The 56686-nt window shown below is 38.2% G+C and overlaps 1 protein-coding gene across 2 annotated transcripts; it reads left to right on the top strand.

Moving 5' to 3' along the window:
• The first annotated feature begins 12083 nt into the window (after window positions 1–12083).
• On the top strand, window positions 12084–55666 carry Sox30 (SRY-box transcription factor 30). 2 transcript variants are annotated; one of them, XM_020179212.2, is made up of 5 exons: window positions 12084–13074; window positions 14679–14918; window positions 16104–16283; window positions 23196–23688; window positions 54754–55666. In XM_020179212.2, exons 1-5 carry the CDS (start codon window positions 12084–12086, stop codon window positions 55139–55141), a joined length of 2292 nt encoding a protein of 763 aa, XP_020034801.1. In that variant the 3' UTR covers window positions 55142–55666. The 2 variants fall into 2 exon arrangements, with proteins under 2 accessions (XP_020034801.1, XP_020034802.1); XM_020179213.2 differs by lacking the exon at window positions 23196–23688 and having other exon boundaries at window positions 54754–54986.
• The last annotated feature ends 1020 nt before the right edge of the window (window positions 55667–56686 follow it).

Below are 56686 nucleotides of genomic sequence, written 5' to 3'. Positions count from 1 at the left end.
AAAAGGGGAATGAAGAGCTGTTGTTTAATGGAGTTTTAGTTTTACAAGATGAAAACTAAAACTAACTCATTGGGAGAATGGCTCCAAATGAATGCATGTACTCAACATTACTGAACTATACACTTAAAATGGTTAGGATGGTAAGTTTTATGTGTATTTTTCCACTATTAAAAATAAATAAGAGATTCTGAACACATAGGTATTGATGACCTAACTGGATCCTGGCTACCTCTATTTATATCATTTCTGACTTACAGGTTAACAGAAAGAAAAATAATTGCCTTTGGTATGGAAGTCATATTTCAGTTTGTCTTCCTCCCGTGCTGACTCACTTCATTTGCACTAAGAGCTGCATTAGGAAAATGAGATTCAGGGTGGAAGGGGGTAAGGAGAAGTAATAATTTGTCTCTGTAATCTCCTTCCCTTTCTGAACCACTCTAACCCAATTTCTGGATGTGAGTCACAAATATGCTTCCAGGAATGACTGCCTAGTTCTGTCATGGTTCTGAGGCAGATGAAAGCATTAAGATATACCAGGATACACACAGATATGAAATTTGGAACTATTTTTCTAGAAAAAAATTAATGGTTACAGGGCCTTAAGATCCTTTTATTTTTCTGCATGTTACCTATGGCTTATCTAGCTCACAGGGAGTGGTTTTCTTTCTAAATAATCATTGATTGTGTGTCCTTAAATGGACATGTTTAGTCATGTTTATTCATTCTTTCTCTACTTAGCAAAAGTTCCAGAAGTTGCTGGAGAGCTTGGAAAAAGAGGTTAGGAGAACAAATAGGGGGAAAAAGATATGTTTCCTAGTTCACCTGACCTTGTCACATATGAATCAAGAATTTGCCAGGCTGTATCCCCCAGGCCTAGAACAGCTACTGGCACTTAGGAAGCAATCAAATGATTGACAAAGTAAATTCCTTGTTTATATATGTCACTGTTTTTTTAGTAGTCTCAATTCATGGGAGGGGATTATAAATAATAACACATAACTTAATTTCCCTAATAACTGCTCTTTCATGTTCTTTTTTGCTTGGTTAGCAATTCCCTTAAAGAATCTTAGCCAGATTGTTTTCATTCAGCCAGCTCTTTAAGGGTAGGTGCCTCTCAATACCATGGGCTTATGAGGGTCTCTGAACTTAGAAGCGGTCTACTTCATGTCTTATCTTCCTGACTTTGAACTTTTGGTGTCCTTTCAGAACAGCATGTTTACTAGGTGTGAGTGGGGCCAGGCAATTCATACGGATGGTATGGACTAAAAGGAAAACGAGATGACATTTCTGATAAATTCAGGAGTGTAACTGATGTGTCTGAGGTAGACTGAGAGGCATGTGAATATCCAAAAAAAAAAAAAAAAAAAAAGAGATGGAAAGCAAGCAGAAGGGGGAAAACCAGAAGAGACAAATCAGACTGGAGAATTCTGAGCACAGGTTCCATTTTGGTCTTGATACATTTAATGATGTTTTAGGAAAATTAATCTTGCTGAGGCATGAAGGTTAAATTGGAATGAAGAAACTTGGAGGCATCTATGCCAACTGAGGATCTATTTTGATATTTCAGATATGCAGTACTAATGAAAAGGAGTATTATTTTTTAAACCAGAGAATTTTCTGTCCATAAAATGCTTTGAGGTCTTAAATCAGTTTCATCTTTTATTTAGAAAAGGCAAGGTATTAAGGTATCTTGAAATAACACAAAGATTACTACTGATAGAGGTAGAGTCATGTTTAATGAAATATAAATTCCACCACAAAACTACAGTGATTTATAGGACTGCACATTGCCACATAGTAATTTGGCCCTGAATGGGCCATAACGAGGTACCCAGATTGATACAGGCAGATAAATTTCAGTTGAATGTTTTTCAGTGACTGAGCTGGCTCATTGAATAAGTGAATTTGAAATCTTCATGCCCATCTAAGAATGGAATCTGGAATGTGGAATGGCTTTTCATTTGCCCTACACTGTTTATTCATGCCCATGCAATGGAAATTAAAGATAGAAGAAAATCCAATAAGTAATTTGCAATTTTCTTGGGAAGATTTATTTCCTAATCTGAATTCAATAAGATCTTCTAGCAATGGAAAAAAAAATGCATGATAAACACTACTAGTCTTGCTTGATTTTTATGACTGTTTCTGGTAAACAGGAAAAACACAGAATTCTCCTCTAAATACTTCTGGCATAGTTTTACACTGATCCAATGCTGTCACTGAAGAAACATTAAGTTGGGAAAAGAATTAAAAGGATTTTGGAGGCTGAACTTCATCACATCACTGACACTTTGTGTAGTCACACCATTTAAGGGAATCTTTTTTCACCATGATGATTTAGTTTTGAAGGTCATTACTCAAATACACGTTTTTAGGCTAAACCTCAGCAGTTCCTGGTCTCTTGGCTCTGACTCATCACAGATGCAACCTGAGTGTTAATCCTCCTATATTTGTAAAGTACAACTTTGTAATTACAGACTTTCAGGAGGAGTAGCTGTAATATAAATCAGAACCCAAGGAGAATAACTTTATCTTTGCTCTGTCACTATATTTAGGCTTTGTTTTACACGTCTGAAGAGGAACATTATCTTTCCATTTCTGCACTCAAGTTTGTGACATTTATCTTCATTTTCCCAGTCAACCAGGCTTGAAAAGTTGTTGGCTATTCTGTATTCTTCTCCCATACTAAAGGCCAGCAAACTGATGGTTTTGCAGGTTCCAAATTCTCTTTTATCATAAGCTGTTTTAATATAGCCTGTTATTTTCCTCATTTTAAAACTGAGAAAAGTTTTAGAGAGATTTAGTAGCCTATTCAAGGTCACAAAGCAAGTGGTGGAGCCAGCATAGGAAGCCAAACATAAAGCAAATGCTTATGCTATAGACTTGTTTTCTGTGTGGCCTCCCCATAACATCATCATGTTGACCTATGGATTCATTTGTTACATTTTTCATCCATTCAACAAACACTTATTAAGCAACCAGTCTAAACAAGCAAGCACAGAAGGAGCTAAGAATTAAGATGAGGTTCCTACCCTAACAATTTAGGGAGCTAAACATATTAACAAAAGTTAAAGCATGATACAAGGGTTTAATGAATGTTATTTTCATTCACTTTTTAAAAATAAACTAAGATACTTTGTATAGAAAATAACTGGGATTTTCACTAACAAAAACTTGAGCAATATAGAATTTACTTACACCATAAAGGTTAACTTTGAAGTTCATGCTCAGTGATGCCATAGGGATTGGAATACTTTTAATTCTTCTTTTTCTATCCACAGCATAGGAGAGAGATTGCTCTCCTATGTTCACAAAATGGCTGCTATGGTACTAGACATCATGTCCTCATACTATCACATTTAAAGTGGAAAGGAAGGAAATGGACTGAAAAGAGCTTTCTCATTATAATGGCTCTCTCTTCTATTAGGAAGATTTTTTTTTCACCGGAAGCATTCCATACTCTTTATGTCTCAGTGGGCAGATCATAGGTCACATCGTGCCTACCTCTACACCAATCTTTGACAGAGGGGAACAGAACTTGCAGAGTGCCTTCTAAATAAACAAAAGCAGAGTTTTGTTAGCAAGGATAAAGGGGAGGTGGCTAAGAGGTAGGTGTCTGTATCAATAGTGTTTGCTATACCTTTCTTTGAATCTAAGTGCCAAAATAGAGGTCTGTAGAAAGTGCTGTGAATGCATAGATAAAAAACAAATGTTTTCCTCTACCTAGGAGAACTAGAGAGGGTCTTAGAAAATGAGACATTCTCTACAAATGTCTTTCAGGCCAGGTAGGAGTTTATCAGGCAAAAGACAGACATCTCAGAACACAAGGGATGCATGGACCTTAAAGAGTATTTAGTGTAAACTCACCCAACACCTGTATCTCTTCCAAATCTGCCCCATTCCTTTCTATGACCCATGCCACCAGCCAAATCAGCACCATCTTATGCCTGACCTCCTTGCTTTGACCAACAATGATTGTGTGTGGCAGAAGGTCCAATAACATCAAAGCAAGAACTATACTTTTGCCATCTGATCAAATGTTTTTTATCAAAACAGACAGCAAAGGATACAAAAGGTACACCGTCAGGAGTGTGTCAGAACATCTGTTCCTTTCTCAGATACCTTTCTCCCTCTTTCCATCTTTCCCCTTATTGATCATCTTACTGGCTTGTTTTAGGGAATGCCAAAATTGGAAGCTAGAACCTACTCTGATTGTTCTGATAGCCAGGAAACAGAAATTCTTGTGGGGCACTGTGTGATAGAGACCAAAGAGTTCCACTTGCTCTTTATGCAGTAGTAAATCTCTATTAGTGATCCTTTGCTGTGAATGCTCAGTGGTTTAAAACAACAATAAACTTTTATTGTCTCACACATTTTCAGGAATGTAGGAGTAGCTTTGTTGGGTGGTTTTGGTTCAGACTCTCTTGTGAAGTTGTAATTAAGATGTTAGCTAGTGCTAACATCGACTTGGGTAGAAGATGTGCTGTGAATATAATTCACTTCCATAGCTGTGGCCAGGAAGCCACCATCTTCTCATGGGATGTCTTCATAGAGCTACTTGATACATCCTAGAGAGGCAGGTTAAAGTAGCAGAGAAAATATGGTTAGATGATGTTAGAATAATTAGACTATTATGTAAAAAGAACTTCGATCCCTATTTTTACATCACACAGAAAGGTAAGCAGCATGTAAACTAAAGACCTAAATATAAAAGGTAAAATAATAGAACTAAGAGAAGAAAATTTAAGAAAAAGTCTTTGAGATCTTGAAGAGGGAAAGGGTTTCTTAAGCAACGTCCAAAAAGTGCAAAGTATAGGGTGAATAAAACAATGGATTTGACCACAATAAGATCTCAGAGACAAATTAACAGATGGGTTGCAGTCAATCTTACTGCCTCATTTTAACCTTAATTACATCCTTTGAACTTCTGTTTCGAAATACAAACACTCTAGGAGTTAGGGCTATGAGGTTCTAACAGGCATAAAAAAGAGGCAAGTCCAGAACTCTTTGCTGTACATTTTCTGTTAAGAGAGAGAAAATAAAAGGGAATATATTAGTTTTCTAGGCATGCTACAAAAAAGTACCATAAAGTGGGTGGCTTAAAATAATAGAAATGTATTCTTCACAGTTCTGGGGACCAGAATTTCAAAATCAAGGTGTAGATTATTTTCTTCTGGAGGTTCTGAGGGGAAAAAAAATCTGTTAAATGCCTCTTTCCTAAATTCCAGTGGCACTTAACAATTCTTGGCATTTTTCTGCTTATAAATGCGTAACTCTAATCTCTGCCTCCATCTTTACATTTTCTTCTGTGTCCTCCTTATAAGGATACTTGTCACTAGATTTACCCAAATTCAGTGTGATTTCATCTGAATTCTTAACTGATTACATTCCCAAAGACACTATTTCCAAATAAGGTCACACTCTAGGGATCTGGATACAGTACTTAACCTACCACAAGAAATCTAGTGGAAGTGATCACTGAAGGTAGATTTTCATCATTTAAGAAACAAATAATACCTCCTATCAGGTCTTATGTCATGAAGGAACCAACTACTGAAATTCCTATCTTGGATTATTTGACTTACTATTGATACCCTTCCTTGAGAGATGAGAGAAGAGTGCAAAAATATGTCAAACTCATTACCAAATAAAAAGGTAGCTTTCTATGAACAGAAACATTCTGAGTGGAGCCCAGCTATTGGATGTAGAAGAAAAAAACTTTTATAAACCATAACAATAAAAACTGTAAATGTTAACAAGTAGAAATAGTAAAAGTTGAGATTCTACAGTTCAAAAGTACAATTGAAAGACTAATTTCACCAGAAAAACTCAGCAGCAGAATTGAGATAGCCGAAAAACTAGCAAGCTTGAAGACAGATCCAAGGATTATCCAAGTAAGGGAAGGAGGGAGGGAGAGTGAGAGGGGGAGGGAAGGGGGGGAGAGAGAGAGAGAGAGAGAGAGAGAGAGAGAGAGAGAGAGAGAGAGAGAGAGAGAGAAAGAGAGAGATATTATCCAATCCAAAGAACAGAGGTAAAAAGTTATCTTTGGTAATTTGACTTATGATACCTTTCCTTGAGAGATGAGAGAACAAAAATCTGTCAAACTTATTACCAAATATAAAGGTAGCTTTCTATGAATAGAAACATATTCTGAGTGGAGAAAAATGAACATCATTTCAGAGACTTGCAGAGCAATGGCAAGGATTCTAATACTTGTAAGTGGGAGCCCCAGAAGAAGAGATAAAAGAATGAGTACAAAAATATTTGAAGAAATAATGACTGAAAACTTTAAAAGTTTGATTAAAAAAAAAAAATCCAAAGGCAGGGGGAACCACTTATACAGCCAAGAAACTCAACAAACTCAAAGGAGGATAAACAAAGAGAACCACATGTAGACATATGAGAATCAAACTGATGAAGGCCAAAAACAAAGAGAAAAAAAATTTTTTTGATGGTACTGAATTTTGAACTCAGGGCTTGCTAGGTGGGTACTCCACAACTTGAGCTACACCCCCATCCCTTTTTTGCTTTAGTTATTTTTATAACAGAGTCTCATACTTTGTCTGGGGATGGCCTTGGACCATGATCCTCCTACCTATGCTTCCCATATAGCTGGGAAAACATATCCATCACCACAATTGGCTTGTTGATTGAGATGGGGTCTTACTAACTTTTTGTCCAGGCTAGTCTTAAACAATGATGTTCCCACTCTCTGCCTCCCACGTAACTGGCATTACAGGCATGTACCACCGCAAATAGTCCCACAAAGAGAAAATTCTGAAGGCTTCAAAAGAAAAACAACTCATCATATATGGGGAAATAAGAGTAAAATTAATAACTGATTTCTCAGAAACAGAATAGTGAAATAAAATATCCGAGGTGCTGAAAGAAGCAGGTCAGCCATGAAACTATAGCCAGTGAAACTCACCTTTTGAAGATGAAGGTCAATTAATGGTATTTGCTATAGACAAACATGAAGATAATTTTGTTGCTTGAAGACCTGTATCCCAAGAAATTCTAAAGACAGGGACACTGGAAAATAATTCGGCTATTAGGAGAGAAAGAAGAGCATGGGGAATAGAAATATGTGGCTAAATATAAAACTTTCTCTTCTAGATTTCTTTAAAAACATAAGATTATTCAAAGTACTAGATATTTTACTGTTTCTGGGTTTGTAACTTTTGTAGGCATAATGATACATATATTCTATGTAGCAAAAACAGCACAGTGACAGAAAGTGGAAATGTTCTACTTGTGAAACATATTAGATTTGACTTGAATTAAGTCAGTATTACCCTGAAGGAGAATTTGACAGGTTATAGACGTATGTACATGCACACGCAGACACAAACATACAACTAAACCTCAAAAACTTGCTTTCAAAAGCAACAGAAGAATTTAAATGGTATACTACAGGGTTTTTTTGTATTAATCCCAGCCAAAAAAACAAACAAACAAAAAAAAACTCACCATATAGGCGAAACAAAGGAACCAAAAAGCATGGCAGACAGAAATCTAAGCATATCAATAATTACATTAAATTTTACTGAACTAAAGCCACCAATCAATAGGCAGAAATAGATAGGATTAAAAGTATATTGTGTGTATAGGAGAAATACTTAGTCTTTAAAATACAATAGAATGAAAGCAACAGTATGGGGAAAAACACACAAAGCAAACAATAACCATAAGAGATCTGGAAAAGGCTACATCAAAATATAATTTAATATGAGGAATGTCACAAGACACTGAAAAGAACATTTCATAATGGCAAAATGGTTCATTTATCAGAAGATATACTATTTACAAACATAGTTACATATAACCAAACAGCCAGAAAATGTGAAACAAGTACTGATAAAATGGAAAGGAGAAAAGACTACTCAGAAGGGACATTTGGATTGTTCAAGATTTCTTTCTCATTACTTGATAATGTGACAATAAATCAGAAATGCCATGGAATATTTGAGCCACACTGTCTACCAACTAGGAGAGCACAAAGAAAAGCACAAGATTCACCCATCTAGTCATCATCATCATCATAATCACCATTCACACAAACACTCTCACTCACAGATGCCAGCTGGTACTGTGAACAAACGTCCAGGTGATCCAAAACATAGCAGTCAGACAAGCACCTTAGCACACAAAACCTATAGCTTGTCAAGTTCTTTCTCCTCTTCAAGCTCTACTCATAAAAGGGGCCTCTCTGAAGAGACTGGAGGGGCAGTATTTGATCATCCAGCGACCACAGTGAAATTAAATTAGAAATCCATAGCAGAAGGAAATCTAGAAAATCCCCATATAGTTGGAAATTAAACATTGTTTCTAGGGGGCTGGCAAAGTGGCTCAGGTGGTAGAACATCTGCCTAGCAAGCATGGAGCCCTGAGTTCAAACCCCAGTACCACAAAAAAACAAAACAAAAACAAAAAACTAAAAAAACCAAACAAAACATATTTCTAAACCACTAATGGATCAAAGAAGAAATCACCAAAGATATGAGAGGACAGTTTCTACCACGTGAACATAAATCACGACATATTGAAATTGGTAGAATGTAGGTAAAACTATATAGAAGGAAACTGATGCTTTAAAAGATTAGAAAGGGAGAAAGATTTAAAATCAATAATTTAAAAAATTAGTAACAAAGCTCTTACCTTAAGAAAGTGGAAAAAGAAGAGCCAAAGTAAGCGGAATGAGGGAAATAATAAAAGGTCACTGAAGAAATCAGTGAAAACAGTGATGAACCTGTTGAAACTGTACCAGGAATGGGGGAGGGGGATAAAGGAGAATGATGGAGGGATGAATTCAACTATGATATATTGTAAGAACTTTGGTAAATGTCACAATGTACCACCAGTACAATAATAATAAAAAAAATTTAAAACAAGAAACCAGTGAGCCAGGTGTGGTGGCACAGGCCTGTAATCTCAGTACTCAGGAAGCTGAGACAGGAGGATCACAAATTCAAGGCCAGCCTGGGCTACCAGGGTTACAAAGCAAAAACGAAACCAAAAAGAATGACATGTATGTAAGTGGAGGGGGCCATTTGGGGGTGGAAAGAGAAGGGGTGGGGGAGGTATGATTAAAGTACTTCATATACATATTTGAAAACAGAATAATGAAACCCGTTAAAATTGCCTAAAATGGTGGGGGGAGGATAAGAAAGAGTAACAGGGTGAATTTGTACAATTAAAAGACATTAAATTTTTTTTAAAAAAAAGAAAAATAGAGAAAATAAGTGAAACATAATTGATTCTTCGGTCTTTGGAAGGATTTGTGAAATTGATACAATTTTAGCAAAATAACCAAGAAAAAAAGATGACAAAAGTTAACCAAAATTCCAAATAAAGTGGAAACACTTTGCCCCTGTACAAAACAAATCTATCCTAATAAACATGGGGGAAAAGTGGAAACACTCTGAACCCTACATAAAGTGAAAGGATTATATCAACAATTTGACAGCTTATATAAAATGGGCAAATTTTTAGATAGAAATGATAAAAGTGTACTCAAGAAGAAATATAAAATATGAGTATCTACAGCAAGTAAAGGCAGTAATTATTTAAAACTTTTTCCTACAAAGGACAGTTCAGACCTAGATGGCTTTCCTGGCAAATCCTATCAACATTTAAGGAATTAGTAATTATCAATCCAACACAAGCCTTCTAAAAGTACAAAAAATGGGCTGAATGTGTGGCTCAAGTGGTAGAATGCCTGCCTGGCAAGCACAAACTCCAGAAAAGTAGAAGTAGACACTTTTCAGCATTTTTTTTTTAAACCCTGATGCTAACAAAGATATCATAAAAAAACTACAGACGAATCCCATTCATGAATATAAATGCTAAAATTCTTATAACAGTGGCAAATTGTATCCAGTAACGTATAGAATGAATTATACATTATGACCAATTGAGTTTTTTCCAGGAACGCATGTTAAACATCTGAATATCAATTAATGTTCATTAATAGAATAAAACAGCGTTCAGTAAACTAAGACTCATGGCATGCCTTTTGTTTTTATAAATTAAGTTTTACTGACACACAGTCAAGCCTATTCATTTACAGATTGTCTTAGGATTGCTTTCATGATACAAAAGCATAGTTGATTGGTTACATCAGAGAATCGTATGTCTCACAAAGTAAAAGAAAAATTACCATATAGTCCTCCCAAAAATTTTGCCGACCCTATCAGGAGACAGCCATATGATCATCTCAACGGATGCAGAAAAGCATTTTATAAGATCAAACAACATTGCATGATAAAGCTCTCATTAAAGCAAGAATAGAAGGAAGTTTCCCGAATTTGATGAAAGACAGCAACAAAAACTTCCAACTAACAACAAGCTTAAAGGGAATGACTGAATGCTTTCTCCCTAGGATTTGGATACAAAGCAAGGATGTCCACACTCAATCACTTTTCAAAATTAAGCCAGAAGTTCCAGCAAGAAAGAAAACAGAGCACAAAAGTCAATATACATCCAACTTGGGATGCTAGAAAGGAACCAGCTGGAAATGAAATAATAGCATCAAAAGAATAAAGTATCAGGAAATAAATTTAATAAAGTGCAGAATTGTACACTGAAAATTACCAAGCATTGTCCCCCAAAGTTAAATAACTAAAAGAATGTAGATATGTCCCATGTTTGGATCAGAAGATTCAATGTTATTAAGATGTCATTTTTTTCCCAAAATTTACACACAGATTCAATGCAATTTTTATCTAAATTGTCAGGTTTTTTAAATTGGCAAAATAATTCTAAAATTTGTATTTAAAATTTTATGGATGGAGAATAAAGTTCAAGGACTTAACCTTATTTCAAAAGTTACAGTAAAGATACAATTACCAAGACTAGTATTGACAGAAAGATAGACATATGCAATAAAGGAAAATAGCTCAGCTGTAAACCCAAGCACACATTGTGAAGCGATTTTCAACAATGTAGATCGTGTGTAGAATAACAGCATAAATACGTAAGCACAAACTGAGGTGTTTTAAAGGAGGTGATGGAGTGCACCATCTGACCTGATCTTCAGGTTCAGACTTTTCGTTGCACACGAGGAAGCTGAGGTGCAAGCTGAGAGCGGAGAGCGGTTCAGGAGGGAGCCGCACCTCTGGGCGTGCTAAAGGGCCCTGCGGCAGAAGAAGTGGGAGCGCGCAGGGCCAGGCGCGGAGTGGTGAGCATCAGGAGAGGCCGAGTTCATGCCATTCGGGGACTTACAGGCTTTGCCAAGGGCTTTACATCTTTATCACGTGGCCAGTGGGGCGCCATGGTAAGATTTGGGAAAATGGTGTGGCAGGACGAAATCCGGTCTTCGAAGAGTACAGGCAGCTGGAAGGCAGCAGGACGGGTGGAAAGCAAGGCGCCTCTGTGAGACTTCGGCGGCATCCAGGAGAAGCTTCCAGCAGACATAATGGTGGAGTGCCAAAGATGAGTTTGGGACGTACTTTAGAAGGACGGTCCAGCACGGGACCTGGTGATTAATTTACCTAGCAGAGTGACCACAGCAAGCCAAATCCCGTCCCAGCGGGGTAAGTAATGGGGTTAATTGAGACGCTGCAGCAGTTCTCCACCCGCCCTTGCATCCGCCGCTGAGGGATCCTTAGAGCCCCTCAAAGCGCAGCCAACGAAGTCATGGCCTCCAGCCCGAGGAAAGAGGCCCTCTACTTCAGCGCTGGAGGTCAGCGGCGTGGAACCTCACTGTTTCCCGGGCAACGCCATTGTCAGCGCCGCGGCGGGCCGGGAGAGAACTCCGGAAGAGAGAGGAGTCAGCGGGGGGGGGAAAATGGAGAACACGTGCTGCTGCACGGGCTATCGCGGCTGATTGGAGAGTTCTGCACGAGGCGAGAGTGGAGGGTGGGAGGGGCCGAAGGACGCGCCTGTGATTGGCGGGCCGGGGACACCAGGACGCTCATGATTGGACGAGGCTGAGCTGAAGGACTGCATTTTTGAACCGCGTAGGGTTCTGGGTAGCAAAGGTCTTGGAAGGGTCTTAACCGAAAGGGGGAGGGGGAAGGTCGCCAACAAACGGCTGAGCTCATAATCCGGGCCGCGACCTGGCTGGGGCGCCCCCTCCCCCCATGGAGAGGGCCAGGCCGGAGCTGCCGCCTCAGCCTCGCCGACTGCCACGGGCGACCCCACCGCTCCGGTTGCGCCCTCCACCGCCCCCGCTGCCGGTCGAGGGCACCTGTTTTCACTCAGCGGCCGCCGAACCCCCTCCGTCGCCACCTGCCCCGTGCGCGGCGGCCATTGCGACGGTGGCCTCGTCGACGCGCGGGGAGGACCCGGCCTCGGGCGTGCAGCCCGCCGCACGACGGCTGCTGCAGGTGAAGCAGGAGCAGGTGCCGCCGTCGGGGCCACCGCCGCCTCAAGCCCAGGACGAGGACGCCGGAGCCTCGCCCGCGCAGGCGCAGATGCTGCAGCTGCGTCCCGAGCTGCTGCTGTTGCCGCCCGCGGCCGAGGGCGCCCCCTGCAGGCCGGAGTTGCGCCCGGTGCAGCCTCGGGTGCTGCAGGTCAAAGCCGAGAAGCCGGATTTGGGGTCCGCCTTAGAGCCGTCGCTGGGACCTCGGAGGGCCGTTGAGGCTGGTGCTAGAGTCGCCAGGGCGGACGATCCCGGGATGGCTGTCGACGGCCACCGGGGGGACGAAAAGAAGGGCCAGCCGGAGGCAGAGGAGGTCACGAGGGATGCAGCGAAAGGCGGGGAAGGCAGGAGCCTGGCCGCCATCGGAGAGGGGGCCATCAAAACGGAAGAGCCCGAGGGACTCCGCGAGGACTGCAGGCTGGGCGTGGAGGCCGCGTCCAATGGCCTGGTCCACGGCAGCAAGGAGGTCATCCTGGCCCAGCCGTCCAGCGCTTTTGGGCCGCACCAGCAAGACCTTAGGCTCCCTGTGACCCTCCACACTGTCCCCCCCGGGGCCCGGATCCAGTTTCAGGGCCCGCCACCACCTGAGCTGATCCGGCTGACCAAGGTCCCCCTGACACCAGTGCCTATTAAAATGCAGTCCTTACTGGAGCCGTCGGTAAAAATCGAGACCAAGGATGTCCCGCTCACGGTGCTGCCCTCAGATGCAGGTAGTGGACCGCAGGGAGAGCGGGTCTTGCAAACCTCGCCCGGGTTGTCCCCGGCTCAGAAGCCCAAAGTGGGGAAATGAGCCGCGGAACCGCTTGTCCCTGTGCACAGGTGTCCCTTGCACGGGCTTGTGCGCGCCGGTGACCTACACGCAGCCTGCACCCCCACCCCGAGTCCCACGGCCTAAAGCATCCAGGGTTCTGGGGACCAGAAAGCAGGGAGCCGTAGGAACCTAACTTTGAGACATGAAAGTAGGGGTGGCTTGCTATAGACAACACAAAGCCCGCAGCTTACGTGCTTCGAATAACCACATGAAATTCCCCATTGGGCAGCTCTGTACTTCTGTGTGGCTCAAGAAAAAGAAAAAACTGGTGTTTCATGAAAAAAAAAAAAGGTTACCGTTAAACAGCCAAGTATAGGATTATAGAGGTTGCCTTTAAAAACGAACAGTAAACGTTTTTCTAGAAGAAAGCAATATATCATTGCATGTAACATTTTGGTATTTATTCTAAAAGCTAATTTTGTAGGAGTATTGAAAAGGAAATTCACTGGAATATAGGCTACCAGAATTGTTTTTAAAGAAACGATTATTGTTAGTAACAAGTACAAATATTTTGTTTCTTTTCCAGGATTTCTGACTATACAGTTAGCAAGTTTTTAAAAATTTCATTCAGACAGAATGCTGTATCAGTGACTGCCTTGGAAAGTCATATTGACCTTCATATTTTTGTGAAATTTTATGTTTATTTTGTATTTTCTTTACTGATTCTTCCTACTCACCCTACCCCATCTTGCTTTTTACCTTCATAAGTTTTTACACTTTGTTTGCATTTTCAAAAGAAAATACTAGGAAAGCTTTCTTCTCTTTCTGTACTAGTCAGGTGCTCTACCAGGAAAGCTCTGTATACTAAATATTTTAGCATTTGTAGGTTTTGGAAAATTTTATGTATTCAGCAACTCTAAATATAAGCAGCATAAGTTTATAGGTGGTGTTTTTATGACGTGCATAGATTGGTTCATTCAACCAACTTCCTTTATAGTAGTTTCAGCTGGTTCTGTGACTCTCAAGAAACCACTTTTATTGTTTTTCTCCCAGGACGCCAGAGTAGGGTTGATGACTCACTTTGTCAGGAGTTTTCCCTTCGTGGTGAAATACAACTAATGGAGTGTTGTAAATACTTCTGCCTTAAAGAACACTACAGCAGCCTGTAAATGAGTTCCTTTACACATTTACATAACACTTAGTGCTGCTGGGCTAAGAGTCTTAAGTCATGGTTCTTGCTCCTAATGGTAGAATATTTTTGGTGGGAAATAAACTTAACGTTGGTTATTGTTAGAGGTCTTAATAAAGCTATGGAAATAATAAGCCGGCAGCTTACTGTGCTAGCTTCAACTGTATTCTCACTGGGAGTCATTCTAAGCTGAAGTTTGGATGCTGAGTTTAGGGTTTTATAAGGAATTCTGGGATACTGGCAGTACTCTGGCTATATTGAAGTGTATATTTTCTTCAAATACTTAAAACATAAGTATAGATGAAGGTGCACTTCACTTTAAAATGTGTGTGTGTGTGTCACATTAATTTAGTCTTTTAATTTTTATCATGTAGGAATACCAGATACGCCCTTCAGTAAGGACAGAAATGGCCACGTGAAGCGGCCCATGAATGCATTTATGGTTTGGGCAAGGATCCACCGGCCAGCACTAGCCAAAGCTAACCCAGCAGCCAACAATGCAGAAATCAGTGTCCAGCTTGGGTTAGAGTGGAACAAACTTAGTGAAGAACAAAAGAAACCTTATTATGATGAAGCACAAAAGATTAAAGAAAAGCACAGAGAGGAATTTCCTGGTAATCAAACAAAACCAACAAAGCTTCTTTCTAATTTCTTTTAAACTTATTTAGGTAAAGATTAAGTTAGGTGAAGATTGAAAGACAAAAATGCATATTTTTTTCCTAATGTGATAATGTGTAAGAGTATACTGACTAACCTTGGGGTTATTATTCATTTGATAATGGGGATAAGTTTCCTTCAGTAGAAACGAGTTGGGGGCTATCTGGTCTCATACCAACTAATGCAGTCCAGGGGACATACATTTTTACTGTAGATTGATTAAGTTGTATAAATACAGATATAAATTTAATGAAGGTGAATCTCCATATTTCTAGGGTATAATTTTTGCAAATATACCGGACATAGTAAAATCATGGCAACAAAAATTTGAAGTGCACGCTTCAAGGTAATGAGAATGCAGGGGTTAGCAACACACTCCATTTTAATATGTGGTTATCGGAGATTACTCTTGCCTTCTGATTGTTAGGTTTGTTCCCATCATAAGACCTGAAGTGAGTCTGATTCCTTCCCAGCATGAAGGACACTGTGATTAAGCTTGGAAAAATGGACAGTGTATGGCTAACATAAGTAGACATGATGGGAAAAGAGCTACTTTTTTTCTGAAATATGAGCAGAATTTTTAGGAAGGAAGATCAGAGGTAGCAAATAAAGAGAACAGTGATTCTTTCAGTTATATGGTAGCTCCAACTGCCACAACTCCTCTCTTCTGACTTTGGAAGGAAATTGGGTTGTTTGTGGTGTTGGAGATTGCCAAGTTTAGGGAGAGTGACTTTCTGAACTAGCATAAAAATAGTGACTGGTTATTGGTGACTGTTGCATTGTAAGATACAGGCAATTGAATCTTATAGAAAGTAAGGAAACAGAGATGAAAACTACCTTACTGGGGCATTCTTTTATAGGTAGAGGAAAGGCTTTGGGATTCCAGTGCATTGACTTTGATCAAGTTCCGCTACAGATTCAGTCTGTGTTCTGAACATAGACATTTGGCCTTCCTCTTTCAGTTATGGGTTACAGAATGGACAACTACTTAGACACTGTATGGACATTTATGTTAAGATGCACAGAGGAAGAGCAAGTCACAGAAATAGTATCATGGCTCTGGGACATAGTCTTTAGACAATAACATGAAAACCATAACTACAGTCTATACACTTATTTAAAAAGCCTGTCTTTTTCTATAGGTTGGGTTTATCAGCCTCGTCCAGGGAAGCGGAAACGCTTTCCTCTAAGTGTTTCCAATGTATTTTCTGGTACCTCACAGAATATTATCTCTGCAAATCCTACAACAATTTATCCTTATCGCTCACCCACCTACTCAGTGGTAATTCCCAGCCTACAGAACACCATCACTCATCCAGTTGGTGAGTTGACTGTACGGTACATTTTCTATTTTTTAAATAGCTGCCGGAAAATCTGCCTCTTACGCTGAAATTTTGTTTTCAAAATTAAGAGTTTAGAATAGCAATATTTGGGGGGAAAATCAAGAAGAGAGAAAATGAGAACATTAAATAGGAGAAGGAAAATTTTCAGTAGACACCCAAGCACTTATCCATGTGTAAAATCTCAGGCATGTAAGCAAGTCAGGGTTAGCAGATGCAGCAGACAGTGCAGGAAGTGGCTGGTGCAATTCAGTAGGAAACAGGAGCGTCTTTACTCTCAGCGTGAAAGAGCACCTTCCTGATGGGCTGAGGCTTCCTGCCCTGGAACGCAGAAATGGTAACTGGCCTGTTGAAATCATGCTCCTGGTGCTCTAGAAAAGCAGTGGAGGTTACCCAGTTTCCACCAGATACTCATTTGGCTCACTGTGTGTCTCTTTCACATTTTTTCCTCTGCTAATGGTTCTTCACAACATTCTTGTCTGCTGATTATAGGGATCCAAAGCTGAGAGCCTCATGTCTTCATGTAGGGCTGTTCATCTCCTAGAGGAAGCTTAATCCATCCACTGCTTGTTACCACTTCTCTTACCACTAAAGACAAATAACAATACTTAAAATTCCCAGTTCTTACTTGCTCAGATCCTCCTGATTAAAAAGCAAACTGCCCCTATGAGTGGAGAAGTTTAGATGTCTTAGAAATTGACTTGCTAGAATATCATTCATTTCAGTGTTGTTAATAATGTATCATGTAAGCAATTGATAGCCACAAAACTACACTGAAAAATGTCTGGCTCAAGTGAAAGATGCAAGAAGATGATCTGTAGCCCCGTTCTGCCTGCACTATTTGGTATGGTAGTATTGCCCCAAAGCCTGTATTTCAAACTAGGCTTAGTTGTTCTTCCTTTTCTTGTTTTTGTGCTGTTACTTATGATTCCTGTCTTCATAATATGTGTGTCTTCTTTTTACCCCCCTTTTCAAGACTTCTCAAATCTGCTCTGTCACTGTTAAATGCTCGGTGTCTCCTCAGGAACAGATTTATCCTTGTTCTTACTTGAAACAGTTCAGATTTTATACAATATGTTAATTTTATGCCATTTTGTACAAAGGTATGAAACTGGAAGATTATCTTCTGATATTAGTAGGGCTCTTATATCTTGATATGTGTAAGTATGGTGGGCAGAATTACAGGAAGCATTTCAGAACCATTCACAACAGTAACCAAGGACAATGATTTTTTTGTTGTCTTTTAAAAAAAAAAAATCCCAATTTCTAATGAGAAGTACAGACAGTACAGATTCCTTTCTTGTATCTCAAATGATAAGCATAAAACATTATTTTATAATTTTCATCTTCTGTATAGTCCAGTACAACCCTGAAATATGTTTAATTTGTCCTTATCAGCTTGGCATTATATAACTTAGAAGAGTTAGTATACACTTGTAAATTTGGAAATTTTGCTGCCTATTTCATGGCAGTACTGCCTATTTCTTCTATAAAATGAGTAAATAATAGCAAATTATAGCAAAAATTGCTTGAGGAATCATAGTTTTAATTTCTTAGCATAAGTAGATTCTAATTTTTTTGCCTTTTTTTCAACTAATTTTCTAAATATGAAGTCAGGATAATTTTGTTTTTCAAGCATTTTTGTTTTATTCCCATGGAGGAAAGCTATCAAGATAGTGAAGCATGATTTTCCACTTAAAAATAATATATTCTTTTTTATAGCAAGTTTTGTGCATTTAGTTTGACACTGTATAGATTTGACTAGCTTTTCAGTTGTAGGAAATAGACTGACCAAGCTAGAGTGCTCAAGGTCATCACTTCCAATAGCTAGCAATAATGCCAATTTTCCAGAATGTTCAGACGGAGACCATTTATCTACTTTATCTAGTATTTCCTAAGTTTCACTTTTGAGTTTCTCTACAATTCTAATACCTCTATGTAAGATCTCTTTTTTTGCTCATTTTTGTCAGTTTGAATTAAAACATCCCTTGGATTTGTCACTATATAATAGTTAAGCTAACATTCTTCAACTATCTCCCATGAAAACTATCTGCTAAGAAATTTTCTCAAGGCCTTCTTTAGTAGGCAGGCCTTTGTTGAGTCTCTGTTGTATTTTCAGTTGCCTTTTAAAAACACAATGACTAAGTACTTGTGATTTCTTTTTTCTTATGAAGTTGGTTTTTTGAACTTGGGGCCTCAGGTGCTCTACCATATAAGCCACACATAAAGTATTTAAAAAGTCAATGAGAATTGACTTTGTGGTCTTTCAGCTCCCTCAGTTTTCCTTTGGGCTGCCTAATTTTTATTTGCATCTAATTTACAGCATTTGACCTTTTTATATATTATATGTATTATTTTATTTATTTGGACAAGCTTTTGATGGGTTCTGTTTGATTTAGCCTGTTAGCCATAATAATTTTCTGATTTTAGGGCACATTTTTTTTCTTTGCTTTTAGCATTATCATGTAAAATAACCATTATTCTATACCTTTTTTTTTTTTTGGTTATCCTTATCCTTCTTCCCCCAGCCAATTTTTGTGTTCCAGAACTTGACTATTTCTAGGGTAGATTCTTTTTTTTGTCTTTTCTCATTAGGAAGGTATTTCATTTTAGAAATGTGCTTATACTGCCTAATATTTTATACACCTAATCCATGGATTTTCTAGTAATCTTTTTTTCCATTGTTTTGGCTCTGTCTTATTTTGTATTGTATATTCTACTAAGCCTGTTGTAATAAGCCATCTTTTGCCCTCTGCCAAATCTTCCAAGCACACATCTATCCCATTAAGATACAAAATCTCTTGGAACACTGGAAGTCTAATTTAGTGTCCTCCTCATGTCAGTGAATTTTTCTCTCTCAGATGTCTTTGGGTAAATTCCAGTGCCACATTTTCATGCCTGCCTGCCTGCCCCTCCACGGCCTAATGTTTACTCAGTGCCTGTGATGGGCCAAGCTGTGAGCTGGGGACAAAATAGAAAGGTGCTTTTATAGTTTCTGGTGTCAAAGACCTCCTAATGTATTTGTAGAAATGGTCGATAGAAATAAAACTGATTTTACTACTTCCTTGACAGAATCTTTAACCATTTTCTTGCTGTTTTTCCGCCTAATACATTATTTACTCTCATTTCTCATACTTAATGCCATACTCCAGACTATTTTTCTGTTCCTAGTTTCTGAAGTGTTTCTTTTAGCAAAGCAGTCCCAAATTCTCGTTGGGCAGACATTATCAGATGTCTCAGTTGCCAGTTATACCAGCATCCTCATATTGTGTTAGGATTCAGACTCTGTTAAAAGCCCTGGAACTTTCGCAGAAGCATATTCATTTTACTCTGGGTTTTCAGGGCCACTTAGTGCAGACATGAAATTGTCTGATTATTGTGTTCTCTACATTTTATTTATTAAGCCTGGAATTGGTTTTCTTTATTTTATCTCAACTCCGTTGATATCTTTCACTCTTCAGAATTTATACATTTTCTCTAAATTTTTAATTTAAAAGTGTTTACTTCTATTTAAATTTTTTGGTAGTAGACAATATGGCATTTTAGTTTATCTAGTAATTCTTGCTTGAAAAGAACAAAAGAAAACAAATTTCTATGATACTAATACTATTATAATCCAAAAAAAAAAAAAATAAGTTGGTTTGTCATGCACTAGTGAAGCCTAGCTACATGGGAGGGAGATTGGGAGGATTGCAGTTCAAGGCCAACCCAAGCAAATAGTTCGTGAGACCCTATCGCCAAATAACCAGGGCAAAATGCACTGAGAGTATGGCTCAAGTGGTAGAGCGCCTGTTTTGCAAGTGTGAAGCTCTGAGTTTAAACCCCAGTCCCATCTTTAAAAAAGTTGATTTACTTGTCTAGCCCTTAAGGTTTGTTCCAGCAAAGTGTTATATCCATAAGTAACTTACATTGAACTAATAAATTTCTTGAAAAGTGATACAATTCTTTAAGTTTCTTGAGGAGACAAAGTCTCAATGCAAAGTCATCTTGGATTTCTCATCATTTTCCTCTCTCTCCAGAGTCCTACTTTTCTTAGCAATGGCCTAGATATTCTTCCCAATTCTCCATCTGTCTGTCTTTATTCTCTCACTCTCTCCTCAGCCACATGCTAGCTTACCTCTCCTTATAACCTCCATAAAGCTTTTTCTTATAGAAAAAAGTGATCTGTCCTCAAGTTTCTGCCATTCCCCACTCCTTCAGTTTGTCCCGGTCACAGAACAAAAGCTTTGTTGCACCATACGTCCAGTCTGCACGTGCAGTGGCTTCTTCCTTTTTGGGGGTGGATGGCAGGAGATAAACAGGAATTATTTAAAACTGTATTTTTTTGTTTTTGTGTTCTTGCACTATGTCATAGAACTGAAATTCACTTCATGTGATGATTAGTAACACTAGCTGCATTAACAAGCTCTAAATAGAATGGCTTAAACACAGACCTTTTCTTTTACTCGTGTAAAATCCAAAATGGGTGTTTTCTGCTTGATAAATACAGCCCTGTTCCAAAAAGTAATTCTTGGACCCAGGCTGCTTCTGCCCTATAGCTCTGTCATCTTTAATAGATGTCATCAAAAGCCGCTGGACTGGTGTGCATGAACCTGCAGAAGGGGAGAGAAATTGGAGGATCTTGTGTGAGTGGCTTTTTAGGCCAGCCTAAGAGGGCTGGACATTGCTTTTGCTTATATGCTGATAGGTAGCTCTTAGTTACATGGTCACTCCCAACTGCAAGGGAGGCTGGGAAATAAAATCTAGCTCTGTGCTAGAAGAATAGGAAACAAGTGGCCAGTTTCTGCCAACCTTATCTACAGTTTGATTCATTAGAGCGATGCCTTTTTCACAAGTCTTCCCTATCACTGACACTTTATCAGAGCTGGCTGAATGTTGCAGATTTTCCCCAGTTTAGCAGACTGAATTTGATTTTTAGTATATCATACTTCAATATAATGCTGTATGTAATTTTTTACTTTAAACCAAATTAGTTCTTGGCCCAGGTTAGTTCCAATGATTGTTGGATTAAATGAATGTGTGACTATTACTCCGTGCCTCGTTTTCAGCTCTTCTTTTTATAGAACTGTCTTGGTGGAAAGAGCATTTGGTAAAGATGTGTGCTTCCTTCCTCAGTAATGGAAACTCGACCAGTGGTTCGGTACCGCTCTTAACTTACTTTTCTTCTGCCTAGAAAGACCATTCTTCTTTACTGAGAGCTAAGAGCTGCTTGTACAAGTATAGAAAAAAAATTGGCATTAGAGGTAGATTTAGGGGTTGAGTATGATAATAATGAAATTAATAAAAATTTGAGAGATTTTACACATTATTTCTGGCCTTATAGTTGTTTAGAGGATCTCTTATACCAAATCAGCATAGAAGTACCATCAGCTACAGGCTGAATTGTTAGTTTGTTCTTTCATCCATTTAGACCTTTCTTAACTAGCTTTTTATTAATGAGGTTCTGCACTAAATGCTGAGCATAAAATATTTCCTGTTCTTAAGTTCCCAGCTTGCTGATTGTGGTAAGGGTAGCAGACATGCAAATAATTACAAGGACTTACAGTGTTTTAGATTACAAGGTTTGGAGGGAAGTTACCTGTGCTTGAAATCAGGAAAGACCTCAACATTGAGGGCCTGCACCTTACAGGTGGGAGGGCTAATCCCTGTGACCGCACCATCTGAGAACAAGAACAGTTTCATTTATGCCCTGTGGCTCTACTTCATTGAGTCACAGATCAACTTGAAGCAGATGTATGTGTCCCTTCGTTTCCCGCCTCCAAGTTTAGAAGGGACGTTATCTGCCTTAAGAGAGGAGGAAGGAGGGGAGGTCTTACCTGGGTATGGCGGAAAGCAGATCCACATTTCATTTGGCCTCTGACAGAGACATGTCTAACTGCAGCGTCTGTTCTCAGACTGCATGGTCTTTATTATAAACACCTAACTTCCTTGGGAGAGACTGGACATGACTCTATTGCTGACTTATATATTTCATCAGGGAAGTTTAGTTAAACTTAATCTAATATGTCATTAGGATAATGCAGCAACTCAATCAGCAGTCGTGTTTTCTTCAGGAACAGAAATACAAAATTGTTTATCTACTTTAAAAATTCTGCCATATCCGTCATGCCCTGCTATTATAGTATTTTTCTCATATCTGTCACAAATGATAGACCTGTGATATGTCTTATACTTACTTGGAAATTTCCTTCTGTATTTACATACAATGCAATGGAGTGAAACGATTTTTTTAGTTAAGTTTTTTTCAACTAAAAAAGTCATTAAATAATACACAAAATGAAAGAAAAATGATTTATACTACTATTCCGAAATCCCTATTAGCATTAAAAATAAAATTCATAAATTTTAGATTAATACAAAATTCATATAGTACAAAATTAAATCTAGCTTTTCCTACTGCCCACCTGTCCTGTCCCTATCCTAGATAGCCACTCTGTAAAACTAAGTAATTATCGTCAATAATTTCGTATTTATTCCTGATGTAAAAATTTATGTATGTATACCAACATTTGTATATATTCATTCTTTAATTCGCCAGTCAATAATTTTATTCATTTGTTTATTCATCTGAAAAAAATTGTTGAGGGTCTATTCTGTGCCAGTCAGGACTCTGCATAGGGGTACAATAGTGAACAAAATAGAAAAGATCTCTCTTCTAATGGCACTTACAGTCTAGTTGGGAAAGGGAGACAAAAATGTAATAAACATGAAGTTGTAATGACTTCAGTCTGCTCAAAATACTATAAAGAAAGAACGCTGGTTTTATGTGATGATGATATTCGGTAAGGTGGTTAGTGAAGGCCCGTGCTTAAACAGTGCATTAAGTTTTACTGCAAACAGAAAACCATGTAGTGATCCAACTAGTGCTTGACCTGTGCTATTTTATTTCTAAAGGTGAAGCCACACCTGCCATCCAGCTGCCCACACCTACAGTCCAGCGCCCAAGCCCCATCACACTTTTCCAACCCAGCGTCTCCAATACTGCCCAGGTGACCGTCCAGGCTCCAAGTCTACCACTCCGCCCAGCACTCCCTCCTCAGCGCTTTGCTGGGCCTTCCCAAACTGACACTCATCGGCTGCCTTCTGGAGCCAATCACTCTGTTAAGAGACCCACTCCTGTCTCTCTGGAGAACACCAGCAGGATTCCAACTAGTGCAAGTACTGTCCATGCCAGATTCGCAACCTCAACCATCCAGCCTCCCACGGAGTATTCCAGCGTTTCCACTTGTCCCAGAAGTGGTCCAATCCCCCAGGCGCCTCCCATTCCACACTCACATGTCTACCAGCCCCCTCCCCTGGGCCATCCAGCCACGCTGTTTGGAACACCACCACGGTTCTCGTTTCATCACCCTTACTTCCTTCCTGGACCTCACTACTTCCCATCAAGGTAAATGAACAGTTTTCCTTTCATCTAAAAATACAGCTAATGAATTTTTATTTCTGAAGAATCTCTCTCTCTCTCTCTCTCTCTCTCTCTCTCTCTCTCTCTCTTTCTCTCTCTCTCTCTCTCTCTCTCCCTCCCTAACTGAGAAAGGGAATTTCCTTTTTCAGTTTGGAAGCTAGTTTAGAGGTTATATAGGAGCCAAGCAAACATTAATGAGTTGGTGGGGGTCATATGAGGACTGGGGGAGCTAGAAAAAGTGCATGTTCCATCTATTGAGTGTTACAACTCCTCTCCAGCCAACTCTCCACATGAGAATCTGGGCTCCAATGTTGTCAGTGATGATTTTTCATAGGACACAGCTATAACTTAAGATCATGTAGTCAAATCCCTTTATCATATAAAACCGTGCTTCTCAAACTTAATGTGTCCATAAATCATGTGACGTTTTGTTAAAATGCAGATCCCACTTCATTAGGTTTGGTATCTAATAGAATCCTGTGCCAGGGCATAGTTTGCCCTATATTCTGCTTCTCTAAGAAGCTCCCACGTGATGACAGTTCAGCTGGTGTGTACACCATGTTTTGAATAACAAGGGTACAGAGGAAGGCTTTTTCAGTCTGAGAGAGCTTAAATGACTACTTCAAAGTATACATCCTCTTCCAGATTTTGCCAAACCAGACAATTTCCCATGTAAATTACCAATAAAAAACTGATTTTCATAGGGAAGTATCTTGGGAAAACATAACATCATTTTGGAGTGATAGAATTCAACACCCTTTGCAAGCATTCTGAGAGACTGGTAATAACCTCTACTTTTTGGCTGGTGTGTTCATGGAGTGTTAAGTATTTACATCAATCTTCTATCTTCTATTGTTATTTAGAAAGTAAAATGACTCCCCACTTGGGTATACTCACTCCTCAAAGGAAACAACTTTTGAGGATACTTTATGTTGCTTCAGTTCATAATGGGATTGCTTGCTTTCAAATACTTAAACTCAGCACTGGGAGAAAAGTGGAACTAGAAGGTTAGAATAGGAGAAAGGAGTTTGCAATCCGAGGGTTTTTGTTTTGATTTTATGTAAGCTTATTTTTATCTTTAGCAGCTTTCAGGAGCCTTTTAGTTCAAGTCAAGCTTCAGAAGACTTCTAAAGCCAAAGGTTGAGAATCTTTCTCTTTGCTATCTGCCAGGATCTAGGATTTCATAGGAATTTTGGGGAATTTTGTTTTCCAGCTGTAAGAAGAATACTAAAGGCATAATGGAATTTAATAAATGAGTGGATTTGGGAACACTTGTCTCTAGTTAGAACCTTGAGGTTTATACCTAACATTGCAGAAATTGTATTTATTACATAATTCATTTTGTAATACAGGAAAGGCTTGGACAGTTCCACTCAGAGGAGAGGACAAAATGCCAGCCAGAAAAGGCTATGTTCTACAATCTCATTTCAGCTGCTGTTGTTTTTGTTTGTTTGTTTGTTTGTATTTTCCCTATTTTTTAGTGTTTTGAGAGAGATGCATTTTACATATATTTTTCACAACAATCCAGTGACTTGGTATAATACCACCCCTGCTTTTCCAGATAAATTTGTCAGGTGTTGAATAGCTTTGTCAAGGTCACACAAAATGGCAGCACCAACAGTCACACTGACATTTGTTTGATCTGGAACTCTACATATAAACTTCCTCAATGAAACTCCTCAGTGTAATGACTCATCCTGATTGGCAGCTATTAGTTCTCGCAGAGAATCAGGCCGAAAATAGGTACTTTTGAGTGGAGTGTTTCCTTTATATTAGACAGATTAAGTAATTAAATCTATAATTTAGTTAATTAAGTGACAAGGCTTACAGGATTTCACCATTAATGTACAAATCATCTGATACTTTAAAGAACATTTTATGAGGAAAATTTTCAAAATAAGTTCTTAGAATACAGAAGCTACCCTTTTTTCCTTGACACTGTTATTAGTGATTAATAATAATACTATGGGAAGCATCAACTGAAGTAAATAAATAGTATTATACTTATTAAAAATGAATTTTATTTCATTTAGGAATGTCAAAGCAATAACTGCTAACTATAAGCATTAAGCTACATGTAGTTTTCCTAAAAGGAAGAATAGCTTTATAAGTGAAAATTTATAATACTTCACAATTATTTTTCTGACTTTTACTGTATGTGTCTGATGATAATTTCCCCCCAGGCAATGGGTTTATGCTTGTCTACATAGTATATTTCAGTAAAATCTAGTGTGGGTAAAAAAACTGATTCTTTGCTTTTTTCTTCTCCAAATTAATAATAGGATCTTCTCTAAAGAATATTTCTTTTCTAGCCTTACTCATTTATAAGTGGGGTTATTCAATTATTTCAGGAACATAATTATAATGGACATTTGCGATATAGCGGTAAATATTTTTATATATTTATTTTATGTGTTACTTATGTTTTACATATATATATATACATATATATACATGTATATATATATATATATTTTTTTTTTTTTTTGCTGAACAGGCCATTACCCCATGTGTATCTGGATTAAAAATCAAGCAGGTTAGGAAGTTTAATCAAGGAATCAGTCTGTAAAACAGAGGGACACAGAAGTGCAGATAATTCTAAGAGGGCTAATCTTCCTGCATTAAATTCATAGCCATCATTATACTTGTTCCTATTGAAGCCCTCTTTTTCTGTATAATACATTAATTCCTTAGACTAGCTCTTTTCTATTCACTCCTTCTTTTTCCTTCTTCCAATATATTTTTACTTTCACATTCAAGAGAGAGATATAGAATCATTTTGATCATTGAGTAAAAAATATGTTAAAATCCATTGCAAATTAGGGATGTAAAAACAATACAAAAGATAAATGGGGATTTATTAGTTCAAAATGGAAAATATTCTCAGATATGTATGTAGAGTAGGGAAGATATGGCCAAAATATTCTTGGATTTATAGGAATGGATAAGCATTCTAATTTTGAAATTTTAGGCAGAATAACTACATGTTAAAAGTAATCACCTTAACATTTGTTTGAGTCATAGATTCATTTAAGAATTTGATTGAAATTATGGAATCTCCCCGTAATTACATCTATATACATATGCAAACTTTTGCCTGAACTTTTCTGGATGAAGGAAACTTATAGTCCCAAAATATAAGTAGTTAACATAGAATACTTTCTGTATTAACTACCTAGAAATGCTGGATTTAAATATGAACTAAAACCAAACCTTTCGATAAGCCAGGACCCTGGCAGATATTTACAACTTAGATAAAAGAAATATCAGTGACTGATAAAGCACAAAGAGATGATTGTTTTACCCAGGGTTCTATGTGATTTCCACTAGAGAGTAAACCCTAAGATATAATATACCTTAAAATCAGTGTACACATTGGCTGTGGGCCGGTGATTACCTGGGGTAGCTGCTTTAAGGAATACTTCTACCACCAGGCTATTTGCAGATTCCAGAAGGGGGAGTGGTCAGAGCATGAGGAAGGGATTCATTAAGAATTAAGAGTTTATAAACCTGAAAAATAGGGGAATTAATATCCCAAAGAATTTGAGATAATTAAAAATCAGGAAGAAACTGAAAATCAGTATTTCAAACCATTAAAGAAGATATGTTCCAACCAAAGTTCAGTAATAAGGACTGGATTCACCTTTCATCTGAAACAACAAAAAAAGTACACAAAATATGTGTTTTTCAAGATGCTGAACATCAGGCAATGAAGGACAGTGATCTCCAAGAGACAGAAAACAAATGAAGCAAGCCTGGAGAAAGAGGAGGGTATCAGTATCCAGATTGTCAAAGTATGTTACTCAAAATGTCCTTATGAGACATGCCAAGGAACAGGAAAATGTGACCCATTCAAAGAAACAAAAAAGTTGGATGTGATACTTCATGCCTGTAATCCCAGCACTTGGGTGCCTGAGGCAGGAAAATCACAAGTTTAAAGTCAGTCTGGCCTACATAGCAAGCTCCAGACCAGCTTGAGCTGTATAGTGAAACCCTATCTCTAAATAGATAAAAATAGGCAACAGACACTGCTTGTGAGTGGGCCAAGTGTTGAATTTGACAGACTTCAAGGCTAAAGGAAATCATGCTTAAAGATACAAAGAAAATTACAATTACGATGTTTCATTAAAGATTCAATGGTGTAGAAATTATAAAAGAAACAAAAATTCTAGAGTTGAATTGAACAATAACTAAAATGAAAAATTTAGTAGATGGGCTCAAGAAGAATTGAACTGGCAGAGATAAGTGAGGAAATTTGAAAGCAGACTCAAGTATTATGCAGTCTGAGAAAAAAGAATGAAGAAAAATGAACAGAGCCTATAAACCACTTTCTGAACATAGCCACCAGCAAGCACAACAATGTGTATATAATAGAAATACCAGAAAGAAAGAAGAGCGTTAGAGGCATGGCTCAGGTGATAGAGTCCCTACTGAGCAAGTACAGTGCGAGGCCCTGAGTTCAAACCCCAGTATCACAAAAAAAGAAGAGAGAAAAAAAGTTGTATAGAAATATTTGAAGGAACAGTGTGTGAAAACTCCCCAATTTGTTGAAAACACTCTCTAAGAAGCTAATGATAAGTAGTATAGCTACAAAGAGATCTACTCCTAAGTACATTACAGTAAAATGCTGAAAGCCAAAATCAAAGGAAATCTTGAAAACATCAAGAGAAAAATGAATCCTCATATACAGAAGAACTCCAAAAAAGCCATAGCTGACTTCTTAGAGGAAACATTGGTGGTAAGAATCCACAGTCAAAGTGGGAAGACTCTTAAATCCAACTGAAGCCCTCATTCAAAAACAAAGAGAAAAATGAAGGCAAAATAAGACAGTCTCAGATAATTAAAGCAGAAAATTCATTGTTATCAAACTTGCCTTGGAAGATATACATGCATGCTTATATATCTATATAGTGATGCTGGGGACTGAAACAAAGTATTTTATATGTCTCTATTAGTGTATTTTAATTATAATATTCATTGTGATATTTCAGTCTTTCTTTTGGCAGTACTGGGGTTTGAACTCAGGGCCTCATACTTACTAGGCAGCCACTCTACCACTTGAGCCATTCTGCCACCTCACATTGTGATATTTCCATACATAAATATAATGTACTTTGATAAAAAAAAATTACCTCTTGATTGCTCTTTTGCATTCCTCTTTTTCCTTTTTAAGACAATATTCACAGGTTTCATTATTCTCATACATATGTATAAAGTACTTTGATCATACTCACCCCTCCTTCTCTCTCTAGTTTCACCCCCCCCACACACACACTGGTTTCCACCTCCAAACCGTCCCCATTTTACACTCCTGACATTCATTTTTGAGATCTGGCTCCTCTGAGAACATGCGATTGATTACTTGTTTCATGATTGAGGATCATGACGTCTTCCTCAGTTTAACTTATTTCATGTAACATTATGATCTCTAGTCCCACCCATTTTCCTACAAAGGACATATTGTTCTTCTTTATAGCTGAATAATACTCCGTTGTGTATTATATACCATATTTTCTTTGTTCATTCATCTGTTAATGGACACCTAAGCTGATTCCATAGCTTGGCTATTATGAATAGTTCTGCAATAAACATAAGTATGTAGGTCTCTGTTGTCTGCTGACTTACAGTCCTTTGGGTATATGCCCAGGAGCAGTTTAGCAGGATCATATGGCAGTTCTGTTTTTAGTTTTTTGAGGAACCTCCATACTGAGTTCCATAGTGCCTGCACTAGTTTACTTTCCTGCCAGGAGTGTGTAAGACTTCCTTTCTCCCTGTGTTCTTGCTGCCATTTGTTGTTGTTTTCTTGATGAGAGCCATTCTGACTGGTAAAATGAAATCTTAGTGTTGTTTTAAATTTCATTTCATGTTTTTTTGGTGGGACTGGGGTTTGAACAATTTTCATTTTCTTTATGGCCAAGGATTTGAATATTTCTTCATGTGTTTATTACCTTTTGTATTCTTTTGAGAACTGTCTGTTCACTTCATTTGCCCATTTATTAATTGGTTTGTTTGTTCTTTTGGTGTTTAATGTTTTAGAGTTCTTTGTATGTTCTGAACCTTTCTGTTGGTTGAGATGGAGTCTTGCTAACTTTTTTGCCCAGGTTGGTTTTAAACTGCCATCCCCCTCCCACTCTCCACCTCTCAGACATGAGCCAGTATGCTTGGTTCTTCTGTTTGTTTAATAAACATACAATGAATAAGGTAATAACCACATCAGTGTTTTGTTGGGCTTATAACACATATAACATAATTTGTACACCAATAATAGCATTAAAAGAGGAAAAAAGGCATAGAGCTATATTGAAGCAGCATTGCTATATTTTAGTGGAATTGTATCAGTATGTCTGAAGTAGATTCTGATAAGATGTACATGGTAAGCCATAGAGCAATGACTAAGAAAAAAGCTGAAAATAACAGTGAAAAAGTTGTTAATGGAACAACTAGAAATGATACATTCAAAAATGTTTATTTAAAGCAGAAAAAATAAAAAGAAGACCAAAAGGAAATCATGAGATACATAGGAGACACAGGTAAAATGGCAGGTATGGTGAATTTAACTACAGAGGCTGAGAGTGTGACTGATGGCAGAGCACACACATAGCATATGCAAGGCCCTAGCTTCAACCCCCAGCATCACACACAAAATTACATCTAACTGTATCAATAATAACATCACTGTGAATGGATTAAACAACCATAAGGCAGATAATGCTACCACGGATTTAAAAAAAAATCAAGATCCAACTATATGCTTTCCATAGGAGACATACTTTAGATTCTTATTCGTCAAAAAAAAGCAGAGGAGAGGACACCTTCCAAAACTAGACACAAGAGTAAAAACTATAGTTCAGTACCTCTTATGAAGATGGACATAAACATCTTTAAAAAATACTAGCAAGCTGAATCCAGCAACGTATTCAAAGGATTATACATCAGGATGAAGGTGCATTTATCTCAGGGATGCAGAGTTGGTTTATCATCTGAAAATCAATTGATATAATATACCACATCAATAGAATAAGGAAAAAAATCACAGGATCATCTCAATGGACACAGTAAGCCTTTGGCCATATCCATATTTCTTCATGTTGAATATGAAGTATTCAAGCAAAGTAGGCATACAAGAAAAATTTGATAAAGGCTACCAACAAAAAAGCCATAGCTAACATATTTAATGGTGAAAGACTTAAGACTTTCTATGTAAGCTAAAGAACAAGACAACAATGTCTGGTTTTGCCACTTCTATTTAACATTTTGTTGGAGGGAAGCTTAATCTAGCACAATTAGACATGAGAAAGAAATAAAAGGTATCCAGACTATTTGCAGATGGCATAATATATGGAAATCCCAAGGAATTCACAAAAACCTGTTATAAACAGTAAAAAAGGCAGACACTGGTGGCTCATGCCTGTAATCCTAGCTACTCAGGAGGCAGAGATCAGGAGGATAGCAGTTTGAAGCCAGCCCAGGAAAATAGTTCTCAAGACCCTATCTTGAAAAAAGATCATAAGAAAGGCTGGTGGAGTGGCTCAAGGCATAGGCCCTGATTTCAAGCCCCAGTACCACAAAAAAAACAAAAAAAAACTAAAGTTTACAGGATATAAGACTAGTATACAAAATCAATTGCATTTCCATGCTGTAGCAATGAAAAGTAAAATGATATTGAGAAAGCAATTCCATATATAATTGCATCAAAAAGATGTTAAAACAGCAGAAATACATTTAACAAAAGAAATATAAAACACATACTCTGAAAACTACAAAACTGTTGAGATAGAATGTCTCTGAAAGCAGCAGCATAGGGAGCTCCAAGAACCTTTCTACTAAAGTAACAATTAAGTGGGTACAACTGGTCAGAAACTTAGAACAACTTCACAAAGTACTGAGGAAGTATGAAAACTCCTGGTAAGGGAGAGCATCTGGCATTTTTATTTAGCTTACCCACTGTCCCCCATCGTCTAGCTCAGCAGTGGCCCAGGGGACACTTGTAGCTCCTTGCTGCTGGATGAGGCAACACAGGCCTGGTTCTCAAAGAATTGCAGTTGTGGACTTTGACCTGGTGTTTGCTCCTTGAGGAACAGCTTGAGGGCTCACCTTAATTTCATCTCCCTTAGTTCAGGGCTGGGTTGCCTCCTGGGGTAATTGTGGAAAATATTTAAAGACATGTGTTGCCTACTGCTGTCTGGATCAAGGGGCAACAGAGAAGAGCAAGCAGCAGACAGACTAAAAAGTTTAGAAGAGACGAGGGAATGAGATGCATTGGAGACTGGGGCTTTGTACAGCACCCCATATGTTAGGGAATCCAGAAGACTAGACACATGCCTAAGGCTTATGCATGCTGAGAAATCACCTGTAAAGACTCTGAACTTGCTCTGGCTTCCTTTTAGGCTCTGTGTAAGCAGGAAGTAAAGACTAAAGCAGAATTGAAAATGGCCTAAGCACTGAAAGAATGGCCCAACTCAGACCTAATCTGCAGAGACTAGGAGAATATTCTTTTTATTTATGTGATACTGAGGTTTGAATTCAGGGCCTCATGCCTGCTAGGAAGGCACTCTACCACTTGAGCCACCTCTAGCCGTTTTTTGTTTTAGTTATTTTTTAGATAGGATCTCCTATTTTTGACTGGGACTGGCCTCAGACTGATCTACCTACCTGTGGCCTCCTACATAGCTGGAATTATAGAAATAGTCTACCATGGCTGGCTTGTTTGTTGAGATGAAATCTCACTGCTTGCCCAGGCTGGCCTCAAACCAGGATTCTTTCTATCTCTACCTCCCAAATACCTGAGATTATAGGTGTGAGCCACTGTGCCCAACCTCAGGGAATTATTGTTTGTTTTATTTTGTCTCCATGTAATAATTGTGGGAATATCTGTCATATTACTAGCTGACCACTGAGCTAATGGAACAGAGATTTCAATGACCATGCACAAAAAAGTACAAAATAGTTTTAAAAAGTCATTATATAAACAAACAACTACACTCCCCTCCCCCCTCAAAAAAAAAAAAAGCCTGGCAATAATAAGCCCTGAGCAGTGGGAAATTTGATTTCTGGAGGCATCATGTTATAATGTTCAAAAAAAATCACAAGGCATACAAAGAAACTAGATAGCACTGCATTCAAAGGAAAAGACCAATAGCATTGTCCCTGAGGAAGCACGGACATTGGACTTGCTAGATGGCCTCACATATGCTCAGTGAGCCTTAAGGAAACAGTAGGCAAAGAACTCTTAACAGTGTCTTATAAATACAGGCCACGAGGAAGAGGTAGAAACAAAAAGGAACCAAATAGAAATTGCAGAGCTGAAAATGAGTCACTGAAATGAAAAATGCAGGGGGTGGCATGCTTGAGGAACTGAGTTCAAGAGATCTGAGTAAGCAGAAGAATCAGTGAACCTGAACATAGGTCAAGCTGTAGAACAGAAAGAAAGAAGAAAATGAAGAGAAGTAAATAGCACCTAAGGACCTCTGGTATACTATTAAGTGCACCTACATAAGCATGATGGGAGTTTCAGAAGAAGAGACAGAGGGAGAGAAAAAATTGAAGGAATAATGGGGAAAACCTTCTCAAGTTTAAAGAAGACAGGAATCTGCAAGTCCAAGATGTCTGATGAACACCTACTTGCATAATCTAAAGAGTCCACACTGAAGCACGTTGTACTCAAACTGCTAGAAGTTAAGGACAGAACCTTGAGAGCAGCAAGAGAGAAGTGACTCATCGTGTACAGAGTGAGCAGCTGGGTTCTCCTCAGAAACCAGGAGGCCAGAAGGCCCTGGTGTCCAGTGCTGAAAGGAACAAGAGTCAACGGTGTCTTAGTCTGCTTTGCGCTGTTATAATAGAGTACCTGAGACTTGGTATTTTACATAGATTTGTTTTGGACAGTTTTAGAAGGTAGGAAGCCAAGATCATGGTGTCAGCATGTGGTGAGGGCTTCTTTCTGTGCCCTCACATGTTGTGAGCAGGGCAGGAAGACCCCAACTCCCTCCATCACACCCTTTTGAAAGGCACCTAAATCCTACTCAAAAAGGAAGAGCCCACATGGCCTGATAAATTACTTCCTGAATACCCCACCTCTTAATACTGTCACATTGGCAACACCTGAATTTTGGAAGGAAGACATTCAAACCATAGCAACTAAGAATTCTGTAACCAACAAAACTATCCTTCAAAAATGAAGGGGAAATTAGGATTTTCCAAGATAAAATTTGAGGAAGTTTATCACTACTATCATAGACCTCCTCTATAATTTTTGAAGTGGGGGTCTCAGGCTGACCTTAAACTCAACAATCCTTCTGCCTCAGCCTTCTAAATAGCCAAGATTACTGGACTAGTTCTATACCCAACTCCTACAATGAATTCTAAAGGGAGTACTTTTGGTTGACATGACAGGACACTAGACAGTAAATAAAAACCATACAAAGAACACTGGGGCTGAGAGTGGTGGCTCAAGCCTATAATCGTAGCTACTTGGAAGGTGGAGATTAGGAGGATCATGGGTCAAGGCCAGTCTGGACAAAAAGTTCATGAGACCCCCCCATCTCATGAATGGCCAGGCTCAGTGGTGAGTGCCTGGCATCCCAGCTATGTGGGAAGCACAAATAGGGGAATTCTGGTCCAGGCTGGTACAGACAAAAAGTGAGTTACTATCTCAAAAATAACCAAACCAGGACTGGAGGCATGCATGGCTCAAGTGGCAGAACACCTGCCTAGGAAAATCAAACCCTAATACTATAAACAAAACAAAACACTGGTAAACATTAGTGAAAATTACTACAGCAGTAGATATGAAAACTAGTATTACTCTATTTTTGGTTTAGTAACTTCCCTCCCCAAGTGATTTAAAAGCCAAATGCATAAAGAATTGCTATAAATCTGTCAATTGAAGGTCAGTTAGTGTCAATTCAAACTAAATTGCTATAAATTTGGTATGTTAGCCACACTACCTATAATCTCAGTTCTCAGTATCTATCTCAGTTTTTGAGACAGGAAGATTGTAAGGTCAAGGCCAGCCTGGGTTACAAAATGAGACCATTAAAAAATTATAAAAATTTGAGATGTTAGGCAGGCACCAGTGGCTCATGTCTGTAATCCTAGCTACTCAGGAGGCAGAAATCAGGAGGATCGCAGTTCAAAGCCAGCCCAGGCAAATAGTTCAAGAGACCCTATCTTGAAAACCCTTCACAAAAACAGGGCTGGTGTAGTGGCTCAAGGCCCTGAGTTCAAACCATACACACACAAAAAAAAGAGATGTTAATTGTAACCCTCAAGATAACCATTAAGAAAATAACTTATGAAAATAAGATGAAATACTCAAAATGGTGCACTAGAAAAAATAAACAGAAAATGAGGCAATTCGAGAGGAATTGAGGAAGAAAACACAGGAACAAAATAGTGTCTTTCCTTATCAGTGATCACTGTGTATGTAAATGGACTAAATTCTCCAATTAAAAGGCAGAAATTGGCAGAATGGATTAAAAAAATCAGGCTATACCACATTTACAAGTTTGCTTTCAATAAAAATACACTAGTATGTTGAAAGTGAAAGAATGGGAAAAAATACACCATGTAAACAGTACCTGCTGTAGTTGGCTCTTGAATATCCCTCAAAGTCCCCTGTGTTGAAGGCTTGGTCACCATCCTGTAGTGACATTGGGAAGAGGAGCCTTTAGAATGTGGGGCCTAGTAGAAAGAGGCTAGGCTGTTGGGGGCATGCTTTTGAAGGAGATGTGGGGATTCTGCCGCCTCCCGTCTCTCTGCTTCTTGGCTTCATGAGTTCAATAGTCCTCCTCCTGTTCACTCCCACCGTTATGTACTGTGTCACCTGCCACAGGCCCCAAGCCACAGGGTGAGTGACAAGGACTAAAACCTCTGAAACCATGAGATAAAAATAAACTTTGTCTCTTTTGAGTTGAATTATCTCAGGTCATTGTTCCAGTAATGAAGAGCTGACTAGTTTGGTAGCTAAGAAAGGAGTAGGTTCATAATAACTTCAGACAAAATAGACTTTCAGTAAACAATTATTACAAGTGAGAAGAACATTACATATTGGTAAAGCATCAATATATTAAGATACAGCATTTATAATATGTATACTTTAACAACAGAGTCCCAAAATATATGAAGCAAAATTGACAGACTTGAAGGAATAATCAGTTCTACAATAATAGAGACTTAAGTACCCCACTTAAATAATAGATGATAATCCAAACATCCATACAGTAATAGAATAGATGGAGACTGATAAGAAAATAAAGAGCTAAACAAATACTGTAAGCTAGATCTCTCTCTCTCTCTCTCTCTCTCTCTCTCTCTCTCTCTCTCTCTCTCTCTCTCTCTTTCTCTCTCTCCCCCCTAATAAAAGTGCACACATTCTTCTCAAGAGCACATGGAACCTTCTACAATAGATGATACTTTAGATAACAAGTAAAGCTTCATTAATTTAAAAAGATTGAAATCATACAAAGTGTCTTCGACAACAAGGGAATTAAATTGAAAATCAGAAGGAAAACTGTAAGCTTCACAATACATGAAAATGAACACACTTTGAAACAACCAGTAAGGACTGGGGATGTAGCTTTCTGATGGAATATATGTGTAGCACGTACAAGGCTCTGGGTTCAATCCCCAGCACCACGAAAACAAAACCAAACACAAAAAACAACCAATGTGTCAAAGAAAATACTTAGAGATGAATGCAAATGAAAACACAGCATACTAGAACTGATGAGACTCAAAGCAGTGCTCAGACTTAAATTTATAACTATAATGGTGTATATATTAAAAGAATTTTAAATAATTTTACACCTTAAGAAACAAGAAAAAGAGCCTGGGTGTGGTGGCAAATGCTTGTAATTCCAACTACACAGGAGACAGAGGATTGCAGTAAGAGACCAGCCTGGGCAAAATGGCAAGACCATATCTGAAAAACAAAGTAAAGCAAAAAGGCCTGGGGGCATGGTTCAAGAAGTAGAGCACTTGAACATACTTGAGACCCTGGGTTCCACAGTACAACAACACACACTCACACAAAGAGATTGAATCAATAATGTAAAACTTCCCAACAAAGAAAGGTCTCTGACCACATAGGATATTTGGTGAATTCTAAACAACCCTTCTCAAACCCTTCAACAAAATGGTAGAAAAGAGAACACTCCTAAGACCAGCATTATCCTGCTAACCAAAGCCAGACCTTATATCCCAAGAAAATAAAATTAACGTATACTTTCTAAATATAGATACTTTCTAAAAATACTCAACAAAATACTAGCAAACTGAATCTAGCAGTATATGAGAAGATAGAAGGCCAAGACCAAGTGGAATGAAAGCATCATTCAACATCTGAAAATTGATAAATAATAAAACCACATGATTATCTCAACTGATGCAGAAAATGCCTTTGACAAAATCCATCACCATTTTATGGTGAAAAATTAATTCCTGATTTCAAAGTTACTCACCAAACTAGGACTAGAAGAGAACTTCTTCAATATAAACATCACCTATATAAAACCCCATAGATAACATTATACCCAGTAATGAAGGCTAGAAAGCTTCCTTCAGGAAGTGATCAGCAATGAGAGAAGGACGTCCACCTCACCACTTCTGCGCAACATTATATTGGAAAGTTCAAGCCAGATCAATTAAGCAAGAGGAGCCCCCCCCCCCCAAAAAAAAGATTCCAAAGTGAAAAGAGGTCAAACTATCTCTTTTCTCACTTGACACCATCCTAATGTTAGAAAATGTTAAAGAATCTACAAAAAAGAAATTAAAGTTAATAAATTCAGTAGTTAGGGTATAAGATCCACACACAAAAATCAGTTCTATTTCTTTACACCAGCAGTGAACAATCCAAAGTGGAAATTTTTTAAGAAAAACAATTTCATTTACAGTAGTATCAAAAAGAATAAATCAGAAATTAATTAATGAGATAATAGAATTGTCAACTAAAAACTGCAAAATACAGCTGAAAGAAATTGCAGAAGTTGTCAATGAATGGAAGGCAGCCGTGTTTGCCATTAGAATATAGCATTGTCATGATGCCAGTACTTCCCAAGACAATCCAAGAAGGCACTGCAATCCCTCTCAAAATCCAGGTGGTCTCTTTTTTTCTTTTTTTTTTTTTAGCAGAAATGTAAAAACTGAACCTAAAATTCATATGTAATTGCAACTGACCTTAAATAGTTAAACAGTCTTGAAAAGAACAAAGTTTTGAAGGCTCACAAGTCCTGGTCTCCAAACTTAACTTTACGGCAGCAATTTCATGACAATGTGGCATAAAGAGAATAAGAAGACAGGCCATAGACAGGGAGAAAACACTTGCAAGAGATAGATCCAGAACATACAAAGAACTCTTAAAACTCAACAATAAGAAAACAACCCAGTTTTAAAATCAGCAGCAGACCTGAGTGGTTACCCTACCAAAGAAGATACTCAGATGGCAAATAACAGATACTCAACAAAGTATGTCTATGGAGAATTGGAAATTAAAACAGTGATCTAACTCTCATTAGAATGGCCAGAATAAAAAATATTGCCCAGAAACCCTCACTGATTGCTGATAGGAATGCAAAATTAGGTTAGGGTGTGGCTCAAGTGTAGAGCACCTGCCTAGTAAGCACAAGGTCCTGAATTCAAACCCCAGTACCACCAAAAATAAAACAAAAGGCACAGCCACTTTGGAAGACTGGTTGGCAGTTTTTTACATGATCCAATAATAATGTTGCTTAATATTTACCCAAATGAATTGCTTTATGTTCACACAAAAACCTGCATATGATGTTTATAGCAGTTTTATTTTTAATTGCCAAAACTTGGAAGTGACCAAGATCTCTCTGAGCAGGTGGATAGATACATTGTGGTACATCCAAACAGTGGAGCATTTAGTGCTAGAAATAAATGAACTGTTAAGCCATGAAAAGATGAAGAAACTTAATGCATATTACTAAGTTAAAAGCTAATCTGAAGAGGCTGCATACTATATGATTCCAACTACATAACCTTCTCAAAAAGGTAAACCATAGTGATAGTAAAATGGTTTTCAGGAGTTAGAGGGGAAGGAGGGAAGATTATGCTGGGCACAAAGTATTTTTAGGGTAGTGGAACTACTCTGTATGATATTATGATGTGAATATATTATACATGTGAACTGTGTCATCATACATGCGTTAAGACCTATAGAAGTTACAACACCAAGAGTGAACCCTCATGTAAACTGTGACCTTGGGTGATAGCAGTGTATCCTTGTAGGTTCATCAGTTTAGCAAATGTGTCACTCTAGTTTGGGCATGTGTTATAGGGACACTGCATATGGCAAGGAAGGGATTACATAGGAGCTCTGTCTACTTCAGCTCAATTGTGTTATGACCCTAAATTTCTCTAAAAGATAAACTGTACTTTTTAAAAACCATACTATATCTAAACAACAGTGAGGTGCCAACATGAGGGTCAACATACAGAATTTAAACGGAGTAGATTAAGAGTTACTGAAATCCACACTACATCTATGGTCCTTGACTTTCAACAGGGGTGCCCCGACCATTTACTACAGAAAGAAATATCTTCAACAAGTGGTACTATGACAACTAAATACCCACATAGAAAGCAGTGAAGTTGGATTCTTATCTCATATTACGTACAAAAATTAGCTTAAATGGATGAAAACCTAAGTATAAAAGCTAAAACCATAAAACTCTTAGAAGAAATCATAAGGGTTTACCAGAAAGATAAATTTTTATGACTGTGGACTTTGTAAGTGGTTTCTTAGATACACATTAGAAACAAATAAACCGGACTTCATCAAAATTAAAAACATTCTTTTGCATCTAACTATACTCTCAAGAAGTTGAGCACCCGGCTCCTGTCTATAATCCCAGCTGCTTAGGAAGCTGAGATAGGGAGAATTGCAGTTCTAGGCCAGCCTGAGCAAAAAAGTTCACAAGACCCCATCTCAACAGAAAAAGAATTGGGTGTGGTGGTGCATGACTGTCATCCCACTTATGGTGGGAAGTCTAAAATAGGATCATGGTACAGGCCAGCCTGGGCAAAAAAGCAAGACCCTATGCCAAAAATAATCAGAAAAAAAGGGCTGGAGGTGTGGTTCAAGCATTAGAGTGCCTGCCTAGGAACCATGAAGCCCTGAGTTCAAACACCAGTATCACCACAAAAATAAAAAGCTCAGTTTTAAAACTGGCAGAAAATCTGAATAGACATTCTTCAAAGAAGAAATCCATGTGGCTAATAAGAACATAAAAAGATGCTCCAGTAGTGCTAGAGTAAATTAGAGAAAGACAAACACACAATAGCATACTTCTTACACCTATTAGTATGGTTAGAATTTTTTTTAAAAAGAACACTTTGGGGAAAAATATTAGAGAAATTGGAACCCACATATGTGGCTGGCAGGAATGAAAAATGGTGCAGCCATTTTGGAAAACTGCCAGTTCCTCAGAATATTAAATATGGAGTCGGCAATAGTTCCACACTGAGAACTGAGAGCATATGTACACTCAAAACTTGTCATTTCTGTCTACTTGCACAGACAGAAGCAAGTAGTAGATGTGGTTGTGTTTGGGGTCCGCAGGATGGATGTTACCATTTTAAGCAATTCATATTATAAATTATATATAGTTAATTTTAGGATTAATATAAAGCTTAAATTTGAATTAGTTTAATATTGCTGTTATGACAAATCACTACATACTTAGTGTTTTAAACAATCTAAATTTATTGTTTCACAATTCTAGAGGTTAGAAGTCTGAAATATACTTGGTTTATTAGTTTCCAACCACTGACATAACAAATCACCCCAAACTTGGTGGCTTAAAACAACAGTAAGAATTATTCTCACAGCTATAGAGGCCAGAAGTCTGAAATTAAGGTGTCAACAGGGCTGTGCTCCCTCTGAAGAGTCTGGAAAAGAATCTGTCCTTGCTTCTTCCTAACCTCTGGTGAGCCTGTTAGTCCTCAGCTCCTTTGTCTTGTAACTGCATTGTTCCACTCTCTTCCTATGTCATCCATCACATGGCCTCTTTACAGCCATGTACAGTTCTGTGTGTCTCCTTTTATAAGGACACGAGTCATTAGAATTAGGTCCCACCCCAACCCAGCATGACCTTGTCTTAATGTAATTGCCTCTGCAAAGATCCTATCTCCAAACAGAATCATATTCTGAGGTTCCAGGTAGATGTGAATTTTAGGGGGGCACTATTAAACCTGCTATATGGGCCATATGCGTGTAGGGCTGCATGCTTTGTGGAGGCTCTACTGGAGAAAGTTTCCTTCCCCTTTCCAGCTTCTAGGTAACTACCTGCTTATCTTGGCTCATAGCTCTCTCCTGAAAGCATTCTGACCTCTACTTTCATCTCTTCTGATTCTGGAACTCCTGCTTTCCTTTTACAAAGACACTCGTGATTACACTGGCCCACCTGGATAACTGGAGATCATTTTTCCATCTCAAGACCAGAATTTATTCACATCTGCAAAGTCCTTTTTGCTATGCAAGATTACATATTCACAGGTTCAGGGGATTAGGACATGGTTTCTTGGGTGGCTGTTCTTCAGCCACCACAATCCCTTGTTTCTTGTCAAGTCAGTTGTCATGCTTGGTTTTGTGCATTTCTATTACAGGCAGTTTAAAGAAGGCATTAAAAGCATAGCTCTGTAAAGAGATTGCAGTCCTGCACTTTGTGGTTTTTCACGTTTGGAAACACATTTAGCATTTATACATTAACTCGCAAGTTTCACAAAGCTGTTGACTTGCTTCCCTGAGCTGTTGACCAACCCAATGCCTTTATTTCCATGGACCGAGGTGTTCTTTTTTTAGAATAAAATAAGGCACCCAATAAACTCTCAAATCTGTAATTCAGAGCACTTCAGATTAATGGAAGGGGAGGAAGCAATATGGGGGTCCATGACTTGTCCTTTTGTACCTGTGTTCCCCAGTTTCTGGTGTTCTCATAGGAGAATGGAGCTCCCCACCCACTCTGCAGCCTCTGCTAGGGCTAAAGCCAGCCCAGGCTGCTGACTTTAGTAAGCCACGTTGGAGGGATTAGCTTCAGGGCAATGAGCATAAACATTGAACCTTTAAGAGAAGATGAGGACACAGTTTCCATCACTATAGATGGAAACTTGCCTTTAATGAATCATATTTTGCTTTATTTACCATTTTGCTATGGAAAAATGTCATATGCAGAACAGAACAGTGCAGTGTAATGAATCTACATGCACCTTCACCCCGCTTGAACAAGTAACATTTTTGCTGCTGTTGTATTTCCTCCTCCTATGAGAGTGCAGGATGTTACACATTTTAGAGAAAGTCACAGACATCAGATAATTTCACCTATAGCTATATAAGCATAGGCTGAACATACCTAATCCAAATTCACAGTGGCTCCTTAAATCCAAAGCTTTGAGCATCACTTTGGTCCTCAAAAACTTTCAGATTTTAGCCTGTGCAATACTACAAAATCCAAAAACCTCTGAAATCTGAAACACTTCTGGTCTCAAATATTTTGGATAAAAGATACTGAACCTGTGTTCATTCACTATTTAATACTTAAGAACTTGTAAAAATGACCACTTACCATTTCACACCTGAAAATTTGATATTCCCCTATTATTAAACCAATAATTATTCATGTTTGGTTTTCCTGGTTGTCTCAAAACTTTCCTTTCACAATTGGTAAATCAAGATCCAATCAGATTTGATTTTGTCTGTTAAGCTTATTTTATTCTACAATAGTTCTCTATCTTCCTTTTTCATGTCATGTATTTTTCTAAAGAAGCAAAGTTTTCCACGTCCTGGATTTGGCCTATTACATCCCTGGGTATTGTTTAACATACTTCTCTCTCACTTATGTTTTTCTGTAAAATGATAGATCTTAAGACTTGATTAGATTTAGGTGCATTTTTTTTGGCAGTGATACCTCATAGGTGGTGCTTTGTGGTTGTATTGTATTACATCAAGAGGTGCTGGGGTGCGGGTGTTATTAGTCTGATTCCAAGTCCTCCATCAGCCTTCCACCTAAGCCAGTGCACCTCAGTTCCTAGATACACATTAGCAGCACTAGGAGAGCTCAAAATTATATACTGATGCATAGGCCCTGTCATACACCACTGGGAAGTCAGAATCCGTGGGCTAGGGCCTGGGAGATAATTTTTTTTTTACTGAGGCATAATATTTGTATATCTTTATGGGTACATTATGGTAATTTTTACATTTATACAGTGTATAACAAATAAGTCAGGGTAATGAGCATATCCATCTCTTTAACCATTAATTTTTATGTGTTGGAATTTCATGCTCTTCTTTTGTAGGCATTTTGAAGTAGATCATAGATTGTTTTAACCAATAGTTATCCTACTCTGATAAAGAACCAGAAGTAATTCCTCCACTGTTTTGGTGCCCCTTATTGAACTGTCTTTCCATCCTTTCCTCCCCATTCCCTTCTCAGTGATCATTATTCCATTCCATTCTTCTCTGAAAGTCACCGATTAGCTTCCACAAATGAGTGACATGTGGCATTTGTCTTTCTGTGTCTGCCTTATTTCACTGAACAATGATCTCCAATTCTATTCATGCTCCTGCAAATGGCAGTATTTCATTTTTATGGATGTGCCATAAAAATATATTTTCCTTATCCATTCATCCTCTGAAGGGCATCTAGTTTGATTGTATGTTCTGTGAAGAGTCTTGCAATGAACATGGGACTGCAAGTATCTTTTGGTACAATTATTTCATTTCCTTGGCTACATTATATCTAATAGGGGAATTGCTGGATCTTACACTAGTTCCATTTGTAGAATTTTGAGGAATTCATATTGTTTTCTATAGTGGCTGAACTAATTTATATTCCCATCAAAAGTGTAGAAGAGTTCCCCTTTCACTGCATCCTTACTAGCGTGTTTTTTTTATTTTGTTTTTATCTTTTTGATGACAGTCTTTCTGACTGGAGTGAGATAACACCACATTGTGGCTATGATTTGCATTTCCACAACGATTAATGAGATCAAGCATTTTTTTTAGGTACTTGTAGACAATTTGTATGTTGTCTTTTTTGTTTGAGAAGTGTCTGTTTAGTTCTTTAGACAATTTTTAATTGGATTATTTAGTTTTCTGGTGTACATATATTTGTATATATATATACAATTGTGCTAGCATTGTTTACAAGAAGAGACTGTTTTCACCACTGTATGTTCTTGGCAGCTTTGTCAAAACTCACTTGGCCTTGGGACTGCATCAAACTAAAGAGCTTCTGCAAGGCAAAGGAAACAGTCACCAGACTCAAGAAATAGCCCACAGAATGGGTAATAATCTTTGCCAGCTACTCATCTGACAAGGGGCTAATATCCAGAATCTAGAGGGAACTCAAAAAACTCAGTCGCCCAAGAATCAACACCCCAGTGAAGAAATGGGCACATGAATTCAACAAGGAATTCTCAAAGGAAGAGATAGAAATGTCCAATAAATACATGAAGAAGTGTTCAATTTCCCTGGTTATAAAAGAGATGCAAAACAACACTTAGATTTCATCTCACCCCAGTTAGAATGGCCAGAATCAAGAGTAATAACAACAACAAATGCTGGCAAGGATGTGCAAAACAGGAACGCTTATACACTGCTGGTGGGATTGCAAATTAGTACAACCACTATGGAAAGCAGTATGGAGATTCCTCAAAAAACTAGAGATAGAACTGCCATATGATCCAGTGCTACTGCTCCTGGGCATCTACCCAAAGGAACATAAGACAGGATACAGTAGAGACACCTGTACACCATTGTTCATCACAGCACTATTCACAATAGCCAAGCTCTGGAAACAACTCAGATGCCCTACAACTGATGAATGGATCAAGCAATTGTGGTATATATACACAATGGAGTATTACTCAGCCATAAGGAATAATGACATGGGAATTGAAGGTAAATGGATGCAATTGGAAGACATCATGATAAGTGAAGTAAGCCAGGATCAGAAACACAAAAGCTATATGTTTTCTCTCATACATAGAAGATAGATCCAAAGATAAACATATACACAAAAAAAACCAAGCATGATCATATATAAACTCAGATGTAGAGCATGTCTGTAACAGTGTAACTACTCTGGAACTCGGGGAAAGAGGGAAAGGAAAAGAAAATGATAGAGCATCAGTAATATTGCATAGATAAGATGTGAAGGTAGAGGACATAAGGATGTGTACTGAAAGCTGTTGAAAAATAGGGTGTGGGAGGTAAAGGAGTAAGGAAGAGTAATGGAATAGGTTGAGTGGGACCAAAATAAAGCAAAGCCATTGTGGATATACATTGATACACCCCTTTGAACATTAACTTAAATAAAAAATCACTTGGCTTTGTGACATGGATTAATTTGGGGTTATCTAGCTTGTTCATTTGTCTGTGTCTTTTTTTTTGCTAGTACCATGCTATTTTGATTACAATAGCTTTGTAATATGTTTTGAAATTAGGTATTGTGATACCACCACCAATTTTTTTTTATTTGCTTGGAATGACTTTTGCAGTTTTAGTTCTATGGTTCCATATGAATTCTAGGATATTTTTCCTATTTCTATGAATGAAGTCATTGGTATTTTGATGGGAATTGTATTGAATGTATATATTAATTTGGGTAGTATGGTCATTTTAACAGTACTAGTTCCTCCAATCCATGAGCACAAGATATTTTTTCATATTTTAGTGTGTCCTGTATAACTTCTTTCATCAGTATTTTATAATTTTCATTGTAGAGCTCTTTTACTTTCTTGGTTAAATTTATTCCTAAATATTTTATATTTGTGGTTATTATGAATGGGATTGAATTTTAAGTTTCTTTCTTCACCAAGTTCATTATTGGTTAGTAAACTTGCTACTGTTTTTTGTATGTTGATTTTGTATCCTGCAACTTTACTGAATTTATCAATTCTAATAGTTTTTCAATGGCTCATTTAGGTTTTCTATGTATAAAAGCATATCATCTGCAAACCTGATAACTTCTTTTTTTCCAATTTGGATACTCTTTATTTCTTTCTCTTGCCTAATTGCTAAGGCTTTTCAGTACTTTTTTTTTTATTTAGAGAATACTTTATTAGTTTCTGTAATCAGTTTAATACAGTGCATTACCCTTGTACAAATGAAAAAAATAAGTTTAACATTTTTAGACCAATGTGGCTATTAATTTCTGAACAATGCCAAGTCAATATGGTAAACTGGGCTACTTTTTTCCAAGGTTGACAGCACAGCTAAAGTTTCCAAAAATTCAAATTATATTTTTATGTGTGTATATATATATATATGTATATTTGTATAAAAAGACCAGTAATGGTAGCATGTTATGCATCAATAGCAGCAACAGCTTTTCCAGGTTCTGCAGTCTCTGAACAAAATTGTAGAGACATACTGCACACTCCATTAAAAACAAAAAAGTAAAAACAAACCCCCAGAAAACAGCCAAGTTCTGTTACTGTTGTGGTACCTGGCACCATTTTTTATTAGCTTCTCAATCATCATTTAGAAAGAAAACATTCTAGAGTAACATCATTAAAAAAGCTCTGGTAAAGCACAGTCACTACTACATATCATAAAGCAGGTACAAGATGTTTTACATTCACAGAGGCATGATACAGTTCCAGTACTATTTTAAATAAGAGTAGTCAGAATGGACTCCTTAGTCTTGTTTCCAACCTCAGGGGGAAAGCTTTCAGTTTCCCCCATTCTGTATGATGTTAGCTGTGGGGTTTTTCATATTATATTCATTAGTGTTTTGAGATATGTTCCTTCTATACATAATCGCTTGAGAGTTTTTATCAGGGGATACTGAAGCTTACTGAATTTTTTTGAGGTGGGCATATACTTACTGTTCATTATGTTGATATGTTCTGTCATGTTTTTTGATTTGTGTATGTTGAACCATCCTTGCATCCTTGATGAATCACACTTGATCGTAGTTTATGATCATTTGAAGTGCTGTTGAATTTGGTTTGGTAGTATTTTACTGAGAATTTGTGTGTATGAGATCATCAGGGATATGGGTCTATAGTTTTCTTTCTGTTTTGCATACTTGTCTGGTTTTAGTATCAGGGAAATGCTGGTCTCATAAAAAGAGTTTGGCAGAATTTCCCCCATTTCATTTTTTGGAACAGTTTATGAAGAATTACAATTCATTCTTCTTTAGATGTTTAGTGCCATTCAGCAGTAAATCCAGTAGGTCCTAGACTGTTTTTATATGGGAGACTTTTAATTAGTGCTTAAATCTCGTTACTCATCATTGGTGTGTTTAGATTTTCTGTTTCCTCTTGATTCAGTTTTGGTAGGTTCTAAGTGTTCTAGAATTTATTCATTTTTTCTAGGTTTTCTAGGTTTTAGCACACAATTTTTTATAGCAATTTTTTATTATCCTTTTTATTTCTGTGGTATCAGTACAGTTTTCTTTTTCATCTATGACTTTGAGACCTCTTTTTCATGCTTAGTCTAGTTAAAGATTTCTCAATTTTATACCTTCATTGATATTTTATTATTGTTTAGTTTTGATTTTGTGTACACTTTGATCTTTGTTATTTGTTTCCTTTTGCTAATTTGGGGTTTGGCTTAGTCTTGCTTTTCTGAGTCCTTGAGGTATATTGTTGGGTTATTTGGATTCTTTCTGTTTTTTTATGTATGCATATATTACTGTAAATTTCTCCCTTAGTACTGCTTTTACTCTGTTCCACAGATTTTGATATGTCATATTGTCATTTTCATTTGTTTCTAGTATTTTTATTTCTGTTTTAATTTCATTAGTTACCCACTGTCATTTAGAGGCATGCTATTCAATTTCCATATATTGGTCTTCTTTCTCTTCTTCTTACTCTTGTTTGTTTGTAGTTTTCTTCCATTTTGGTCTGAGAACATTTATTGAGGCTTGATTTGGATCCTGTATATGATCTATCCTGGGGAATGTTCCATGTGCTGATGAGGAGAATGGGTATTCTGTTCCTGTTGGATAAAACATTCTGTAAATGTCTGTAAGGTCTATTTGCTCTATAGTGTGGTTCAACTAGCATGCTTTTTTGTTGATTTTTCTGCCTCTCTCATCTGTCCATTGAAGAAAGTAGGATGATGAAGTCCCCAACTATTATTATATTGGCATCTGTCTCTTCATTTAGATTTAATAAAACTTGCTTCATATTTTTGGGTGGTCTCATGTGGGTGGATATATATTTGTAATTACTGTATCTTCTTTTTAAAGTGTTCCTTTTATCAATATATAATTACTTTCTTTGCCTCATTTTACAATTTTTTATTTAAAATTGCTTTAGCTGACATGATTAGAGCTACTCCTTCCTGCTCTTGTTTTTCATTTGTATATCTTTTTTCCAACCCTTTACTTTCAGTCTATATGCATCTTCCCAGTGAAGTAAGTTTCTTAAATGAAGCATATAGTTGAACATTATTTTTTAATTAATTGAGCCAGAAAAGACCTTTGATTGGTAAGCTTAACCATTGACATTCAAGGTTATTTTTGATAGGTATGAACTTCCTCCTTTCACTTTGTTGTTTTTTGCTGGTTTGGTATATTTTTTTCCTTTCTACCGCTCTTAATTATTTTTGTAATTTGGTAGTTTTCTGACATGCTAAGGTTTGATTTCATTCTGTTTCTTGAGTATCTGCTCTTCTAGTGAGTTTTATACATCCATGTGTTTTCATAACAATTGCTAACATCTTATTTCTAGTGTAGATCCACCTTCAGATTTTCTTGTGGGGCTGGTTTGGTGTGATGAATTCCCTCTATTTTTGCTCATATAAGAAAGCCTTTATTTCTCCTTCATTTGTGAAGGATAATTTTGTTGTTATGATGTTGTTGGTTGGCATTTTTTTTCTTTCATGGCTTTAAATATATCATTCCTTTATCTATAGACTGTACAGTTTCTGCTGAGAAATGTGCTGTAAGGCTAATGGACCTTCCCTTATATGTGACTTGCTGCTTTTCTCTTTCTGTTTTTAGAATTCCCTCTGTCTTGTGACATTTTGTCTATAATATACTTTGATGAAGGTCTAATTTGATTAAATCTAGTTGGAGTCCTTTGAACTTCTTATAGCTAGATCTCCATAACTCTTTGAAGATTTGGGACATTGCCAGATTTTTTTTCATGAAATAAGTTTTCAACACTTTTCCCCTTTTCTTCACCTTTGGGAATTTCTATATTGTGAATATTTGTTTATGTAATGGTGTTCCATAAATGTCATAGGCTTTCTTAATTTCTTTCTCTCTCCTCCCTCTCCTTCTCTTCTCCTCCTCTTCTCCCTCTTTGTCTAGTTGGGGTCATTCAAAATACCTGCCCTCAAGTTCAGAAATTCACCTTTCTTGTTCTAGTCTGGAAGCTTTCCATTGTATGTCTTTCACTGATTAAATTTCCTAGCTCCAAAGTTTGTAATTGGTTCTCTTTATGTTTCTAGCTCTTTGATAAGTTTCTCATTCATGTCTTGAGTTGCTTTTCTAATTTCTTTGCTTTGTCTGTGTTTTTTCATCTCACTGAGAATTCTTTTTTTTTTTCTCTTTCCTTTTTTGGTGCTGGGATCGAACCCAGGGCCTCACGCATGCTAGGCAAGCGCTGTACCACCGAGCTACATCCCAGCCCTCACTGAGAGTTCTTAGGATCATTATTTTGAATTCCTCAGGCATTTCATAGAATTCCTTCAAATTGGGATCTATTGTGGAGGGATTATTGTTTTCCTTTGGAGGTGCCTTGTTTAATTTCATAATTCTTGCATTGATGTTGACACATCTGGTAATCTGATACAATAGTGCCCCTTCTAAATTTATGGAATATTGTTTGTAGGAAAATATTTTTTCATTTAGATGGGATACAGGGTGTCAGTTTGGTGGGTGCTTTGGCTTTGGTTGTAGGTAAGCTCAATAGTGTAATCCCTTTGCGATTTCTTCAGATTTGGTTGGTGTTAGCAGTGTCTGAGTACCTCAGTAGTCTATAGTCTGCAGCAGTTAATGAAGATAGTTGTACTGCATTGCAATGGATGTGGCCTTTCAAAGGTGCATGTCCTCAGGCTGCACAGAGCCAAGCACTGATGGCACTGATGCTTGTGACAGCAGCTACCACAATCACAATCAGTAGTACAGGACTGTCCCCAGGTCCCTTTGGGGCAATCACAAGTGACATCAACAGTTGTTACATCAGCAGCTGTAGCCCCCATGCCACAGGATATGAAAGAGACCTTCTCCAGGACCCTCAGGACAAAGAGAGAGCAGACTTCCTGGGCCTGTGGCACCAGCAGTCATAGTTGTGGGAGTCACAGGATGGGATGGGACCATCCCTGGGTCCTCTGGGATGAGCACATGTAATGCTGGGGTCTGTAGCACCACTGCGAACTCAAGGTGCTGGAACACAAAAGGGAGCCTTTCATAGGTCCTGTGGAGCTATTGTGTGTGGTTCTGAGGCTTTTAGCACTGGTAGCTATTTTTCTGGGGCTCTGGGATCCAGAGCATATCTTCTCTAGGGCCGAAGGACAAGCTCAAGTGATACCAGGCTCTTGGCATCAGCAGCTGTGGTTCTGAATTTATTGGCTGTGAAGGAGGCCTTCGCTAGATCCCCCAGGGCATGTGCAAGTACTGTTCAGGCTTGTGGTAGACACTGTGCCCACACTCCTGCAGGTGTACACAGAGAGGAGACCCCTGCCTAGGTCCTGCAGTTGGATGCAGGTGATGTCGGGCTTGCAGCTGTGGCATCTGTGATCTTGGAGCCAAAAGGTGGGGGGACTGTCCCTAGGTCATGATGGGCAAGCTTTCTCAGAGCTGAGGTGTGTGGCTTTGATTGCATAGTCCCCAAGGCACAGGACACAGATGGAACCTTCCCTGGGTCCTCCAGGAGCAAGCCTGGGTGATGCCAGAGCCCTCTGTACCAGCAGCTACAGTCCCAAGGCTGTGGGCAGGTGAGGAGACCTTCCCTAGTTTTGCTGGGAGAGTGCAGATGTGCTAGGGTTTGGATACTGGTAACTCTTTCTGGAGCTGTAGATGCTGTTGGGACCTTCTCCAGGTTCCAGGGGACAGCTGTGGGTGATGCTGGGCTTTTGGCAGCAGTAGCCATCGTCCCAAGGCTGTGGGATGGTGAGCAGATCTTTCCTAGTTCCCATGGGGTAAGCAGGGGTGGGCTTGGCCTGTGACTATGGCAGCCACTGCTCCTGAAGCTGTCTTCCAGTCTGGGGGTATGTGCACTGACCCAAGGTTCTGGCAGTGTCAGGGGGTCAGCGCAGGCCTCTTATGCAAGATGGCACCTCAAAGTGTCTGCTATAGTAGCTTGGACTCTGGAGATGGGCCTTCTTTGTGAATAGAGCAGTCACTCTCAGACTAGCCAGTTCCACAAGCTGGATTTAAGGCCTGTGGGAAATGTGGACTTCTTGGTCAGGATGCTGTTCTGCTACATGACTAGGTGGCTGAAGCATTCCCTCTTGCCTTTTGCCAGTAGTGTGGAGAATCTACCCCCAAGCCAGGGTTCAAGTTTCCATCTGCTTTACTCTTTTCTCTAGGTCGCCTTTCCGGCTTTCCATGCTGGTTAGGGTTCTCAGCCACTTCCTTGCTGATTTCCTCTCTCAGTCACTCTCCTCAAAATTCAGCCCTTCCTTCATTGCCCTGGTTCTTCTGTATGTTGGAGTCATGCTAAGGGCACCTCTATTCAGCCTCTTCCACAGTATTCTTTGAAGGTTTCCCCAGATGCACAGGTGCAGTGGCTTACACGTGGGATGTAGAGACTGGAAGGATTGCTATTAAAGTCCAGCCAGGGCAAAAAGCTAATGAGACCCCAGTCTCAATAAGTTAGGCAGTGATGGTGAGTGCCTGTAATCTCAGTTACATGGGAGGGTGTAGGTAGGAAGATCACGATATGAAGCCAGCCTCAGCCAAAAATATGATGCCCTCTTGAAGAATAACTACAGCAAAAAGGACTGGAGTATGGTTCAGGTGTAAAGCACTTGCCTACCAAGATAAGGCCCTTAGTTCAAACCCCAGAACCACCAAATATATGTATCTATCCATTGCAGTACAAGAGATATTTGTGATTCTTTTTCTCTTTAGGATATGTGTTACTAGGAAGACAGAGTAAAAGTATTGGGTTTAAATTATCTTGAAAGGGAATTCTCTGTGTAGTTAAGCCAATTACAAGTTGATATAAACGTGGATTTATGTGTTTTCATTGATTTTAAGGATTGATTTTTTAAAGTAAATTTGTTTTAAAATTACATAACATTTATGTGATTTTAAAGTCAACACCGCAATTTGAGAAATATTCAGAAAGATTTAGCTTCCATCCCTCTTTCCTCTCTGCTTCTTTCTCGCCAGACCCAGATGTAACCATTTTCATTAGATACTATTTTATATTTGTTTGCTTTTCTTGATAATAAAAGTGTCTGTGTGTTTTGTTTTTTTTAATAATTTGAAGTTCTTGTTTTAATTAAATTTCCTAATGATTTTAATATTTTTTTCAGTTGTTTTTTGCAATTGTTTGAAGTAAAGAAGGGTACAAGGGAAAGAGGTGTTGGGGTGAACCTAATCAATGTACAATGTAAGCATACTCAGAAATGTCACAATGAATCACCCCTGTACAACTAATGTATGCTAATAAAGCTATTTTGACAAAAAAAAAGAAAAAACAATAATTGACTAGATCTTTTAAATTTTCTCTGTGTATCTGTCAAGGTCTGGCTCCATCAATTACAGTATTTCCATCCTTCTCCTTTTAGGTGTTGGTATTCGTGATCTTCCCTTCCCTCAGCTACCTGTCTCCTTCTCCCTCAATTTTATAACCTGTATTTTGGAGGAGAGGTAATTCCGCCCTCCAGCATCTTTTCTCCCTCCGTTTTATTAGGATAACTTTGGTAATTACAAACTGTATGTATTTGTGGTACAAAATCAATTGTTTGATAGATATGCGAATATAATCATTATGATATGTTTAAATTAAGCTAATTAATTTATCTGGTTCTTAATGTATGCATCCTTTCAGTCCACCTCTCATACTTAGATCTACTCAGTTAGCACTTCTGTGCCATCCATGTCACAATTGGTAAGCATGTGTTTATGAACACATAACTAAATGTAACTTCTCGTGAGACTTACCAACTGCACATTAAAATAGCGTTCCTAGTTTTCAGACTTCTTATACAAATCCTCTTGTTCCTATGACAAACCTTTTAGGTTGGCGTAATAGGGAATGTTATTCCTGTTTTATGCAGGACCCAAGGCTTCTATGTGGCCCAGCTAGGACTGCAGCCCCGGCTGTGTGAAAGCATGGACTGGTAGTTGGGAGAAGCAGCTCTGGAATACGATCCCCACTATTCCATTCTGCTGCTTGCTTGTTATATGACCTTGAGCAAGTTACTCCGCCTCTTCAGGGCTCAGCTGTCTCATCTGTGAACTGCGGATGTTGGCAGCATCTGTCCCAGGGTCGATCACAGGAAAACTGTCATAACATAAAGTTCTTCCAACACCTGGAGAACAGTCAGTGCTTACTGCATGTTGGCTAATACTATTACTTCAGTAGATGCTTTGCTCATGCACCATGATGTTTTACAGTTACCCGTTTTTAATCCTTGTAACTTTCTAAGATTCCCTTTGTCTTAATTGACTTTTTTGTCCTGTGACTCTAACACTAACTTCTCTTTACCACACCCGTGGTCATTGTGATGCTGGCATTCAAACTAGCACATGTCTAGTGCATAGCAAGATTTTAGTTCTTCATTTTTTAAATTTTTCCACCAAGCCTTACATACTATCTCGCCTACCCTGAATCTTGAAAAAGATAGTTACTGGGTAAATTACTTCTACCTGCAGTGAAGGCTTTGTGGCCAATGTAGATTTCACATCCCACTGCAGTATCTGTAGAATTCAGTGGGTGGAGAGACCTAAAGGTGTGATTCTACATGAGTAAAGTCAGTGTAGCTAGGAGGACAGTGTATTCAGACCACACCTATTAAATTTTAAGTGCCTGGACTAGGATGTGGCAGGAAGAATAGAAACCTGAAAACATTTAGAAACTTTGTGTCATATTTGTGATTCTTAACATAGTAAAGTACCTAGCACCTGAAAATTTGGGGTGGACCGACTTCCAGGAATTTTAGGTGATAGTCTAATATGTAAACATACTTATATTTTTAAAAGTAAGGAAACAAAGTTGACTTTGCTTTTTTTTTAACGAAGTAACATAAAATGAAACACCTAGCTTGTTATGGGTTTTGCTAATAAGTGAGAGGTTGTTGTGTTATCTGTCACTAGATGGAGTCAGTGAGCCTAACGCTAGCTTGGACTTTTCTGTACCTCTTCCTATAATTCCTGCTCTGCACCTTTGAAAAGGAGAATAGTACTTAAAAAGAACTAGTGGTTCTGAATGGCGGAATTAGTGGCCTTGCCTTTGAGCAGCAGCATCAGTTTGTAGAACTGCAAAACAGTCTTTTCTTCACATTCCTACTCTCTAAAACTTTTTTGAAAAAGACCTTTCAAACCATAATCTATCAGTTCTAAATGGTAATCAGAGTGTTTTTACTTCACTTTATTATTCAGTATCATTTTAAAAATTAAGTTGTCATCCTGTGTTCCAGGGGTTGAAAACTCAGGAGCCCTGGATTTCAACCACTTTGCAACTCCACCCCATAACCTTGAAACACCAGTAACAACAATTGTGCATTGTTTACTGTGTCTTCCCTTAGCACGGCATGACACATACCAGACCTGCATTTCCAAAACCTTGTATAGTGTGAGGTCTCATCAGAGAAAGGACAGGATAAGCAGTTTTTCTGTATCAAAGTAATCAGAAGGTATGAAGCCAGAAGCTAGTGAGAGATAATAAATGCTGGTAATTATTTCAGCCACAGGCTTCCTTTGCTATGTGTTTTGGGTGGGAGCTGGGCAGTGGACTGAGAGCAGAGAGTAGATGAATAAATGAAGCAGTTACAGAAAGGATCCTGGGAATTTCCCAAGCCCCAAAGAGAATGCACTAACTCACTCGGATAGTCTGTGTACAAGGTGGTTATGTGAACATGAGCTGATCTAATTCCTTTTTTTCTTTCTGCCACAGCACGTGCCCTTATAGTCGGCCTCCCTTTGGCTATGGAAATTTTCCAAATTCAATGCCAGAATGCCTTGGTTATTATGAAGACAGGTATCAAAAACACGAGGCTATGTTTTCAGCTTTAAATAGAGACTATCCTTTTAGAGACTACCCAGATGAGCGCACACACAGTGAAGATTCTCGGAGTTGTGAGAGCATGGATGGGGCCTCTTACTATAACAGCCACAGCCACAGCCACAGTGGGGAAGACTACCTAAACCCCATGCCTCAGCTGGACATTGGGGCCTTGGAGACCGTCTTCACAGCCCCAACATCAACTCCCTCCAGCATCCAGCAAGTCAATGTCACCGACAGCGATGAGGAAGAAGAAGAAAAAGTGCTCAGGAATTTATAATTTTAAAACAAATATGCACAGAAAATAAACATTTCTTAAAATATATTCTGGGTCAGTTGGTGTGAGAAAAAAAAAAAGCCTACAATGCTTTGCTAAGAGTTTTCAGCCATGATCTGAGGAGTCAAAACCAAATGCAATTCACATCTTCATAAAGTTTTGATTAGTGAAACTAGAGTCCTGATGTTTCATCGCAGGAATATTTAAGATCTAAACTATTTATTTTTATGGCTGAAATTTGCACCAACATGCATTATCATTACTTTATCTTGGAACATGCAAAATACAGAAGCCTCCCAATTGTATGTGAGGAGAGGGGTGTATATCTGATATGACACGTGTGACTTGCATCTTATCTCAGGACACATTTATTTTTCTTAAATATTTTTGTTTAGTGTTTATATATTTATGGATTTTGTCAGTTTTTATGTAACATTTTGAAAAGATTTTGATAACTTTTGTAAGTGAACTGGGACTCAGTTATTAAATTTAATTTACACTAGTAACCAATTTTAAGTTGCAAATGTGTTTTAGTGGCACCTGGGAAATTCCTTCAGATATATTTAGTCATTTCTGTTACAAAACATTTTTATCATCATTTTTCAATATCTTTCCATTGGTATGCATTGTTGTATTTTTGTTATAATTAAACAGATAAAATTGTTCTTGTTGGATGTTTTCTGTTTGGAGGATAGAAGTCAGCACAATGAGTATTGCTCATTTAATTATTTTTCATACCACTTGATTTTTTCCTAGTAATTGCATGAATCCTATTAGCTTGTGTAAGTCTTAAAATTGTATCAGCTTTCATGTGCACATGTTCTGACACTATTTTGAAACTCTTTATATATGTGTTCATGTGACCTAAGCACTCCCTAAAAGGGAGAGACTCTTCCAGATTTGGTTCAAGCACCTGTCTTGAAAAACCATGGAATTTACTTAAAAGCACATGGGATTCACATAATTCACAATGAGCAAAATCTTACTTGTGATGAAATGTCTTGGCAAGCACTCACTTATGAATCGAGATCTTTTTAAGATAGGAAAAGGACCACCAGAAGTAGGACCAGGGTTAAAGATCTATAAAACACCAAGTGGGTTTATGGGAAACTGCCACAAATCAGTGCACTGTTCCCTCAATGAACTGAATTGTTTATGCAAATCAAGGTCTGATTACTTAGAACTGCTTGGAAGTTGTGTGTGGAGACCTATGCTAAGAGTCTAGAGTCTTCCTTTACTACATCTGCATTTGTTTCTTAAACAAAGGCTGTTGTGTAATTCATTCCATCAACCCCCTACTTATTATATGTGATATTTCACTCCCAGTAAAATTCTTATTTTCACATTTGATATTCTTTATGACTCAGCACAATGTCATTTGATGTAGTTAAAGGGTAAAACTTGGATTTCTTGGTTGATAAAGGGCAAAACATGGCATTTCATATCTTCATACTGAAGAAACATTTGCTTGTGTACACATTGAATGTCTATTCCATGAAGGAGAAATCTATGCAAGAATTTGACCCATTTCACCCCTCATTTTAATAG

The sequence above is a fragment of the Castor canadensis genome, chromosome 16 (assembly GCF_047511655.1).
Source record: "Castor canadensis chromosome 16, mCasCan1.hap1v2, whole genome shotgun sequence".
Classification (NCBI taxonomy): domain Eukaryota; kingdom Metazoa; phylum Chordata; class Mammalia; order Rodentia; family Castoridae; genus Castor; species Castor canadensis.
This window is presented reverse-complemented; position numbering and strand designations above follow the sequence as displayed.

Excerpts from the sequence above, each read along its gene's own strand:
- Sox30 (XM_020179212.2), top strand. The coding sequence starts at position 12,084 with ATGGAGAGGGCCAGGCCGGAGCTGCCGCCTCAGCCTCGCCGACTGCCA. Across the intron at positions 14,919-16,103 it reads GCACAGAGAGGAATTTCCTG|GTTGGGTTTATCAGCCTCGT; the intron begins GTAATCAAACAA and ends CTTTTTCTATAG. Across the intron at positions 16,284-23,195 it reads CACCATCACTCATCCAGTTG|GTGAAGCCACACCTGCCATC; the intron begins GTGAGTTGACTG and ends TTATTTCTAAAG.